Source organism: Talpa occidentalis, unplaced genomic scaffold (assembly GCF_014898055.3).
Source record: "Talpa occidentalis isolate TD23 unplaced genomic scaffold, MPIMG_talOcc4v2.1, whole genome shotgun sequence".
Classification (NCBI taxonomy): Eukaryota; Metazoa; Chordata; class Mammalia; order Eulipotyphla; family Talpidae; genus Talpa; species Talpa occidentalis.
The window spans coordinates 17,652,340-17,724,428 of NW_026555331.1; the positions used below are offsets into that span (position 1 = coordinate 17,652,340).

Sequence of the window (72,089 nt, forward strand, 5' to 3'; positions counted from 1 at the left end):
GGTGTGCAGTACCTTGAGTAAAGAGGAGATGGCATATTTAGTAAAAGAATCCGGCTTTCAGACAAACTGAATGTAACCATTCAAAGGTGACTGCAAAGAGGAATGTAGATCAGCATGAAGATCAGCATCCTTGGGAGAGGAGTGGAATTCGGGGTGAAAGAGAGAGAGAGGAGGCACATTGGAGGATAGGGATAACTACCCTCTCCTAGTGAAGTTTCAACATGTCTAGAATTGACCTAAGATTGAGATGTTTCTAATGACAGTGAAAGTAAGAAGTCTGCAGTGAGATAGAGTCCTAGCCAGGCTTACTTGTTGATGACTACAAAGTCAGACACCTGGAAATTTCAAAGAAAAAAGCATGAATCATAGAGAGGGGGCTTCTGGAGTCAATGACTTGAGTGGAACAAGTAGTCTTTGTGATCATTGATGAAATATTTTTGCTTCAGTAATTGTATCTATAAAATGAACATAATTATAGTACTGACCCATAAAATTATCGGGAAGATAAATAAATGTGATTTGTGTGAAAGGACATTGGACTATGCAAAGAGTAACAACACCTTCAGGTGATCTCCCAGGAATATAAGGGCTAAATCAAGTACTTAGTCATATCTGATTCAGAAGGAAAAAATAAGACACAGACATGTATCGAAGGCCCATTGTGCCCCCAGACACTAAAAATGCTTGACATAATGATTTCATTTAGTGTTTTGAACACAACCTACAAAATGTTAATGTTGCCAATGTACAGATAAGAAAACTGAGTTTTGGAGTGATCACACAATTAATCTACGTCACGCATCTTGTAGGCAGCAAGGTCAAGACCACACTGGAGCAATGTGACTCCCAAGCCAACATTCTGTTTTGTCCACATCATTAATCCTGCTTCAAGCTACACCAAGAATGTAGAGAAATTGCAGGTTTCATTTCAGTGTTCTCTTGGGGATGAAGGAGAAGCTGATCACCAGCTCTCTTAGAATCCTCCGCTTCTCTGTGAGATACCAAGAAGAAAACCTGAAAGACCTGGCACATTCAATTAAGCAGCAGTCCCAGCTGGGCTATCTCTGCCTAGCCCGGGATGCTGATGGCTGGATTCAATATCTAAAGGCATCCTGCCTTGGCTGTCAAAGCCCAGAGGCACTGAGCTCCTCATGTGAAAGCAGCTTCAACAGTGACGTGTTCTTCCCACTTCAGCAAAATAAGGTCTCACCCCTTAGCGCTCAGGCCCTCTGCCAGGAACCCAGCAAGAATCATCACCATGCTTCACCAGACTCCATTTGTTTCCAGACAGGGAGTGAGATAAATAGCCCTTTCATTTGTTGCTCTTCTTAGCAGGCGATTGGAAGGCTGTGGCTCAGGTCCGTCTATCTCATCCAGAATAGGAAAATGGCAGATTCAGATGGTGAATATGTAGTTTTATCTTACTCTAGTGGGATAGCAGTGACCAGGTAGAATGTGAGTTCATGTGGGTGAACTAGGTGTGAGTTCCAAAAAAAAGGGTATTTTCTTGAGTGTAGGAGGAACATATTGGGCCAATATGTTCTGGTTATAAATCAATAAAGACAGATTTATAGACAGGCAGGAATCATACCTTGTGGCATGCCCAGAGCAAACATTGACCAGGGGACATCCATTGTACCCATTAGATCTTCGGTGCTTGGCCAGGGATGGTTATTACTTGCCCTTTTGACCTGCATGAAGAGTTTTGGACACCCCAGGATCATAGCCCTTTCTGTCCTTCAGGGATGTGATGATCTTTTGGTTGCTTTCCCTTTGTTTTAGAGTGGTTGAGGGTCAGGACTCACTGTGAACGCTATGAAGTCAGTGATTCTATGTGCACCTGCACCAGTGACCAGTAAACTTCATTAAATGAGTAAATGAATCAGATCTGTGACCTCAACTCTCATTCAACGCAACAGGTTACTATGTGTTAAGTACTTTACCTGTCATTCCAGGCAGGCTAACTTATGATGTAGCTATTGGGTTGTCAAAACAGTCATGATGTATTTTTTTCTGTTTTTCAAGCCAAAATGAGTCATGACTTTTCTGGCAATCCAAAAGAATATGGAGCTTATAGCACCATATATAAACAGCCCCCAAATAGATCAGTGACTTAAAATGATAAAGACTTACTTGAGGTCTAGTGGGGGCTCAGCACCCTCACCTCTCTCTGGATGGAGAGATCAGATGGATGTTGCTGAATCAGATAAGACAGTAAAATGAACACTGGCCTTAACGACTTCCTCCCAGAAGCTAACACATGCCAATTCTGCTCCCACTCTTACTCCAAACAAAACAGGTAAGTTCAATTTTACTTAGAAGAAAAAGAAAACTGGAATATTTGTGAATATCTCTGTGACTATCATCCATGTTTTAGTTGATTTAAATCTTATAATTCAGCTGTAACATTGTCATATTATTGGTTCTGTTTTTTTTTTTTTAAAGATATGCATCTTAAGGTTTAGAGTGACTGAGTTAATCAAGAAAATCAAATAGTGGAGTTTGGATCTAAGTTCAATCACTTAACCAACCTGATGAGCCTTGGCATCATCTGATTGCAGTAAGTTCTATGAGGGGACACACAATGAAATCTTTTTTTTTTTAAGATTTATTTATGTTATAGAAGAATTGGTGTACAGGTCAGAGGTGCAGGAGGGTGAGAGAATTCACCAGAGACAGAGTGGGGAGCAGAACAGGCAGACAGATGGACCGAGGACACTGCTGAGTGGAGCAGTGGGCAAAACACGAGAGGTTTGCTGCGCCATGTGCGAATCTCCCTGGTCGGCCGGGAATCGAACCCACGCTGCAGGGGCTGAGGACAGCTTCACAGTGTGGTGCTCAACCTGCTGTGCCACCAGGGAGGCCCCACAATGAAATCTTAAAGGTGTGTAGGATAAAATTTGTCAGGGTCCATTCCTGAAATCATTAAGTCAAACCACCCAAACTTGTGCACACGCTGGTAATGTCTCTGCTTTCTGATTTACCCTTAGTCTTTATTGGAAGAACTTGCTCCCCTTGAGTAGAATGAGGGCTACTCATTTAAGGGCACTCTACAGCTGCCATCATCCATTTCATAGCTATTTTTTCAAAGTATCCAGCAAAGGCAATTTTCTTATTTGCTGGTGGTACATAATATTCATGGAAATTATTATGAAATTCATATTTATAACAAAACTATTCTTTCCACAACAAATTTTAGCAGTTCAGACATGAGAGCATTGCAAATTCAGACTGTGGCTCACATTTTTCTTTCCATGTAGACAGAAAAACATATTTACCAAATGCTGAGATTAGGAGGTGGACTTAGCTTATTGGGGATGAAACATCAGTTGGTTAAAGACCTGCAGACTATTTCTGTGAAATAAAATAGCATGTTAAAAATAAATTGTTGGTCTAACACATCATCACAAATTTTTGAAGTGATCGGAAGACGCTATCAACTATTTAGGTAATTTACTAGGGTGGGGATGATAGCCACAAAAACACACTTTAGCCAACTCGCATTTGTGAAGGAATTTATCACAAGACCCTGGAGAGCTCAAAAAAAAATAAAAAAAAAAGCAAATTATCAAGCCTCAGAAAGGAACAAAAACAGCAAAATTCACTGCATCTGGGGAAGGGAAGTCTCTCTAGATTCTAATTTCTGGGATCCTGGGAAAAAACTTCAATAAGGTGTAGTATGGGTCACATGTGTGCTACTGTCTGACAGATATTATAAAGCTCAATAAATTGTTAAATGAGTGAACAAATGAATGGCTGGCTGTCTCAATCTTATATCACTCTATCAAAGATAAGATTGAATTTGATGACAAATGAGGTCTGTATTCATTGCCCATTGTTGCTGAAAAATATTATCACAAATTAGTGGCTTACAGAAAACACATTTTCAACAAAAGAGTAAGAATTTGAAAAAATTATATGCAGCAAAGCAAGTCAGAATATAAGAAAACAAATATTGGACATTTGTATAAAAGAGAATTCAACAACATAAAACACCTTCAGAAACTACTGGACATTGACAAGCATCCTGAGGCCTCTAAGGTTAACAGAGAAGGGGAGGTAGAGGGACAAGAGGGAACAAAGGATGGTCATGGGGTAAAAATAAAAATAATTAATCCATTTAAGAAGCCCACATACTTATTATTATTATCTAGCTCTAGAGGTGAGAAGCTTTAAATGTTTCTAATGGGACTAAAGTTAAATAAGCTCATGAGAGCTGGTTCATTTTGGGAATTCCAGGGGAGACTACTTGGTTTAATTAATGATCTGGATGGAGGAATCCTGGATTATCTGGTAGAGTCAATCAGTACTTGCTTCTACAAGCTTCTAGAAGCTGCTGGCATCCCTGGTTTCCTGGTCCCGTCACTTCAAACTCTGTTTAGATGGGCAAAATTCCTTCTATTGATTTTTGTCCTCTTGCCTCTCTTTTACAAAGATTCTTATAATTAGATTGAGTCTACCAGATAATCCAGGACACCTCCATCCAGATCATTAATTTAACCAAGCGTTTGAAATCCCTTTTACCATGTAAGGTTAACATATTCACGGATCTGGATGTTAGGGTGTGGACATCTTTGAGGGAGCATTATCCAAGCTAAAATTCTGGGATGCTCTCTCTGCTGATGCTTATATTAGGTACCGTGTAGAGCTTTGGTCCTGTTGTCCGTGGAACTTGCCATCTATTACAAACTAAGTTGTTCTATGATAAATCAGAATTACTGAACAAGGATTTTGTCTCAAGTAACCCCTGACTATTGGATGAACAAGATGTCTATAAATACCTATGCTATACATCATGGGACAAGAACAAAGATTTTTGTTACAGTATTTCTAAAATCTCTATTCCCAAAATGGTATCACGGCAATAGGACACTATTTAACAGTCGTTCACATGGAATTCACACATGCCCAGAAGCAAGTCTGACTAAGGACAAGCTTAGAACAATAGGAGACTCCGGGACACTAAAAAGAGCATTGTGCCCTACTCCCATATGTGATTAAACACATACACACACACACACACACACACACTCTAATGCACAAATATAAATAGCTATAATAAATGCCTGATTTTATGTTTGATGATTATTTGAATGTTTTGAAATACTGAAGTAGGATAATTTCATTTTCAGAATTGGAATTTTCTTTTCATGCCTTCTAGTTAGTGCTCTAAATGCATTGTTAATCCTTTTATTGGATAATGTAGCCCCAAATATTCCAGGCTTGCAGGAAATAACACCATCTTTAATTATCCAAGCGAGCAATTTCTAGATGTTTTCGTATGATACCTTAGGGTTTTACTAATGCCAGTAAAAAGGACTTTGGCATTCTCAATGCTAATATAATTTATTGAATTAAAATACACACCCTACATTTATAATACCAAGGTTCTAAAACAAAAAATCTCCTATAGAACCCAAGTTTCAAATGTTCTGTGTAATAAATAAACGCTAAATTATTCATAATCATTCGTATTTTCTTTATATCAAACACATTATTTACTTTCCATTCTGAGCCTCTGAGCAGCCTGATAATAGCAGTTAACATTGTTCAAGCAATTACTTTAAACCAGTCTATCAGCAAATACTTTATAGGTTTTTAATCTTATATGTAATACATAATATAATCACAATAATGAGTGTGGGCATTGTCATTTCAGTCATTATGCAGTTGAGTAAACCGAGGCATAGAGCAGCTACTTAATTCAGTGCAAGTTGCACAGCAGAGCATACATTACAATCCAGGAGATGTTCCCATAACCATTATACTATGACAGTTCCCAGTATTACCACATTGATTAGGTAGCAGAGCAGACATAAGCAAAAACTGCAGCTTTTGTTTCTCTTTCCATATTTTTCCTTCCTTTCCTTTCTTTCTGTTTCTTTTCTTTTTTGAGGACAAATTTATGATTTCAATAGACAACTGGTTTGCATATAAGGCCTGTGCATTAGAATAACTCAGCATGTTTCCACAATAGGTTTGCCATACCCCGCCTAGAGATTTGCATTTAGTGCGCCCAGGCAGGCAAGCAGATACCCACGGAGGCAAAAGTTCCTTATGTAACTCTCCCAGGGACTCATGAAGAACCACTGCACCAGATATACAAATTCTGAAGAACTGCAGAAATACCATCATTACCTTAATTAACTTGACAGAATTCGGATCTCAAAGTGGTGTCAGAATGCTGATCAACAAAAGCATTAAACAGCTCCCAAGAGATTGTGAATCTAGTCCAGACAGAAAGAAAATTTACAACAAAAATGTGGTGCCTGGCTTGACACAGCATACCAAGGCCTATGAAATTGGAAACACTTAAAGCTAAATCAACCCCCTAAGGTCCCACTGGCCCTGTTCGTGTGTTATGGCATGCCTTTGCATTCCTGAGAAGAAAGGTAGGGCATAATGGAGTGAAAAATAAAACTCCAGATAAAAAAGAAAACACCAAAAATACATTGTGGTTGGAGTTAAATAGTCCCAATGATTTAAAAAGGGGGCAACGTCATCCAAGAATGAGCATTGGGAAATAAAACCGTACCTTTCATTTGTCTCTAATGCTCTCCGTTCTCCAGGCAAGCTCTCACGGTTCCGCCAAAGGATTTCACAGGCTTAAAAAGGCATGGGGAGAAGTCATTTCAAAGGATCAGTGCACAGCGACATGCTCATACTGATTTTGAAGTCTCTGCATTACTTCGTATGAATTATTTAAAATAATCCACACTCCTCAGACTCCATGACTCATGTCTTCTTGCAGTTTCTATATAATTTTTTTGTTGTTGTTCTTGTTGTTAAAGTCAGAAGACAACTTTTTGGCTTTCTGTTTTGTTTGCACTTGAGAGAAAGGCAAAGGATGTTTTGTAAAAATATTGATGTCTGCCTGTATGTCTAGTTGATTTTTAAAATAAATTAATCTGGGGCCCTGTTCTGATTTCTTGCTGTGAGTTTCCATGTGTAATCAAGGGCACATAAGTGTAGTAAGGGACACAGAGTTCTTTACTAAAGAATACAAAGTCCTTTACGAGCACATAGTGAGTTTTGTACCTTCGACATTTTTTCCGTCACCCTGGGTGCATCTTACACCCGTTGTTTTCATTGGAACCCACACACGATGTTTTCAGTAAATTTTCATTTCTTAGGATCTGGTCTTTTTCCATTTAACTCAGATTTTTCCCTGATTTGATTTTAGATTATGCAACTGTTGCCAAATTAGACATGGTTTTAAAAAAAAAATACCACCACTAACATCTCCTGATGTTGAATTAGTATTTTAGTTTAACCACCTAGTAGAAATATCAACAGTCACCCATCCAAGTGACAAAATTAAAATTTTTGTCATCCAGCTATTCCTGAGAAAAATAACTGATTTTACTAATCACTTGACTCACCTGACATTGATTTTCCATCTCCATGGCGATGATTCAACAATAAACAAATATCACTTAAACACCTACAATTCAGGAAGCAAGAACTGTGCTGGGTCCTGATCATGAAACCTATTATGAAGGATAAAGACAATTACCGGATGATTTCACTCCTATGTGGAATATAGAGAAACAAAATGAAAGGTCAGATAAAACCAACAAACCCTAGAAATCTGACTGTAAAACTGAGACTACTTGGGGGGAGGTGTGGAAAACAGAGTGGGGTGGGAGCTGAATAGACTGTGGTGAAGGACTATGGGTGCTTGGTGGTGGATGTGGTGTGGTAATAGACACCTGAAGGGTGTGATAAAAAAAAATTCAAATGAGTCATCAATGTCCTGTAAAACTTCTCTCATTAGTGTCTTTCATCCATCCCACAGCATCCCAACTACCATCTCCACCCCAAATGTAAAAAGCAACCCTTATCTCAATTCCTGTGTTACCCTGGCATATAAATGCTTACTTTTGTAGAAATTATTTAGGTTCTCAAAGCTTCCTCTCATGCATTAGCTCTCGAATCCAATGCAGCTGTTTAGCAGACATGACCACTGGCCCCATCTGTTGGTGGCAGACTGGGGTAAATGCCTTCACTAAGTGCCTTCACTTCAGGGAAACTGCTGCTATCTGGAAAAGACAATGATTAGTAGTTAAAATTTCAGAAACAGAAAATTCTGTGCTGTATTCAATTGACTTCATCACTGCATCAGTCTTCTTCTAAAGATCAAAGCACCTTACATTAATGAATTGCATTTTTTCTTTTCTTTCATTTTAACTCTTCCAGTGCCGGACAGAAAACTTCAGCTCCTCAATCATTTTATGTTAAAGTGGGTTGATAATTATAGAATATAAATGTTTAAGCTCAATGACACCTTAGAGATTCACTAATATAACTGCCTAATTTAACTGGTAAAGGTATTGAGGACTGGAGAATTAACACAGCTTCCCTAAATTGTAAAATAGGGACAAGGCCAGAATTACCACCCAGGCATACAGTCTCCAAACCCAATACTCTACTTACTCTCTCACAAAGATGGAAAGATGAATTGATATTGATAATCTAAGTGGAAGAAAAAGGCTATATGTAAAAAAATACAACTAAAAATGCATGCAGATACAGGAAGTGTCATACACTATTGCAAAAAAGGGATAAAATGTTTGGATGGTCAAGATTAACCATCACAAGTGCTCGGCAGTTCTATAGCCTGGATTCTTGAATTTATTGCCTTCACCCAGTGGACCTAGTATTGGCTTTCCGTGGTCCTCCCTGACTTTCCAATATAAATTTGAAACTTATATTCTGAGAGGGGAATATAAAACAAGCAATATAATATACACATGATACTGCTTACTGAAAGAATTGCAGGTGCCATTGATTTGAAGATGCAATGTTACGTTTATGTATAGACAAAGAAAAGGGGATAACAAGCTTTGCCTTGTCATTGATTTTTTTCAATGAAAGATATAAAAATATGAATAAGGGGGCATCTCAGAAATGATAAAATATAGTACTTTGTTTATTACATGTTGACTAATGTTACAAGGAAAACTAGAAATGTGCAGGACATGTCAAGTGAGAGTTCCTTGAGTTGATGAATGGATTTGTTGGGCTTAAGTATGGTGGTATAGAGAAATATCACAGAAGTGGGTAGTTGTAAAGAATGGATGCATTAATCAGTAATCAACTTTGTATTGACACGGTAGGCATTAATTTTAGTGGCAGGTATATCCTACCCAGAGGTCTGACTATTATTTGTCATGTGGGTTCAAGCAAGTTTGTGAGTCTCAGTTTCCTCATTTGGAAAATGGTTACTACCAAATGTCATATTTGGGCTAATAGGTAAAAGACCCTAATTATAATGGCTATTGAGCAAATGGTAGTTCTAATTACCATTATCATTTTGTTCAATAGCTTGCAATAGAATAATTGAATTCTAGTTGATGTCCTGTTCATTTCCCGTTGGCCCCTGTCCTTGATTTGCCAATGCTGGGCCTTCCTCCCCTTCTATAAAAACCCCTAATAATCTGTGATCCTGTTTAGCACCTTCTGTTTCAACTTGTCATTGATTTTTTTCCCATACTAGATTATAACTTCCTTGGACATGTGCGGTCTGACTTATTCATATTCATCATAGGCATAGTACAATGCTTGGCATCTAGAAGTTTCTTATTTTCTGACTGACTGTAAGAATGAGTGTGTTAGTAAAGGCCCTTCCAGGTAAAGGGAAAATTTTCATTAACACCCTGGTAATGAAAGCACTGGGCATCCATCCATTCATTCAACAAAACTTCTTTTGAGTGTTAGCTGGCAAGAGTTTCCTATGAGAAGATTACTGCTCCTTGCAAGACACAGGAATATCCCCTGAAATGCATAGTCAGTATTCATCGTAGACTTTCCCCATCTGAAGGGCAGACCTTCTGCTGTGCTGCTCCTTTAGCCTCTCTCCATGGCAAGTGGCTAACGTGAAGGTTCTAAAGAAACTGCAAATATTTCTCAACATGTTTGTACGGGAATCAGAGAGTTTACAATTACTACTGACCTGTGGAAGCATTATTTTTTAGATAGAGGAAAACATCAGGGGGTTGATTGGTTTCCCTGCTTAATTTAGACAAGTATGCTGTGGAGAGGGTAAGCTCAGCTTTTGGTCCCATGAGGTGACATGCCAACCTGCAAAGTCACTTCTTTGAAAATGACTTAGCTCTTTTCATTCCTTATGAACTCACATTAAAACCTTTCCAAAACCAAGCTTCCCAATGAAATCTTGAGGTCTCGCTAAGCAAAAACAAACTTCTTCTGGCTGCCCAGGTCAAGAAACCATTAGAAAGAAATCATCTCAGCTGCCCAAAGAGGGTCTTGAGTCCAGCCATTGGGGCACCAATGCCACCACCACTTTGAGGCAGATGGGGAACCAGCCAGAAAAGGTAGAGCTCTAGTGTCAGACTTTCTCTGCAATCTGGCCTGGGAGTGAAGAGAGTAGAAGATGGGATGAGACAAGGTAGGTCAAAAATCAACAAAGTGCAATATGAATCACAGCCAAGTCAGCCATAATGTGAAGTCCCTGAATCCTGTTGATGCGTTTCTGCTCGGTGCAGAGGGCCCACCTCTGTGTCAGCTGAACCTCTTGTGATCTTCCATCCTGACACTCAGTTATGGGCCTCAAATAATTAGCCAAGGACAAATTCTAATGACAGTTGAAAATTCCCTTAAGCTTATAGGAGCTTACTGTCCAATGATTGATAATGGCTTGAATTAAACAGAAGCAGCTGGCAAACTATGATGGGAGATGGATGTTTTGAAAAAAATCTAGACGTCAAGCTCTTGCTTTAATTTTGAGTCCATCTCTTGCTAACTGTGCCACAAAGCACCAGTCAGTGGTCCTCTCTGAGTGCTAATTTCCTCCTGATAGAAACGCCAACTGAACTTTCATTTGTCTACATGTCTGTTTTCAGGAAGGTCAAGTGATTACATGATCAGAAGATGATTTGTTGATTTAAAGGTGATGCAGAAATGTTGAATTTTGTCTTTTGTCTTAAATGAAAAAATAACAAGGTATATTTAAAAATAGGGTAGCAATAGAGCTGTCCTTTACGAATAAGGACCATCATTCTTCTTTAAACTTTTGCAACAGTTTGGAACAAAAGCAGATTCTTCTTCCAAGCAAGTAAATTGGTAGAGTGACCCCAAGTTGTGATATTGTCCCACACCATCCCCCTTCCTCCTAATCCTTCTCTAGATGTGAACAGAATAATGTCTTAATCTTTTTGCTTTACCTCCAATGTGGATGGCATGAGTAGGATAGTAGGGGGCAAATATGCAGTAAATAATGGCTTCTTTTAGATACTGCACTGTCTTTCCTTAAGGAAAAAATGAAACAAAGCATGAGAAAGTCCCTTAAACAGAACAAGGAGATTTACCAGTGGGGCCTCAAGCCCAGGTTGACTCATGCTCACAACCCTCTGCAAGCCCACTGCCCTTCAAACAGAAGCTCACAGCATTCAAAGCCATCCACACTCTGCCCTCATCCCTTCGCTGGACCACAGGTTACTCACCCTCCCTCTGCTGTGGTCACATACCCAGCATCTGTCCTTCTAACACCACTACCAACATCACCACCAACACAATCTACCTCCACCCACCTCTGTCACCTTGCGTTTCCTGCCTGAAATCCATTCCTTCTCATGTCTGTCTCTCAAAGGCCTGTGAATTTGTCCAGCTTCCTTTCTTTCAGAAAGCATTTCCAGATACTCTTCCCAATCCCATTTCAAATGAATCCAAAACTCCCGAACACTTCATATCATTATTGTATTGTATGGCTTCTGATCTCCTGCACCACTTCCTTTCTGTAACTTTTTTAAAAGCACGTGAAACAGTATAGGCCAAGCTCTGATTAAGAGATTAGATGAAAAAAAAAAAAACCCTCAGAAGACAAGGAAGATGCTTGGATATCCGCCTTGGTAGATTTCCACAGTCTTGGCACAACGCTGGACACACTGCACCCACATCTCAGCTGATTCGACTACCATGGTTGCTGGAGATTTTCTGCTTTGAATATCGAATTTATACTTCTAAAAAGGTAGTAACTGTAGCATGAACATTCTGTGAAACTATAAAATCTGTCCATTCACTGGTCTAGACAGCCATGTCCACACAGCAGAAGGGCAATCCTTCTGCATGAAACAGCTTCAGTGAATCGGATTACAGATAGGTGCGTGGAGAGCTTATTGTTTGCCAGGCATTGTTCTAAGTACTTTGCATGAATTTTCCCATTTACTACTCAGAACAACCCTATGAAAGGTCTGCTGTTATTAGCAACTCCATTGCACAGATGAAGAAACTAAGCAGAGAGAAACGAAATGCAAGAAGACAGCTTCAAAGCCAAAGTCACATCTGCTCTCTTGTTTTTACTCTAAAAGAGGACTTGACCACAGTGGCTACTCATTTGCTAGATCTTTATCTTATGCTATTTCAGCCTTATCTTACATGGGTTCAAAAAAAAGCCTACAAAAACCCCCTCTTCCACCCTTCCCATGGTGCTGCCTGCTGGTACTTCTGCTTTTGTATTCCTTTCATCTCCCTTTCATCTAACAGCCACTAAAGAAGCAGGAGAGCTTCCTTCAAATGTAAACTATGGTAAGTACCAGGCTGTTTGGAACCCAAGGAGCCACTGAATCAGTCACTGTTTGCGGCTCCCTTTAACAAATATCTCTTTGAGATTCCAGAATGACTCAATCACACATCCCACACCTGCCAAGGAGAATCAGCTGCCTGAGATCTGAGCTGTCCCCAGAGTACACAATTGCAAAGGGTGAGCCCATTTATAGGCTGGCGAGTGCATGGATGCCCTACTGAGAAGAAAACAACCCTCATTTTTATAACATTGAAAATTCTGGAATGATACCCTGGATAAGAATCAGGACATATAAATATTGAAACATGGTAAATGATGATATGACATTATTTATCAAGGTACCAACATTTGTTTAAAACTGAGTAACAACAAAGACTCCTGATGGGAGTCATCGGCATGGACTCCTAAACTGAATGCAAAATTGATGTGAACCTACTTCCATGTTGGGGGCAGAAGACTTGCAGCTTTTTATGGATTCGCAACTCCCAGTCACGAGGCTCTCTCTTGCCAACAGGGCATTCCTGAGCTCACTGGCCGGAGCTGCAACCACAAAGTCATCATTTCTAGGCCCAGCCTTTGGTCCCAGCCTTTGCTGCAACCCCCTCCCCCAGGGGTCTGGTTTAGAAGTGTTCCATTCCCTCTCCTGGAGTTCCTTCAGCAACCTGTCTTTTGGGAGGAGTAATCAAATCACAGTTCTTCCCACCGGGACCCAAAACATGACCGTGACTGTTGTCGGGATCCACTATTCTCACCTGCTTACTCCCACTGACTGCCATGGGGTGCTCACAGGGACACTGACCTTCCTCGGCCATTCACCTACCCAAGGAGGAACGTCTTGGTGGAAGTTAGTACCTTGATAAATAATAATGTTGTATCCTCATATACCATGTTTCAATATTTATATGTCCTGGGTTCTTGTCCAGGGTACAAGTCCGGAATTTTCAGTGTTATATAAACGAGGGGTGTTTTCTAACTAAAGCATTCATGCACCAACAAGGCCAACTGATTGTTTACATGTTATTTGTATTCCTTGACAGCCAAATCTCTACAAGAAGTCTGAATTATTCCCTGCACATAACTCTTTTCTCTGTCTACTCTCTTGCTCTGGGTTCCTGTTATTATGTCTCTAATTTATTTTAAAATATTTCAGCCACTGGGTGATCTTATAGACACTCCTGTGAATCAGCTTAATTGACCCTCTGTAGGCAGAGAGTTCCCTTAACCAGAAGGCCCACTTCCCAGGAAGTGAAATAAGATTCCAATCAGAAGGTCCACATTCTAGGGAGTCATTCCTGTCTGTCTCCCATCAACACCAGAGACTTCTTACTTAGCATAATAGTGGTGTAATGGGTTCTTGTTGGTGGGATTAGAGGTATTTTGGGCAGAGGATTGGATAAAGCATTCCCCCTCAATGGGAGTGAGGTATTTTGCAGCAGGGAAAATCTTATTTGGGTGGGGGTAAGATGGGATGAAAAAAGTGGAATTTTTTTTTTAACTTTTTTTTTTAAAGATTTATTTTTATTTATTTATTTATTTATTATTTATTTATTTATTTATACAAGCACTGGGTACAGTCAGAAGTGTGGGAGGGTGAGAGAATTCACCAGAGCCAGAGCAGGGAGCAGAGCAGGCAGAAGGACCGAAGTACACTGCTGAGGGGAGCAGCGGGCGGCAGGAGAGGTCTGCGCGCCATGTGGGACCCTCCTCCAGTGGCCGGGGAGCAGCCGGGGATGGAACCGGCGCTGCAGAGGCTGCGGGCAGCTTCGCAACCCAGCGCTCAACTGCTGCGCCACCGGGGAGGCCCTTTTTTTTAACTTTTTCCTACCTTCATTTTATTTCATTTATTTTTTATTTTATATATATTTTACAACATTTTTCATTTTTGCACAACATATGCAGTTTAATCTTGGTTATATGCCAGATACCATCCCCACCCCCCCTTGTTCTGATCCTACTCCCTCATCCCCACCCCCCTGTAGTGTGTCTCTGGTTTATAGTTGCTTGTTGATTTTGATTTTTACTTTATCATAATTAGTCTTTTTTCTGGTCCCTTCTTTAGGTTTTCTAAATTCCTGCTATGAGTGAGGCAATCTGGTATTTTTCTTTTTCTTTCTGGCTTATTTTGCTGAGCATGAGCCCTTCCAGCTCCATCCATGTTGCTGCAAATTGCATGAGTTTATCTTTTTTGATTACTGAGTAATATTCCATTGTGTATAACTACCACATCTTCTTGATCCAGTCATCTATTTTGGGGCATTTGGGCTGTTTCCATAGCTTAGCTACTGTAAATAGTGCTGCTATAAACATAGGGGTGCAGGTACCCTTAGGGATGCAGGAACCCTTTTGAATTAATGTTTCTGTGTCTTCTGGGTAAACACCTAGGAGTGGAATTGCTGGATCATATGGAAGCTCCATCTTTATCAGGTTGAGGAATCTCCACACAGCTTTCCATAGTGGTTGGACCAGTTGCACTCCCACCAGCAGTGCAGGAGAGTTCCTTTTTCTCCACATCCTCGCCAACATTTGTTGTTGCTACTTTTTTTAATATGTGCCATTCTCACTGGTGTAAGATGGTATCTCATGGTAGTTTTGATTTGCATTTCCCTGATTACAGGTGATGTTGAACATTTTTTAATATGCCTGTTGGCCATTTGCATTTCCTCTTTGGAGAAGTTTCTTTTTAGCTCTTCTGCCCATTTTTTGACTGGATTATTTACTTTGTTTTTGTTGAGTCTCTTCAGCTCTTTGAAGATTTTTCTTTCCTTCTATATATTTTATGGTCTCCGGTCTTATGTCTAGTTCTTTAATCCATTTGAGTTGTTTTTTGTGCATGATGTGAGGTAGTAGTCAAGCTTCATTCTTTTGCATGTAGCGACCCAGTTTTTCCAGCACCATTTATTGAACAAACTTTCTTTGCTTCATTGCATATTCTTTGCTCCTTTGTCAAAGATTAGTTGACTGTAAATCTGTGGGTTTATTTCTGGATTTTCTATTTGGTTCTGTTGGTCCATGAGTCTGTTTTTGTACCAATACCATGCAGTTTTGATTATTATGGCTTTATAGTATAGTTTGAAGTCTGGGAGTGTGATACCTCCATTCCCTTTTTTTTTTCAGGAGCACTTTGGCTATTCAAGGTTTTTGGTGGCTCCACATGAATTTCATCAATATTTGTTCTATTTCTTTGAAGAATGTCATTGAAATTTTTATTGGAATAGCATTGAATCTGTAAATTGCTTTTGGTAGGATGGCCATTTTAATAATGCTAATTCTTCCAATCCATGAGCAGGGGATGTCTTTCCATTTCTTTGTGTCTTCTTCTATTTCTTTTAACAGTGTTTTATAGTTTTCTTTGTAAAGGTCCTTTACCTTATTTGTTAGATTTGTTTGCAAGTATTTGATTTTTTTTTTGCTTCAGGAATAAAAGGGATGGTTTTCTTGATTTCTTCTTCTTCAGATTTATTGTTTGTGTATAGGAAGGCTACTGATATTTGCATGTTGATTTTGTATCTTACTACTTTACTAAACTGATTGATTAGTTTGATTAGTTTTTCTGTGGGGTTTTTGGGGTTCTCTATGTATATTATCATATCATCTATGAATAGTGATAGTTTAACTTCTTCCTTCCCTATTTGGATTCCTTGTATGTCTTTCTCTTGTCTTATTGCTCTGGCTAGGACTTTCAGTATTATATTAGTTCTTTGAGATGTGTGATTAGGTTGTTTCTTTGGGTTCTTTCTTGTTTCTTGATGTGAGCCTGTATTGCTATATATTTTCCTCTTATTACTGCTTTTGCTGCATCCCATATATTTAGGAAATTGGTGTCCTCTTTGTCATTAACTCAAAGTATTTTTTAATTTCTTCTTTGATCTCCTCATTAGTCCAGTGGTCTTCCAGTAGTGTGGGTTTCAATCTCCATGAGGTAGGAGGGTTCCTTGCCTCCTTTTTATGGTTTATTTCTAGTTGAAACCTTCATGGTCAGAGAAGATGGTTGGTATGATTTCAATCTTGGTGTAGCTGTTGATGTTTGTCTTGTGTCCCAGTATGTGATCGATTCTGGAGAATGATCCATGTGAGCTTGAGAAAAATATGTACTCAGATTTTTTTGGGTTTAGTGTTCTATAGATGTCTGTTAAGCCCATGAGGTCTAGATCCTTATTTAGAGCTTTAGTGTCCTTACTTATTTTTTGTCTTGTTGATCTATCCTTTGTTGATAGTGGTGTGTTGAAGTCTCCTACTACATATGTATTTTCTCTGATGTCTGTTTTCAGAGATGATAATAGTTGTCTGTTATATTTTGGTGCTCCTTCATTTGAGGCACATTCCTTCGATACCTATTTTGTTGAGAGTTTTTATCATGAAAGAATGTTGAATTTTGCCAAATGTCTTCCGCATTTGTGGAAAAGATCATATGATGTTTAGCCTTCATTCTGTTTGCAGTACATCACTTCTCTGGACCTGTATACACTGAACCATCCAGGATTCCACTTGATCATGACATATGATGCTTTCAATGTGCTGTTGAATGTGGTTTGCTAGTAATTTGTTGAGGATGTGTGCATACATGTTTATCAGGATGCTGGCCTGTGATTTTCCTTATTGTAGTGTCCTTGTCTGGCTTTAGTATCAGAGTAATGTTCACTTTATAGAATGAGTTTGGAAGTCTTCCCCTTAAATTTTTGGAAGAGTTGGAGAAGGATTGTATTAACTCCTTGCTAAATGTTTGGCACAAGTCATCAGTGAAACCATCTGGTCCTGGACTTTTATTTGTTGACAGATTTTTGATTACTGATTCACTCTCCTTCCTAGCAATTGACCTGTTCAGCTTTTTCCTATTTCTTCCTAGTCTTAGGAAGAAATAGAATTTTTACATTTCTTCCAAGAATTTGTGCATTTCTTCTAGGTTGTCTAGTCAGCGGGCATATAGTTGTTAGCAATAAGCTCTTATGGTCCTTTGTATTCAGGTTATTTGAATCTGAATTTAGTCTGTAGTGTGAGTTGTTATGCTTAACAGTGAAAAGTTTTAAAAGCTTTCCTCTACGCACAGGTATAAGACAAGGATGTTCATTCACACTACTCCTATTCAACATAGTACTAAAAGTCCTAGCCACAACTATTAGAGGGACAAAAAGTACAAAGCATCCAACCAAGAAAGAAAGAAGTGCAATTATCTCTTTTTGTAGATGGAAAATTCTAACATGTAGAAAAACCTGATACAAATTGTAAATGAATTTACTAAAAATACTGGATACAAAATCATCACAAAAATCAGCTGCATCTCTATACATTAGTAATGAACTGCCTAAAAAATAAATTCAGGAAGAAGTCCCCATTATAAAAGTATTGAAAAGAATAAAACCTTTAGGGATAAAATATTTTTAGGATTAGTGTTGTAGGTGCGATCTCAAAATATGCTGTCTTCTGCCTCTGGATTCTAGGAATACCTGTTTGCCTGACTGAGGAAAAGTTGCTGCATTTCACACCTAGACAGTCTCACTCACTACAGGTGAACCAGTCATGCAAATTGTGTCCAGAAAACCAAAAAGCAGACAAGATTAGGTTTCATTAAGATATCAGTTCATACGACATGACCCTTTGGGATCTGCTTACTGATAAACATCTGATCTTAGAAAAGAAGCGAATTGCTCATCTACTTTTAACTGTTAGTGGCAATCAAGATATGCTAAATACCTAATCATTTTGCATGACAAAGTTGACTTCTAGCTTTAAAAACCCTCAAATTTATTACAGGCAGCAGAACTAGTAGTTAAGATTGCAGACTCTGGAATTAGACTGTCTGGGCTCTAATCCACTAGATCTTGAAATTCAGGTTATTTAACCTCTCTGAGCCCCCGTCCTCATTCTAGTAAAACGGGAATAGCAATGTGTCTACAGAATGGAAGCCAATACTTAGCATATTTTCTTAGAAATTGTAGGCATTAAAAATATTATTGTTATACTTACTTTGGGAACAATTAAACCTCAAGTCTCCAGGAAATATGTAGAAACTTTTAACAATGCAAGAGGTCATATACACTTAGCATGAATGTTTCTTTTGGTATAACTATTTAATTTGATTTTCTTGCATCCTTCTGTGCACACTAGGATTAACTCAGAACATGGGGTCAAGAAAACATGGTTTATTAATAGTGAGGGAAATTTACACAGCATTTTGAGACTTATGAACTCCTCATATACATTGTCTGATTCTCTGAGTAACTATGAAATATCTCATATAATCATTTTACAGACTATGAAACTTAAAGACTTGAAGAAACTGACTGATTGGACCAAAGACAATTGATATTAATGAAGAAGTTAAGACTTGTTCTCTTTAAGGGTTTGATGATGATCATCCTGGTGATACTTAGGCAACCACCATCACCCTGACTTCCTTGGTACACTTCTGAAATTGCCCTATCACCATCTGAAGAGTTTATTTCCATGTTTACTTCATTAGTCTCTCTCCCCAATCTAACTGTAAGCTACAGAAGTGTGGGGACTAGTTGTCTCTACATCAGGAGTACATAAAACTATGCCCACTCCTAAAGGCACTAAATAAATATATGTTGGATGAAGGAATGATACTTTATTGATCCGAGACAGACTTTCATTCCTGATTTTGCTAATAGTGTTCCTTCAGCTGAACATTTAATAACTTTTTTTAAATTTAATTTAAATAGCACAAAATTAAAGATACTATTCCTCAATCTGAACATTTAATAACTTCATTCCCCTCTTTAATCTACACTTAAATGTACACCTAAGGCTAAGCCTTTTATAGGCAAATGATTGTTTCAGGAAGCAATTCTCTCTCTTACAGGCTAGTTTCTCTGAAAACCACCTCATCAAAACCTGTTTCTAAAAGTTTGTTTTAAAGGAGGGGACTTTCCCAGTTAGAAGCACCTAATTGGCTTTTAAGAAAACAGTTCTTAGCATCCTTATCAATCATATCTTCATTAGCCAGGTGCACAAGCATTGCATGGGGGTGTGGGGGAGGGGAGAATCTTTGAATTGATATTAGAGATGACTGACTATCTGCGAGGATTTTTGAAGAGGAACTCTAGCACTCTTAGTGAGAATGCAGAATGCTTTAACACTCTTCCTAAATAGACCTTTATTGGTCCAGAAGCTTCCAGGTGAGTTGTTTGGGGTATGCATTCCTGTTTAATTAACAAGCCAATTTCTTTGGATTAAGTAGGCACTGGATGGATATCTGAGTTTCTAGAAACCTCAGTGGAGTTGACTGGACTGATTGGCAGGGATTATGTCTTTCCTCCGGCTGCTGAGAATAACCAACACTGTTTTGGCCTGTTGATATTTTATTCCCTTTTCCCAACTTCTCCACCCACTGGTAAGATGAATTTGGCATACTCTTTGACCATAACTTCAACAAGAAAATTGTGAAGTGTGTTGCAAGGATAGAAAGGCTTGATAAATTTTCCTCTGCTCAAGAGCATGGTTGTATAGTATGATTTAATGTAACAGCAGTCTTCTAATAAAAGTCCTTATCAAAGAATGTACAAGATCTCCTTCTTACTAGTAGCTTTCCAGCCTCATATTGTCATAGAAGCCAAGCCTTTGAAGGGGTAGTGAGACAGGCTAGGGAAAACAAATAGTGAGTCAGGAAGGTGATGTAGGCACGAATGGGAACTGCCTGACCCATGGAGGCTACTTAATTATATTGAAGTGAGAGAACAAAAATGGAAAGATACAGAAAAGGAGGGAAAAATAAATTTAAGGGAGAGGGAAATTTGGCATTACAGTTATATATCCGTAATATTTATTGTACACTATATAACAAGTATTTCAAAAGCAGAAATTTCCTTGAAAGTTAAGCATGAGAATTGGAGCCCACAGTGAGGAGGGTAGAGCTATGCTGTTATGGCCTGGACTGTGTCCCCCCCATATTATCTGTTGAAGTCCCCACCCTCAAAGTGACTGTATTTGAAGACAGGGTTATTAGGAGGTAAGCAAGGTTAAATAGTGTCATATGGATAGAGCCTGATCCAATAGGATTGGTGGCTTGAAGACGATGAAGAGAGTCAGGGAGAGAAATTAGATTCATATGCTAGAATATTGTGCTATGATGAAAAAGAGTGAGACACCATGACATGCCTGTGACTGTTCTTGAGTGGTTTGCACATCTGTTCTCCGTACCACTGGAGAATCCACAGACACAGGTTGTTTTCATAGTTTGCATCTCTGTTGGCTCCTGTCTGTGTTTGGCTGATAGAAAGCTCTGGCAGGAAATTTGAAGGGTGGTGCTTCTGATAACTTCTCTGTCTCCTCAGAGCTTGAATACCACCAGACAGAACGACCTTGCTTGTGCGTCTAGCTTTCTGCAGGTGAGCCAAGTTCCTGACTCTTCACTTTAATCCTCTAGGATGGGGTAAAAGCATTATGCATTTCCTCATCTCTTTGCTGGTTCGCCATCTGTTTGACTTCTCAACTGTTCTCTAAGTCCATGAACTAAGTGCTGTCTTTTGCAGACCTCAGACACAATGCTGATCTAAAATAGGAAAAAAGTAAAATGACAACGCCCCCCCCAACCCCCCTTTGGGACACTAGAGTATGCTCTTTTCCATGATGCATGGATTATCTATCCATAAACATGTGCTTGCATATAACGAACTCTTCCTGAAAGATCAAACAAGATCTCCAGCAGTGGTAGTTTTTGCAAAGAGGAAGAAAAGGTAGAAGTGAAGTGGAGATGGTTGCTCCACCATCTCAGTGTTAACACTAAGAATTTTTACCTTACATATTTGAAAAAGTCTAAACCTAGTTAAGCTAATAAAAATATCTTTGCATTTCTGCTGTGCTTTTTAGTTTAAGAGGGCTTTCTCTAGCATGTCTATGCTTAGATAGACCTATGGCTCTGAGAATTTGGTAGAGTGAAGTTCAGTGAATTTCCACCTCACAGAGATGATAGCCATCATGTCACGCCCATTCAGCCCTCTGGGATATCCTAAGATCCTTTGGATAAAGACCAGAATCTATCATACTTTGCTGTTTGTCCACTGTCCACTCACATCTCTAGCCTCTTCTAGTCCATGGGATGCCTTGCTGTTCATGCACTGGCCCTGCGAGGCTTACTCCCTTCTACCTCAAGGCATATAGACACCATAGCTTCCCTGTTCAATGGCTCTTCCTCTTCTCCCATTTTCTCCCCACCAGTCAATTCACTCTTTTTACAGAAAGCTGTTAAATACCACACTGGACCAGGATGCCTACTGGGTCTCATTTTTTTCCCATGCAGCACAAGTCTTGCCTATATTTACATATTTGTGAGATTGTTAGATTCATATGGGTTTTCAATGAGCATATTATTTTAATAAATGAATGACAATGCTGGAATCACTGCCATTGAGAAAGAAACAGTAACTAGTGCCCACTGATACCTGACTTACATTATTAGCAGATCTTTCAACAATTGATGACTTAATCAGAAAGCACTTCAGCTATACAACTTTGCCATTTTGTACATTATTTTTAAAGCAAGTATACATCCATATTTGCACACCAGTCTACACCTTAAAAGTCAAGTAGCTTTGATTAGAATATTAATAGAGTTAAAACCATGTTTGTCAGAGAAGAAACTGACAAATGCTAATAAAATACAATAAACTTAGGAAACGAGCTACATGATGCTTCTCCTTTTTTCCTGAACCTAGTTAAATTTCATTTTAATAACAATGAAATAACAAGGAATATGTTCTTGTTCTTCAAGTTAATAACTTTACAGATAAAGAACTTCAGAGCTCATATTTGCAATTTTCAGGTGTGAGAGCTTAGGTGTAAGATAATCTAGACACTTGATCAGTCCCTGCAAAGCCCACTGCATGCCTTGTCTCCCAAATGACCTAAATCAATTCCTGTCCTGAGTTTCAGGCATTTTCATTATGATGATGATGATTATAAATGGCCTGCTGTAGCAGGTGCTTCGCTGCTGTGCTAAAAAGATGAAGTGTTTTTTTCCCTGGTTGCTCCCAAAGTGCAGGACCCATTTCTCTAAGCCATAGGAGTAGCTGAAATGGAGGCAGCGACAATCAGAAATATGGGCTGTGTTCAACACTGGGCATAATTCAGAGGAATTCAGGCAAGAGAGGTGGAGGGTTATCTGATGTGATGTCACCTAGAAAGTCAGCATCACACATATCTAGTGCTCAGAAACAGGAGGTTACATTTATGGGACACTGTTTAATGCCAGTGATGGCCTCTGCCAAAGAGGGAACTGTCACCAGAAGATGAATGTAGTTGGCCAAGTTCATGTTCAAATGCCCTCCCTCTTGGTTTCAGTCCTAAATCCCTAGGTCTATTCCAATCCAAGCTTAAGATGAACTCTAGCTTGGAGACTTCGAGATTCATTGCCCACAGTAACGGGTCACATGGGAAGACCCAGGAGATTGGCCAGACTGTGCCATGAATATAACAAATGAAATGACCAATAACTGCTAGTGTCTGTCTGTTTCTTGTCAGCGGATGATTAATCTATGGCCCACTGTTGGCCTCTGAAATACACAGTCAACACATAGTCTTCTCTGTGACTCTAGATAAATTTCTCAAGATTACAGCTAATTTAATTACCTACCCCCAACACACACACACACACACACACACACCCCACACCACCCCAATACCACTATTACTGTTATTTATTAAATAGTTACTCAGCAACAGACACTGAGCTAATAGCTTCAAGGAATACCTTGGGAAAATACATGATTCCTGTCCTTAGGAAATTATGTCTAGATTCACTTTAGGAAACTATGTCTAGATTCACTTGGGCTCATATAAATGTCCTTATGAAAACCTCAGATAAAAATAATAGCAATTAATGAGCTAGCAAATAATGAGTATTACTTGACACTGTTTGGAGTGTTTGATGTGCTTTAGCCAATGTCATCCTCATGGTAACTTCATAATTCTCTACGGTGGGTACAAATTTTATCTTCATTATGCAAACAAGGAAACCAAACCAGAACACAAATAGATTAGGCAACTTGCCTTATGTTAGAGTTAGTATCTAATATTTATTTAATGTTCACAATTAACGATTAACACCATCTATGTCACTGTTTTTAAAAATGCATTTTCTTGCTTCTTTCCACATTTCTGTAATATCACTGATTTTATCTTACTGATGAGTGAACTCAGCATAGAGAGGCATGAAATCTTCCCAGGGTTAACATGTAGGACTCAATCCTTGATCAGTTTGTCCAGTTTGACTCCAGTATATTGGCATTACATTATACTAAGAAAAAAATTCCTTTGAATAATACCCTAGACAAATATTACCCTAAAAAACAATAACACTGCCAGTTATAAAGTATTTTACTACTAATATTTGAATAGAGTCCCACAATAACTCTAAGTGTTAGTAGCTCAAGTTGTGGATGTCAGATGGAAATTCAGAAGTTCAGGGGTGAGTCTGGAGTCACACGGTTTTGTCCTTGCTCATGGACCTTCATTATTTATGAATTCACTTAAGAAACAACCATGCTGTTAAGTTCTTCCACTGGAGAAACAAGATGAATGCGATCCTCTGTCTTCTGTAATTCACAGTCAGAGCAAAAGAGCTGACTTTCTCTCTTAACTATTTTTTACCCCATCTCTGGATTCACTTTGAACTAGGGGTGGAAGAGGTCCAATGAAGGGGTAGATGCTTGAGGGAGCAATACTGGTGATCCATGGAGTATACACCTCCCCTCTTGGTAGATGGGGTGATGGGGGGAGCTTCCCAGTTCTTCCTCTTCTACTCCTTCAACTCTGGTGAAGGATAGAACATGGCTGTTCAAGAGACAGACCCTTAAATATGAGGCCCTGACGCAGAACCTGGTTTTCAGCGACTGTTTGACCATGCTGGCAGAGAGTAGGGTGCCAATCAGAGCTAATTGATGATCTGTACTCCTGGCAAGGGACTACATTCAGAAGTCATGGGGTTCAACTTTGAGACATGCAGCTCCCTGGAGTAGGTGAGGAATGCAAAAACCCTTTATTGCAAAGCACCAAACTGTCAACAGCTATAGGGCCGTGGAGAGATCTTGAAGAAGAAACTCTAAAAGTTCAATCTGTAGGACACTAAGTAGGGTACACAGAGCTCTCTGATGATGATGGGTTGGTGAAGAAAATAGTAGTCAAGCTACCCCACAATCTGTAAGGATTTTCCTGACAGAGGCAGGATTTTTCCGCTGCTGATTCTCTCTGCTGTCTCTCACCAGAGGGCAGATAACAAGAAGTGAAAGAGGAAAAGCTCGGGCTTAGAACCCGAGTAGGAGAAGTTCCTTCTTCTACAGGGTCCATGTAACGTTGGAAATGACTGATTGCGCCCACCCCAACAGCGCTCTGAGAAAATGCGGTGCAAAAACAAGAGACCTTGTTATTCCAGCTCTCAGAACCCACAGGGCAGGGGTCAGACAAGAGGGGGATAAAGTGTCTGGGACGCACTCCAGGCTGCACCCGGATCTTGGCTGAATCGGACGCCCAGGGTGGAGGAGACCGGCGCAGCGGCTGCCCAGCCATGCCCAGCCCTCCCACCGCTGGTGGCGGCTGCCAGGACGGCGGCTGCTAGCGGGAAGGGGCCGGTAAACCTCAAAGCAGTGCGGAGACAGCAGCCGCCTTGTTCCCTGGCCGGGTGACTTTTTTTTCCACCCTCCCAGAGACCAGACACCCCCGCCCCACCCCTGACCCCCCACCTCTCCGGGCTATTCCGTCCCCTCCCCGGGCTCTGAAAGTGTTAATAACCCTGGAGCTTTACGCATCCTTTCCTCTCCACCCCCAAGCCCCCGCCCTCTCACTCTCCCCTAACCCCCACTCAGGGTTCCTAAAAAAGAAAGGTGCAAAGTTTGGTCCAGATAGAGAGGGAGAAATCAAAGCCAAGCCGACACTTCCTGTCGCCCGGGCTCTATATAAAACGTGATGAGCGCACGGGCTGCGGAGTCGCCCCGCAGCGCTCGCCCAGCAGCCGCCGCCTCTTCCGAGCGCTTGAGGTTTCCCGGGGACCACAATGAACAAGCTGCTGTGCTGCGCGCTGGTGGTAAGTCCCAGGCCGCGGGGCCGCGAGCGCGGGCGCCCCGGGCGCATGGAGAGGCTGCCTGCCCCTGCGCCCCGGGCCTCCCCGCGGATTCAGGGGGACAGAGGTCATCTCGCTCCCATCTCCCAGGAGGGATTTGGGGTCAGGTTGGCACAGGATGCCTCTTTCAAGCTACTTCTCTGTCCCTTTCCACTGGAAGTTTCAACTAGGTCTATGGAGAGCAGAAATCAGCTCCAGCCAGGTCTCTTATGGGTGACTGGATTCTATCCATTTTTTCACTGTTGTTATTCTAAGGGTTTTAACCCTTCATTTAGTTCATACTTTTAGTTAACTTGTATGTTGCCGTTATTACTGGCTATTAAGTGCTCGCTTAGGATCAAAATAAATTGGCAGGAGATGTCAACCTTCTTGAAACTTATATTAGGGTAAAATTTGAATGCAGCAAGTATGATAGGATACATCATTAAGTTCATTCCTCACTTACGTGAATCTTTATGGAAGTTTTGAATAATTAGCACCAGAAAATGGATCTCACACACATACACTTGCTATCTGTGAAGTTTAACAGTTTAATAAATTATTATTATTAAAATGGGTTATTCTAGCCCACAACCTCAATATACCGTGGAAAATATTAGTGGGTTAATGTTGGTTATGTTCTAATATATATCCAACAACATAGGGTGAAAAGTTATTTTTAACATACCAATTGGAAAAGAAAGGAAACTTTTTGACTTAGCTTAGCTTCTTTTTTTTTTTTTAATTTGGATTTTGACCAATCAAGTTAATAAGATTCATGTGTGGATTATTCTATGACCAATGATTTATTTCAAATTTATTTATTTCCTCCAATGATTTATATCACTGGAGTGTGGATTACATTGGTATATGAATCAGACATTCATGGAAGGGTAGGAGAACCCACATTTAAGCCACGTGTATGTTTTGAGCGTGTTGGAATAAAGATTTGAATTTCTAATCAGCCCCATAAATAGTGAATGGAAGGCTAAGAAGCCTTCTAGTTAGTTCTCAGCATAAACAAACATGAATCAGTTTAGCGAATAGCAACATCACTGAAGTAAAACTAGGTTGGAAAGTTTCTCAAAGAGAATATCAGTGAGTTAGCACCCAGATCAAGAAATACTCCATTTCCAGCACCGGGGAAGTTCCCTATGCTCCCTCACTACTTGGCCAGAGTAATCAATATTCTGACATCTAACACCATAAATGAAGTTTGCACATATTTGAACTTTTTATAAGTAGACTTTATGTACTTTTTTTGCTTCTGGTTCCTTTCACTTAGGTTCTGTTGTGAGATCATCTTCACTGTTGAATGCATAATAGTTAATCAGTTTTCATTGTTGTATAGTATTTCACAGCATAACTATACCACACTTGATTTAGTCATTTTAGTTTTTGACTAGCATAATAATAATCTTGCCACCAATATGGAGGTATGCAGTCTTCCCAATCCTTTGTATTTAGTGAGAGATTTAATTATAATAAATACATTATTGGTGACTTGAATTTCTGAATTTCCATTAAATAACATGTGCACCCAATAATAAATTAATCAAATGTTTTGAAATGTGTTCTGTATAAAGCACTAGGTATGTGTATAAATACTACTAATTATAGATGATGGCACATTATCAAAGAGAAGATGTTATACATGTCGTGAACATGAGGAAACACTTTAAATAGGAAAGATTTCCCCTTTTCAGTGGTTTCTGAGATTGACTTCATTTTATAAATAATTGGAAATGGACACTTTGTACTTCTACACAAAGAACCCAACATTGTCCTTTTGTAAATGCAGAGGCACAGTTCTAGAAGGTGGAAGCACTGCAGTTTCTTTGTACTTGGCATCCCACTAGACAGTAGGGACAGAGTGGAAAACAAGATGGACACTATCCCTGTCCCCACAGACCTTACAGCCTACTGGGAAAGGCATATATTGAACAAATAACCGTATGTATGAGAGTCACAAAAGATCAAGTATTGAATGACTTGGTTATATGAAAGATGCTGCCCTCCAGGACCATTCAAGGCAAGCAGCAGTGAAGTGGTTAACAGTTTGGTTGCTTTGAACCAAAATTCAAATACTACTACTTCAATTTCCTAAATGACTAAAGGAAACTTAGATCTCTCTTAGGTTTTAGTTTTCTCTTCTATAAAATACGCATACATGCCAGATGCTCCATGTTAACTCCAGCTGCTCACATCCTGTCATGAATAATATGCCAGTAATCTAGAAGAAGTGCATTGTAGGAAGGACAGGCTGACAGTACTCCGAGGAGAGATGGCTATTAACTAGTACCTTGAAGGAGAAAGAAAAATGTTTCATTGTTGGAAATAAAATCAAGGTGTCTGAAACCTAAAAGGTGGGGAAAGTAAAATTGTGTGGCAATGGAAAAGTCTAGCTGCTTCTCTCGAGAGCAGAGAATGTGCTGGTAGGCAAGCAGAGAAGGGGAGAGGTCATTAAGACCAAACTTTCCTGGAGAGTTCATGCATGTACTGCAGTGGAGGCCTGCTTTATGAAGAGAGGTGGTTCGTTAGCAAGTCGTGTCCTTCACGGCTGTGGAGGAGCTACCTGAGCTGAAACATCCTGACCAAGACCTCCATTTTAACTGGTGACTGAAACTTTCCATCATATAGTGCTGCAACCATCCATTGTACTTCTCAAAGCTAAACTCAGAATGAATGTTCTGGTGCTAGGACTTGGAGTCAGGATTAGAGGAAAGAGAGCTAGAGGAAGTAGATACATTTTCTCCCGACAACTGCCTGATCTGTCTGTCCTCCCTTACAATAATGTTATTTCGGATAGTTTTTGTTATTGTTGTTGTTTATTTTGGTTTCCTTCTTCTCTCCCAGTGGTTGAATGTGTATTTGTCTGGCTTGTTTTGTTGTTTATTTTAAGAGAATGATCGCTGGAAAGTTTCTAGGAGAATCTGGCATTTACTCAGTTCAAAACAGTCCTGATCTCTTTCCCTAGCAACCTTCTGGCCTCTGTCACCTAGCAACCTTCAGCACAGTTCCTAGTTTCAATGGACTCTTTAATTTTACTTCTTAGGCTAAAACCATGGTTGTGAAATTCCTTTGGTTGGGGAAGAAAGCATTTGCACCAGATGTTTTATCCATTTACTTATAGAAGAAGACCTGTGGCTCTGTCATCACAGGATTACAAAATACACACAGATAAGCTCACTTTCTTGACCACAGACATGTCCCCTGGACTGTGTTCTAAGCAACCCTCATCCCTCTGCCTGCACCTTCTCTTTCCTAAAAGCTTTCTGAGTATTATTTTCTTTAGTAGCTCATTAACGAAAAGCATTCCCTTTAGTCTGAATTTCTCCATTGCAGCCCTCCCCCAAATGACAGTTTATGGAAGAGAAAGAGTGATCATTGGGTTATTATGATAATTATCATATAATTATTATATTATATTTATATATGATATATAACATTATAATTATATATTATAAAAATTATTAGTATTATTATTGAAGTGACAGTGGTTAACAGCACTGTGGCTTAGAGGTATAGGATCCCACCTCTTTAGATGTATGTTACTATACCCCACCCACCACCAAGGTACCCATAGTCCATTGTGCCCCCTCCACAACCTGTGAGCTTATAAAAATTTATACTTGTATTATTCAAGGCCTTAACTAAGAATGCCTGGCCAGCCATGATGTTGCTACTACAGAGCAGAGATGCTGAAATTATCAACCTATTTATATGCTGTATTCCATAAGACTATAGTCTTCATTCATTGCAGACTTCTCCCAGGCACAATTCTTTGTAAACACCCCATACTCTCCTGCAATGACTATTAGAGTACATGTATTTTACCTACACACATTAGTTTTAGAAATCAATATACTGGCATAAGTATACTATAAAGAAGAAATAAAAGGAAAGTATTTTATAAGAAGATAAGCTTCATGAGAGACATAATGCAGTATTGATATGTAACATCTTTCTGCAGAATGGCCATGAACTGGCCATGAAGAACAGGGACTGGGCCATGTGTGTTACTCAGAGGCATAAAACAGTACGATCATGTATCAACTTTTCTGTCATTAAATTTCTGGAAAATTCAGTATGTATACAAGTCTTTCCACAGAAACTTTGTGTATATATAACATGGAGTTAGGAGCTAGGCACAGTTAATGATAAGTTTTTTTTTTTTTTTTACTAGATCAATTTTATTTAGTAGATCATTTTGTAAATAGGACATTTGAAATGTGTGTGGGGGGGACATGAGATTATTCTTAATTGTTCAGGATATCTAACAGCACACAGTCACTGTGACAACAGAAACCCCCCCATAAATTTCCAGAACTTCTAGGAGATTGTACCATCCAAGTGGTAAACAAAGTATGAGCTCTTTGCAAGCATAGATTTTCATTTTATTCATTTTTTCAACCCCCAGGTACTCCCAGTGCTTGAAACTCAGTGTGTGTTTGCCAGGTCAAAGGAACTATAAAGAGATTTGCTAGGATGTGGACTCATTTACCAGGAGTTTCTGTGGCTAGTTGGACAGAATGTAGCTTACCCTTAAAGATACAACATTGCAATGTGGACTTCCCTTTCTTTTAGAATATAAATACAGCATCCTTCCCACCTGACCGATGCTTTCAATATTATTTTGTACATTTCCACCATGAACGCTCATGACCACCTACATAAACACCCATTCTTACGCATGCAATGAAAGTAAACCAGATTCATATCTTGACCCTCAGCAGCGCTACCTCTGCTCAACTGATCCACTTCCTAACTGCCATTGGATTAGTTTGGGCATTAAGTTTTCATTTTGTCTGACAAATTTTTTTGTAAAATAGCCCAAAAAGGTTGCCGAGTGTATGTTTGAAGTCAGGAAAGTCCAGGACATAGGATAAGCCTGCATTGGAGATAAAAATTCTGGGTCATCATCCTGGGACAGGGTTTTGAAATCATAGGGAAGGATGATTTCATGTGGCAGGAGTTGAAAGAGAGAAGCAGCCTTAGAACTTATTTCTGATACTGATAATATGGTAAACAAAATGCAAATATAAACAGTAATAGCAGCCATGTTTAGAAAAGAAAACAAAAATCAAAATAAAATTTAGCAACCCACAATAGCAGGAACTAGTGAATTGGAAATCCTAGCAACATCTGTAAACTATCTATGCAAGAAGAAAAGAGTGAGGTATGGCCAACTTGAAATAGATACAAGGACAGTATTTTTATGTGACATGTAATTAGTTTTTGGAACTTACTGCCACAGAATATTTTGGGGTAACTAGCTTAGAATGTCTAAAAAAAGAATTCTTTGAGACAGTTGTATGGGATAAGAATAGTGTTACAGAACATTAGGTAAGGAGCTATGTGTACCCCTCCGTCTCTCATTTACCTGGACTCTTAAAATTAATGTGTCGAAGGGCAGAACCATCTTCAGACACACTAATGTGGTTTCTCCCAGCTACAGGGTGATATAATTTCCCAGGTGCTTGAGTAAATTTTTTCACCCCAATTTTTCAGAAGCAACTGAAACAGCCAGACCAGAAATGGATAGAGGATGCTTTCGGAAATAAAATGTCATTCCTGCTGGCCTTCTGAAAAAAATAATATATTCTTAATGGCCTTGATTTATTACTTTCTTACTGTGATTTAAAAAAATTCATCTCTCAAAAATTATGGTTCTAATACTGTGAAAACATTGTTTCATTTCCTCAAAAAATCTTCCATAAAAATCAAAAAGAATAGTCTTAGGATTTGCATTTCCATTTAGTCTGGCCCTTGAAAGCAGTTTCTATAACAGCCTCTTAAAAAATCAAGCACAAAGTTGGGAAATAGGTGTCAAGATGAATTTAGACTTAGAACAAGATAATAATTCATGTACAGCTTGTGACTGCTTTTGGTAAATGCAATTTTCCTCTCTGATCTTTGATCCACAAACCTCAATTCTTTGCCATGTTATATCTCTTCTGCAAGAAAGCTGTTTCTTCTATTCTTAGAAAACATGGATATTAGGATCCTATTCTATAAAATGTTCCCACACCACCATCCATTTGCACCAACATCATCAAGAGAAAAATATAACTTGGGCATTCAAATGTGGAGCAGAGTAACTAACAATCAGACCCCCACAAAAATGGAGAGAAAACAGCTCTAAGTCTTTAGATCTTCCCTAGACTCTAAGATCCAGTTAGTGACTCCATTTCTCTCAGTGTTACTTTATCCAGTCTAAAATAAGGCTGTTAAACCGGGTGATACATAGAAGGTCTGTTTTAACCTTCTGTCATTAAAAAGTGAATTAAAATTATTTATTGCATGCTACTTGTTATTCTAAACATGAAAGTCAGACTTAATTGTTTCTCTTTCTCTTTTTTTGCATGAAAAAACTATCTTAAGAGAATTTAAAATTGCAATTGTCCACATTTTCTCTGCCCATTTGATTTCCTATGTGCAAAATTGAAGATGGAGGTTTTAAAAAATGTTCCTACTTTTCAGTAGTAAGACTTATTAGTTTTAGTCTCACAGATTGTTCTTTCAAACCAAAAAATATTTTCTCCTTAAACAAGTCTTCCTTGTCTTTAGCTAGCATGCATGTCGTTAATGTACATATTTTTCATACTCCATTTAGCTAGAAACCCTAAAACACTCCCTCAGGACTTACTAAAGAGGTATAATTATGATCCCTAGCAATTTCCTTAGACTCATTGAGCAGAATTTTCTTTGAATTTGTATTCAAGAGGAAGTACTTGACAACTGCATGCCTCTCTTTGGCATAAATGTCAGAGCTTCAGGTGGGATAAGCGCGATAATGGGTAGGTTGGCATAACCATTAAATACTGCACTTGATACACAGAGCTGATAGACAGAAACCTCTGCTCCTAGACACTCTGTTTCCTGTCTCTTTTTTTAATACCCAGCAAGATGGAAAAAAGCTTCAACTGGATGATGCTAAAATAAAGGTCGGCTAGAAAGGATGAATGCTGTTTATTGAGCTATGATGTATTAATAGTTGTTAATGCTGTCTGTAAACTGTTCTGAGTTCTCCTTCCTTCCTGAAGCATTAAGATTGTGCCTCTAGCCTCTTTGGGGTGAGGAAGGGAGGTGGGGAAACCATATGAATAGATCTAGCCAAGGACTTGTGAGTTAAAATGATAGGAGTTTCTTCCAAATTAAGGCAATTAATTGCCAATATATGACCTTCAACATTTTTTTCCCCTGTTCTCCTCTATGGCAAACCAGCCATGGTTCAGATATTAGTTACTATATCATGCTAGGTCCTGGACAGAGGATAATGGTAACGACTTTCAGTGGACCTACTCGGAATGTAGCATGAGTGAGAAATAAACCTTTGTTATTGTTAAGCTCCTGGGAATTTGAAGTTGTCTTTTAGGGCAGCATAAAACCCAGCCAGTTCTTACTGATACAGTAGCCAAACACCAGTGATCAAATCTGTGATCTTTGAGGGGCAATCGCTACAAAGAACATTAAGAAAATCACAAACATCTTAAATTTATGACATTGGATTATCAATTTAGACTTCTTCCTCAAAGCATTGTTGAAGAATTCCCGAGGGAGGAATTCTTCTTTCTCCTGCGACTGAAAATTCAACATTTAGGGAAATGAAATTGCATAAAAGTTTATTTGGGCTGCAAAATGGGAAAATCAACAGATTTAACAATAGTTGAGAAATCAGATACCTTATTATGGGAGAGTAAGCAATCAGGTACCATATCTTTTCTCTTCATTGCTTCCCACTTGCTCTTCCTTTGCAGAAGTTCTTGCATCTTTGTCTCTCATTAGGATAGCTTCTGTCCATGTAAGCTAAGCCAAAAGGAGAAAAATCATAAAACAGCCATCATTTTTTGCATACTTGTCATATATGAAAGCCATACAGAATAGTTCATTTAATTTTCTCAAAAATTCTATGATGCAGAGGTTAGTATCTATTTTACAAATGAAGAACCTGACGTTCGGAGAAATTAAGTCATTTTTCCTAAGGTTACGTGGCTGAGAAGTCTTTTCTGTGCTATTGGCGCTTACACTGAGTAAATGAGCTGAGTGAAAAACATCCATAAGTCAGAGTAAAGCCTTTGCGGTTTCTCTTCTCTTCTGGGGTTAAGAGGCCCAGGATGGGGCTGAGGAGGCTCAAATCCTTGGGTGAAGTGAGCACAATGTTGTTATTATTACTTTTTCAGCTCCTTCTTCAGCTGGGGGTGGAGGGGTTACCATGTTATTTTTTTCTTTTGAAATGAAATGTTCAAGCCTTCTTATCAGACATGAAGTCTAAGTCCAGATTCCTTAGGAAACAGAGCATGAGGCAGACACATGTATTTTCATACCTTATTTAAAAATGCAATGCTAGGGAAGCAGGAATGAATGAAAAAGAAGAAAGGCAGGAAAAGGAGAGCCAATCCAAGAGCATGCTTAAGGGAGAAGTTACTGGTTACTATAAAGTGAACCGAGTCTTACAGGAACACTTTCCAGAGAGACTTGGAAACCACTGTATTTCAGGACAGGAAAGGAAGAAGAAATTATTTATCAGGATGGTTGGATGGATAGACAGACAGATAGATGGGTGTATGGACAAAAGACTGATCTCACGGAATTTATATTGTGCTCTAGTTGATTGTTTATATGCCTGTCTCCTCTTATAAAACTGCTAGTCTCCAGACAGAAGAGTTTGTTATTGAAGGTTTGTATTTAGGCAGAACTAGCTTTGAATACCAGCTGGAATGTGTAGTCATCCTGTGACCACTGACAAGTCACTCACCTTCTGTCTCAGTTTCTTCATCTATAAAATGGAGATAATCCTGTCTCATCAGAGGTGGTTGGATGGGATGAATGATAAGACCATGTGAAAGAAGGGCTTAGTAACGCACCTACTATATAACAACATTATAAAAGATCAAGTATTCAGCATGCCACCGAGGCTTCCGGTGTGATAGCCACATGCTGTAGGCACCCAGTAAATGCCTACAAGTTTAACTAGGATAATGTTTTACTTGATTTCTATTTCTAGTTTCTGTTCCATTTTATAACCACTGTGGCTTTTCAGACTTTCTCTCACCAATTGCCCAGACCCATATATTGGTTGGACTTCAGTCTAGGTCATTAACAACCAGAAGAGATTCCATAAGATGATGTGAGTTATGTTATAATCCTCAAAGCACTGTAGACGTGAAAGGGAATTTAAAAATTGACCTTCAGAACTATCAGCACACTAAAATGTATTGCCATTTCTGAGCCCAAACTTCCAAGTATCATAGCTGGAAAACTTCAAACTAGTCACCCTTCCTTCCTGCTTGTCCAATGGGCCAGACTGATTGTAAGGGAAGTTGCAACCAGCACTGCTGTTGAGTTGAAGTTTTCAGAACTGACATTATATATCAAATCTGATGATTAACAAAAGCCTAAGGGAAGAAATAATAAGGTCTGAGAGACCAAATATTTGAAATACTACATTATCTTCCTTAGAAAAGATTTTATTTTAAAAGATTTATTTATTTATGCATACAAGAGCTGAGGTACAGGCCAGAGGTGTGGGGGGGGGGGTGAGAGGATTCACCAGAGACAAAGTGGGGAACAAAACAGGCAGCTCTGCTGAAATAGACAGCTGAGGGGAGCAGCAGGCAAGTCAGGAGAGGTCTGTTGCGCCATGTGGGTCAGCTCCCTGGCTGGGGATCGAACTCGTGCTGCAGAGGCTGCGGACAGCTTCATCGGTTGGCTTAACCCCTTGCGCCACCAGAGAGGTGCTTCCTCAGAAAAGTTTTAAGTGTTTACCTACATTGCAAATTCTTCTTTCTCAGAGATTTTTTTTTTCCTTTTATTTGTCAATCTACCCAATGCTAATTGTCTATAAAACTCCTCTGAAGCCCTGATAGTATCATAAACAAATCTGTCTTGATAATTCTGGTTGATTGCAAACATAAGCAAGGTACAGCTAATTAATTTTAAGGCTTTCAACCAAGTAAAGGAAGCTTCTGGAGGGAACCCAAAAAATCACATTTAAGTTAAATTTATCTGGAGAGAGTTCTTTCACCCCATGGGAAGTAAAATAGTGTCAAGTTTGGCCCAGTGATTCACTTAATAAATCATAATTGCTTGTGTTTCCTTTTCCCTATTGGCCTAGCAAAAGCTGTTGGCAGCTTATCAGTTCTATATAGATGAACAGATTTAATTCATTTGCTCTTACTTCCTTACCTAGAGACATATTCCTCAGCCAAACAACTGGCTTTTATGAAAATTATTAAGCAGTGGTAGATCCTGGGGTGGGGAACTGGCAGCAAGTGATAAACCTCTCAACTGAACAACTGGATTTTTTCTTATATTCACCTTTAAAATGGAAACTAACTGCAAATGGAACTGTACATGCAAAATGCCATGCGAGATGAAAGATGCTTTAAAAAGTCTCCCTTTAGGCAAATTCTGTCATCACTATCATTTTGTAGATTTTGAGTTTGTCCTTGCAAATTTATCCTTTACATGGTGGATATTTGTAAACATCAGTAAACCTAATTATGCTTAGTAGGTCTTCATGATATCTCTTGAATTGAATAAAATTAAATTAGATCAACTGACTACTTGCTATGTAAAACATCTTTGTAAGACACTTCTTAAGCATTTATGGAATGTGGCAACAAGTATTTTTCTCTCTGGGTCCTTTAAGCAAACCCATGGAACTATTTTGAAACATTTGACCAAGACCAAGAAAATGATACTAGATTGCAAAATAGCAAAACTGATTTTAAAAACAAGTCAGAGACAGTATTTTCTGGAGACAATTAAAAAGAGGGTAGGTAATTAACTTATGGCACATCTTAGGTGTCTTACTTCCCATGGAAAAGGAAACTTCAAATTGTCTCCAGAAAAGAATCTGATTCAAAATGTCTCTTATTTCCCTCTGTGTAATGAACATATAAAATAATGCCTCTTACTTGTCTGGACTTATTCTTTACCAAGTTTACTTATGTCCCTATGTTCATTTGAAATGTAACAATTTAAGGGGGATTCAAATTCAGAGATAGCTAAAATGATGTTTATTCTTCATTTTCAAGGTAAAATGGTAGTCCAGAGTTACTAAGCTGGTGGTCAACCTGCATTTGAACCCCTGTATGCACATTATAAAGTAGATTTCCAGCTGAAAATGCTCTTGTTAATTCACATTGATCTAATTGCCAAGCTATACACTTTTAAAACGTATTATTCATTTAGCAATCTTTTTGAAACTGCGCTATCTCTACTTTTTTTCAACCTTCTCTTTTTTCATCCTACATGCAAATGATTATAAGTCTGAAAGGTTAGCATTTTAATTTACATTTTTTGCTTGTACATAATATCTTTGGGTAATCGCATCCAAACTCTCAGCTTCTAGAGTCATTTATATGCTCATAACCCTGAATGCCATGAATTCCCAATACATTCTCCAGTTGTCTACTACACATCATCACTTGAGTCTCATAGATGGAAGATGTTCCAAACTAACCCATAGTTTTTCTCCATGACTGTCTCTTCCTCTTGCTATCAGTAATTAGTGGCTACACCACATAGCTAAGGGTTAGAATTCATGGGCATGTTCTCTAACTGCTCTTTCTTTTCCCCCCTGCAGTACCCCATATTCGTCCCTGTCTCTGCTCCATAACCAGTGCCAAACTTCAGCCTCCCATCACTTATGACTTCTCTTGTTTCTCTTGTTCCCCTTTCTTCTCTGCTCCGATTTTTTTGTGGTGTTTTAAGACTATTTTACATCAGACTGGGCTTTCAGATGAATATTCCTATGAAGTGGTAACATTAACTCACTCAACTCCATCACTTAGCAGCATTTCCAAAGCATGGTAATTGTTTCAATACATGATTGCTAACTAAATGAATAAATATTATTTACGGACTGGAAGAAAAAAGGGAATGAGCTACATTTCTAAGATTACAGAAAATCAATAAACTAATCTTCATAGGAAAATAGGTTATTTTTAATAAGCTTTCTAGTTTACACTCTAAGAGATCTTTAGGAAATTCACTATGATATATATCCTGAATGTTTCCTTTCTTGGCTAAGATGAACTGTAAAATGGCATGGTTTCCAAACTGACCAGAAGTTTAGCTAACTCTGGATAGTCCTCAAATAGTTCTCTGCGGCAAAGATCATGACACGAGGGATCACAAAAGGAACTCCCAAACCAAGTAGTTATTTCAAGCTGTGCGTGGGCTCTTTTTAATGAATTTTCCATAAACGGAAACCCACTGGGTCACTCATGGTCCTACATACCAGAGAGCAAGCCCAGTAGAAGGGGATTGGCTGCATTGCATAATGCAAAAATAAACTTGCTGGAGGAAATATATTCTTTTGTCCTTTAGGAAGAAGCATAAACCAGTAAATGCTCTGGTCAAACCACTTATCTGAGTAATTTCTATCTCAGTAGTGTCGGACAAGAACTAGTCTTAGCACAGAAATACGAAAGTCAACATCATCTGGACTTGGGGAGGTTTTGGTTGCTCTGACTGCTCTGATCTCCTAACTTAAGTTCCTGAGCCTCAGTGAAAAACCAGCACTTTGAGGCTGGTATTTGGACTATGCATGAAGGCTATCCCATAAGTGAGAACATCTGGTAAGTGTTAAAGGACTTAAAGGAAAATAGTTTTCTGTGGTACATGCTCTGAGTTTGAATTCTACCTACACTAATTACTGTGGCCCGGGATGGTTAATAACTCATTCTGTGACTAATTTTTACAGTTTATGGATATTAATAATGAAGATAAAATATCCTAGTGTTGGTTCAAACAAACATAAAGGTTATTTTCTTGTCCATTGCTTGGCACAGATTAGAGGTTTAATGCATGAATGTTAGAGTGAAATACACAACACAATTCTGTCTTTGTTTTGCCATATTTTGCTGCCTACAAAAAAAATTTACTTTACAGTCCCCAAATTTGTGGAATTCTCATTAGAAAGTGTGTGTGTGTATATATATATATATATATATATTTTTGGAACCAAGAATTGGATGATTCATGAAAAAACAAGGTAGAGCATTTAATGATAAAATGCTTACACAGATATCTTAAGTATTTTATTTTGGCTTTAGACATTTAAATAAATGTTCATTCACCTGTATTTTGAGATCTGACTAAGGCTATTCTTGGAATTAGTGTTTACCAACTGGAGTCCCATGCTGTTTTGCTTACAAAACTCTTATCCATAATACATTGCCCATCCATTTCAGTTTGCAATTTAAAGACATCATTCAGACAAATGGATTATGTAACTTTTCTAGATATTTCCTCAATTATCTTAGCTACTCCAAAATCTATAATGGGTCTTTTGTTTTGATTTTTTGGCTCATCTTTATCAGCTTCATCCCAAACTATTTGCTTTACTTTTCATAGCAATATTTCTGTTTTTCACACCCAGGTTTATTGGTTACATTATATGTAATTGAATTACCTAATTATGGTTACAATTATAGCATATACATACGTCTATACATATATATAAATATATAAACATGGTGTACACCATAAGCATAAACAGATTCAGCAGCAAACATACAGCTGACTTTTTTGTTAAGCACACGGCTCCACTGAAAACAGCATATGGGAAGAAACGTGCTAGAGGAAAAGGCATAGCTGAGAACTCAGGTTGTTGAGGTATCAGTGGATTTTACAGAGGGAATGGAAGCATGGGTGGATCTGAAAAGTGGAGATTGCTGGGGAGAGTCCTGCTGTTGAAAAGGCTTTCACAAATAAAATAATAAAACGAAGTAAAAATGGATTAGAGCCAGACATTTGTTTCCAAGTTCACTGGCTAATTAAACTCTTCAAACCACAGTGTATTACAATGGTAGATCCAGAAAAGTCTTTGAAGAAAAATGAATTCAGTACACCCACTATCTTCACCTCTTACCATCATCTGCTAACTTTTATTAGGTGAGGAAAGAAGGTTGGGTCTGAAATAGAAAATTCTTTAACACTGTCAAACAAAATGGAAGGTAAGGAGAGGGACAGAGCTATTAGAGGTATAACCTCAACCCTTTCAAGAAAAAAGGCCTAGGAGCTTGAAGAAGAAGGAAGCTGGACTGGTGGGAGACCCTAGATCTGAGGACTTCAAATTCCCCCTTCAAGCTCAAGTAGTCTGCACCAGAGAGAATGGGAGGAGGAAGAAAGAAAGTAAATGGAGAGAATACTCCAGTTTCTTTAAAGGTCAAGCATAAAACACACACACACAAACCCAAAGTTGTCACTGCTCTACAGCACTTTATGCTCCTACAGACACACCTATGTCCGCATCCTAGCTTTTGCAGATATGTGAAACAGTTGTATGGCAACTGAAATTTACACAGCAATTTATCTTTAAACCTTTATTAGATTTAAATACTATCAGCTGGCAAAGGAGATAGCGCTAGCATGAAGATGATCTGTCCTGTGGCATCTTTTCCATGCTTTTCCAGGAAATGCAAAAGAAAGTAAAAGAGGACCGAGAAGAAAGGCTGTATTGATAGGTCCTATCCTCTGTCCAGTAACTGGTTCCAGAATTTCTGTGTGGGAACTGGGGCTAACCAGAAAATGAGACCTAAACATCCAGTTTTGGCCACACAGAGTTCTGTCCTTTTACCAAAGTGGAAAATTTTCAAGGGAAACACAGAGGCTCAATGGAACTTGCTGAAAACAACCCTCAATTTCTCAAGGCTTTCTGATTTTTTAAAAATATATACACTACTTCCCTGCAGTGCCCTTGGAGACATTACCATCACTAGTATAATTGCTCTCTAATTCTTAAGGTGGCCTGGTTTAGTTTTTTTCTCTGCAGACTCTTTTCACTTCAATGTCCCTGTAGTTTGAAGAAATGCAACCAATTTTCAAAGCATAGTTTCAGGAAACCAGTAATGTCATGTCCAGTTGCCTAGAAAAATAGAAATCGCATCAGCATTCTTAGTCAGATCTTGTGTTTGTTTAACTCCTTCTAGTGAGGAACACAAGCACCAGCTGTGGGGTTTTCCCATCCCTTCCCCCACCATGTGGTCAGGAAGAGAAAAGTCAGCACTGGTGAATACATGGGCATCACCAAACTCTGTTGAAGTTGAAGGGGGACTGGTGGATGTGAGTTTGGGGAAGTCTCCAGACTCCTAACTTTCTCGGCACTATCTTGCAAGATAAAGGCATCCCTGGGGACCTCTGATCCAGGCCTCTTGAAAGCCAAAGAACCCTCAAAAGTGACTTTTCAGGAAACTGAAAGTGAACAGTAAGGGAAAAAAGCATTTCTCACTGCTTTCATGTCTCTTTGCAAGTTGCATCAGGAAAACATCTAGCCTTAGTCTTGAAGATTTTAGAAACACTTAAGCCAAGTTTGGCTGAGGGGTGCTGAAGGACATAGCCTAATATATTTAAATTACCCACTGGCAGCAAAATCAATTGTTTCTTCTTGTTTTGCCTCCTTTGTAACATTGATCACATTTGTGAGTATTTATTTATTCCCTTCACTTGCTGTCAGCCTCTAGGCTAGGCTGAGAGCTCCTGAAGATCAGGACTACCTTTGTTTTGTGCACCATATATTAAATTCTTCCACATGGGTGGTTCACAGTGGGTGCTTGGTCAATGTGTTGAATGAATAAGGAGGTTCCATCTATCTCTGAAAGACCCAGAGCACACCAGAGCCTTTACCCATCTCTGGTTTCATCAAGAAGTTGTCCTGAAAGACCATAGAAGGAGCCCCGATTTTGCACTGTATTCTCTTTTTGCTCGTTGGAAGTGCTTTACATCCCAGAACTTTAGAAATTGTTCTCAGTTGAAAAGTCCATGACCCTGACTGAGATGGTTTGTCCTTTGCTTCTGGTTTATCAGCTCATATTGGGTCTCTCAGTCCTGAAGCTTAACATATGCCATTAAGAGGTAAGAAGTTGCTTAGATTAAAATGTCCAAATGCCTATGAAAAAAGCCAAAATTCAAAAGGGGGTGTGACTTCCCAAGCTTGGCATGATATTCCCAGGCCAAAGATTTTCTGTGAGATTTCTTGGATCTGCAAGGAAGAGAGTTTGGAAAAATTATTGTTTGGCCTGGTGCCTACCCAAAGCCTGAAAATAGTCAGTGTTGATCCCTGTACCAAAGACAAACAGTGAAAACCAAACAAACTATTCCCTACATACAAAAACCACTCTCTTCTGAGCGTGTTTCCCACCATCAGTACTTCGATGACTCCTTCCAGTCCTTCTGAGATCTGCAACACAAGACAGGACAGCCAGGGAGTCACCGTCCTGAGCAGCACCTTTGCCCATGAGAGCCTCTTCCTCCAGCTGCATAGACTTCTTCTTGCCTTTGTGTATGGAAACATCTGAAATCCTGCCTGCTCCCTGAAGTTCTGCCCAATTAACATGAAGAGTATATTTAATTTCCTAGACAGCATTTACCCATCAATGGAGTCAAAATCCAGGCATATAATGTTCGGAGGAAATAGCAGTCTTAAAGTTCTAGGGATCCTTCAATGAATTACGTTCCATGGGGACAGGGATCTTGTCTTACTCCTTCAGAATATCCCTGGTGGGAATTCAATGTCTAGCTGTTGCACACGAGTGACTGATTGGAGTGACTGTTGAGGTCATCATACAACCTTCACACATCGCCCATTCTTCACTCTGGAATCGTGACATCTTAGAATGGAAAAACTAAGACCGAGATCATCTGGCATTAAAGACTGTTATCCCTCTATCTTCCTTCCATGTTTGAAATCTCTCATTGGCTTTTTGGTGTTTTTTTTTAATATTTACCATCTAATATATAATTTATTTGTAATTTGTTATTTTTTACCTCTCCCCTCAATTGGATTATAAACTCCACAAGAGCAGGGTTTCTTGCCTATTATTTATTCACTGTTGAATTTCAGGGGCCTAGAAAACAGTTTGCCATATATTAAGGGCTCAGTAACCATATTGCCCTGTGAGTAAATGAAAGAATAATTGTCGAGTAGGGACATCACACATCAGAAACACTGCAAACTTTTTCTTCTTTTTTTAATCCTTTACCCCAACTCCACACCTGAAGAATCAGAAGGCCTGGGAGAATGAATCCAGGAATATATATTTGTTTTGAGGAGTATATATGTGATTCTGGTCTAGATGTTCAGAGACTTAGTCACTGAGAGAAAACTACCAGTGGCAAAACTTGGCTTCTGGACTTCCTTGGTGGTGAAGGTCAATAGGTAGGAAGGTCATGAGATTTAAAGAACAATTTCTTGAATCTAACACAGTCTTTGTACAGAAGCTGCTCTCTGTGTCCATGCTAAGATGACACTATTTTCATTTCTCCTGCTAGCTCCTGGACGTCTCCATTAAATGGACCACCCAGGAAACCTTTCCTCCCAAGTACCTGCGTTATGACCCAGAAACCTCTCGTCAGCTGATGTGCGACCAATGTCCTCCTGGCACCTACCTGAAACAGCACTGCACCTACAGGCAGAAGACGGTGTGTGCGCCCTGCCCTGACCACTACTACACAGACAGCTGGCACACCAGCGACGAGTGTCTGTACTGCAGCCCGGTGTGCAAGGAGCTGCAGCATGTCAAGCAGGAGTGCAATGGCACCCACAACCGCGTGTGCGAGTGTGAGGAAGGCCGCTACCTGGAGTTGGAGTTCTGCCTGAAGCACAGGAGCTGCCCACCAGGGTTTGGAGTGCTGCACACAGGTACTCATCCACCTCCCCCAGGTGGCAAAGTCGGGGAGGAGGGCAAGTTTAACTTGTGTCCTGATGACATTTTAGGAGAGCAAACTGCAATGGTAATGAAAGCTGCTAGGTATGCACTATGTGGATTGCTGGCAGAGGACCATTTCTTAGAGGAATACTTTGCCACTACAGGGCAATTTAGTGACAAATTTCAAATGCAGCAAATAGCTCTCTAATGAGATGCATGATGAATTGCTCTTTTTTCGAGGCACACATTCCGAATTGCACTGTTTATAGTTGATCTATACCTCTGTGCTTCACTTCAGCATGGACAGCTTCAAACTGCAGTGCTTTTTGACAAACATCAGAAATGTTAATTGATACCAAGAGAGTAATTATACTGATATTAATGAGGCTCTAGAGTGCTAACAATGAGCAGTTATAATTAATTTTGTAAAAAATGAGAATGGTTAGGGGAAATGCATTGCACTATTAAAAATGAAGCTAGTTCTTCCTTAAGCATGGGAATTGAGTGTCTGGGAGGATAAAGACTGTAGCAGTATCTCTTCAATAAGCTTATTCTTTATCTTAGACAAAACAGATTGTCAAGCCAAGCGTAAGTACCTGTCTGCAAACAAAGTACTTTCTCTTTTTGCTTTTTGAGCAGACAGGTTAAGGCCAGAGGGCACTGAATCTACAGCTACAACTCACATTTTTTCCTTATTTACCAAGTTTCAGTGTAGTCTGTGTCCTTCCATGGCTTGGGAAAATGAAGAGTATTCATTTACTTTTCTGGAGGAAGTAGTAATCAGTATAGATCCTGATTTCTCAATATGAAGCAGAGTTTCTCAACCTCGGCACCACTGATATTTTGAGCTGGATAATTCTTTTTGTGGGCAGCTGTCCTGTGCATTGTGGAATCTAGCCACCAGATGCAATAACATTTCTTTCCTAGATGTGACAACTAAAAATAACTCCAGACATTGTCTCTTGTCTCCTGGTTGACAAAATCACCCTTATCGACAAGGGTGGTTGACACCCACTGGTTGAGAGGATGCTAATTATTTATAACTATTCTAATTTTCAGAAATTGTAGTATACATCTGAATTATTAGAAGATCTATAGCATCTAAACTATAAGATGACACATACTTTTAGTTTAAGAGCAAACTTATTCAAAAATTGAAACTAGTAACTTTCCTAAAGCTGTGAATCTTATAAAATTAATCACAGAAGGTGCAAAATGCCTCTCACATGACTATTTGAGAAATTGGTGACACTTCCTAGTTTTTATTGGATGATACTTTGGGACTCAAAAGCTAAGCCAAGTTGCAGAGGGAAAAAAGCTCATCCAACAAAAACAAATCCATTTAATTCAATTCGGTAGGTTGCATATGTAGAAGAATTAAGTAAGCAGGGACTCCACAGCTGGGAAACTAGAATATTTTGAAAATAATAAAAATAGCAAGGATTTTTCTCACATGTGCATGAAAATCTGTTTGTAGAATGAAGTAAGCAGGCAGTCAGAAGACAGGACAAAGACACACATTTTATTTTGTGCCATCACTGTGGACTTATTTACCATTCCCTCCCTAAAAACCCACAAGGTAGTTCCTCATGGAAAATAAGAGGTTTCCAGGCCAAAGAGATGGCAGGACTATGGACTGTTATTCTAAAAAATAGCTAACAACCATTCCTTCTTGTTTTGAAGTCAGATCATCTCTTCTTCATACTTTGCTTTTCTTTCTGCTAGTCCTGTAATTTCTATGTAATTATCTATGGCGAACCTGGCAATATTCTCAGATGTAAAGAATTCCTCTCATTATTAGAGTTCCTATTTTGCCTGCAGGCTTACACTTTTTATGTTCCCATGGATATTAATAAGGTAAAATCATTTACTGAGATGGATAATTTTCCTTTTATAAAATGTTCTATCCGTTATAAAAGAGGGAAGCTCTATTCAAAAAGGTCATTATAGAAAGCCATCCAAAGATGAAGAAACTTACTTCTACCATTCTTGGATTCCTTTTGTTAAAGAATCTTAAAGTCTAAATTACCTGAAAGAATGTCTTCTCATACTTGTGACTTTCTCATTCGAATGCCTGAGTAGAACCAAGTCATCAATTTCATCTGAACAATGACAAGATTCTTCTTTATGTGGTTGGCTTTTCAGAACTTGTGACAGCTGGCAAAGAGAGACTTGGATGCAGCTGTCCAAGTCTACTTATTCCTAAAATACTAGCAGTGAAAGAATATCACGGAACACCTGTCCAAATGCTTTTTTATGATACTGTAGTATTTGCTATGGAGTCCAATCCTGCTTAAGGGGCGGGGATAGTGTAAGAAAGTGCTTAGAAAAATAGGCTTCTTTGTAAGGTAATTCCTAAGCTGATGTCAGGCCCTGGCAGAAAGGGCACTAAATATGTGAAGGTTCATGTCTGTGGTGTCCTCTCTCTCTCTCTCTCTCTCTCTCTCTCTCTCTGGCCAATCTTTTGTCATTTTTACTGGTCAATGCATGATCAAGCCCTTTAGACATGAAAGATGCAGGGAACTATGAAATTAGAGCCAACTCATAAGGCTATTTTTTTTTTCTGGTTTTAGTAAAATATACAATGAAGTGGGAGGTTGATATTTTTAATAAATGCAGCTTATTAACTTATATAGCTTTCAATATCCCTTTTTAGATCTGTTAGCTTGCATAAGGCAGAATTGGCCTGTAAAAGCTATATTTGAATATTGAAGACTAAGTCTGTTCAACTAGCTTACACTAGATGGAGGTATTTTCATATGCAAATACACAGCAAGATACCTTCACTCCATGCAGAACAGAGTCAAGGATTTGAAGGTATTTGTGGAGTGGTTCAAGTTTTCCTACCATTGATTTTTCCAAATACATCAATTATCGTTTCCACCATGAAATAAAATGCCCTTGTAGTTACCCTTCCCTGAAATTTTAACAACTGTGCTCTTTTAAAGCTCAACAATTTAAGCAAACGGTATATAATCTTCCATTTACTCTATAGCTTAACTGCAGGCTTACGCTTTTAAGTCAGCAACCGACTTTATTGCCACTTTCAAAAGTTTTATTATAATGTTGTAAATTTTTACTTCTCAAGGTTAGCATACTTATGAGTTGCTTTACAATTAGGATTCCGGAAAGAAAGAACTTTAGTAGGAACTGATTGGAAGTTAACAAGGCAGCAATGGGTACTGATTTCAAAGAATGATCTTCCAGCAGTTACAAAGCATCTCTCTTCATAATTTCCAGGAATAATTGTGTGAAGACTATGGTTGGGAAGAAACCCTCACAGACATGACCACACAGGCTGATAAATGAATACCCTGGCTTTTCTTTCATTTCATCTCCCATTTCCTGGGTGTTGTGTGGGTAAAGCAAAAAACTAACTTGTGTTCCTTTTACAAGGAGGAGAGACAGCCTAAGGCGATAACAGTAGAAGTTTTGTTCTCTCTGTCTAATGAAGTGAAAAATGAAAATGTTTGAGTTTTATGCAACATATTAGTAGCAGTAAAAACAAAGTGAAAAGTCTTTCGAAATATGTGTTAAGAGGGTATCTGTTGTGAAAGTATTTGAGAAGGTGCTAAATGGCTTGGTGTTTTCTATAGGAACCCCGGAGCGAAATACAGTTTGCAAAAGATGTCCAGATGGGTTCTTCTCGAATGAAACATCGTCTAAGGCACCCTGCAGAAAACACACAAATTGCAGTGCATTTGGTCTCCTTTTAACCCAGAAAGGAAATACTACGCATGACAATCGATGTTCTGGAAATAGTGAAATGACTCAAAAATGTGGAATAGGTAATTATATTTTAAAATATCAGCCTTTGTACAACCTCTGAGTTGGACATATGGCACCCTGGCCATCTTAGTGAAACACACATTTTTCTCTTTCTCAAATTTTAACCAGCTTAAGGCCATTATCTGTGAATCATTGCTAGCACAGTTACCCCAAATCTTCCCCAAAGTTCCCATCTTCTCACACAACAAGCTCTAAACCTTAACATTCTCCTACTCACACTTATCCATGGGAAAAGGGATGGTGGAGAGATTATATCTGAGGTCAAATTAACAGAGTTCAAATCACAGAATTTTTTGTTATGCATTTGTGTCACTTTTAAATATATCTGTGTTATTATCCAAAGTATAAGTTGTCATCTAAGAAGCTAAGTGATATATATCGCTGCCAAATTAGAAATATAAAATTGGCTTTTGTTACCTATAATATTACTGTCTCAACTGCATGAAAATTCCATTTTTCTCCCATTGACTTAAACTCTTTATTTGAAAGGGTTACTAGTTCCAAACTCACGTCTGAATAGATCCCATGTTGTTTATGACATGAATCAGGTTGGTGTCTTCACCCTTTCCATACTATCTCTAGAATAATCTCAGCCCTTCCACCAAGGGCTCATCACACCAAGGAAGATTTACTTCTTAGCAAATACGATGAACCAACTTGACTCTTCCTAAGCATCATTTTTAGACATGGAAGCATAGATATGTGGGTAGAGAGATTAAGATTCCAACACAGTTCCATCATTTTTTACACTGTGTAATTAGAATCTTAGACAAGTTAAGGTGATTTCTTATCTAAATAATGGACTGAGGAGTCCTAAGAGGAATCACTTCTAACTTTAATATTCTCTTATTTTAGTTCATTTTTTATTTTATTTTTATCATCCAAGCAACTCTTCATAGGTATAAGGTATGTTGTTATAACAGGCTTAACAGGTTGCTCACGTTCAATGTCACTGGTGAATGGCAGAGCCAGGATTCAAATCCAGTTCTGATAAACCCAAAGTCAACTCTTAATCTCTGATAAGCTGACCCTCCCTAGACATTCACACCTTAGTACTCTTATCTATAAAATGCCGTTTGTGTTTGAGTGTTTTTCTACTTATACATCTATATCCAAGTTTTCTCCCAAAGGGAAACTATGTTTGTATATATGCAGAAAGTAATATATTATTCCACTTACTTTTCAAGCTCCTTTAAAGACAGTGATTATGTTTGTTTTGACACCGATGGCCACTAAATGACTGTGTAGACACTATGTAACTTTTAATAGAATGTTAATATTTATATCAAATTATAGAATTGTTTTAGTAATTTATTTCTAACAATATTATATTCTTATCTTTATTAAACTCTCTCCCCTTCCCAAAATGCCCTTAAAGATGTAAGCTCAGTTGGGTTGGCAATTTGCCACTAAGACCAGCTAATAAAAAGGTGATTGTTATTTCATTTTGCATTTTATCATAGTCTGTCTTGGAAAATTCAAGATTGATTGGTATGTTGGTTTTTTAATTCTGTCTTTTGTTCAATAGACTTCCAAACATCCAATTGTTAAATACCTCTTCTTGGTTTTTCATCTCTCTCTAGATGTCACCTTATGTGAAGAGGCATTCTTTAGGTTTGCAGTTCCTACCAAGTTTACCCCTAACTGGCTCAGCATCCTGGTAGACAATCTGCCTGGCACCAAAGTAAATGCAGAGAGTGTCGAGAGAATAAAACGGCAACACAGCTCACAAGAACAAACTTTCCAGCTGCTGAAGTTATGGAAACATCAAAACAAAGACCAAGATATGGTCAAGAAGATCATCCAAGGTATGGCAACTGAAATAAAGAAGTTAATCAGAAATCAAAGATCTCCATTTCTAGTAAAACAGGAATCAGATTATGTACCCGTGTGACTGTGTGGCTGATGTTTCCCTTTAAGGAATTATTGTTAGACTGAAAAAGTTTTCACCAAGAAGTAGTGTAGATGCTGTTCCATTGGCCACCATGTAAGGCTTTAATTCTCATCTCCCAGTTCCCTTCACCCAATTCCTTTCTAAGGCTTGTTGAACACTCTAAAATATGAATGCATTTAAATATAGGACTAGACATTGGGAAAACTGCCTTTAGATCCCTCAGGAGTATTATTAGCACAATGTGGAAGTGCACTAGCTACCTACACATTTTTGAACCACTTTGGATCTGACCTTGCATTTCCACTCAGAAGCTATGTTGTGTTTATTTGATGCTTCTCTCCAGAGAGACTCAAAGTGCCTTACAGATACCCTCTTAATAATCCTTACAGCATGGCCTATTTTAAAATTACCATTTTAATAGCATATGTTGTGAGGATTAATGAGATATGGTCTGTAAAGTGTTTGAGTCTCTCGGAAGGAAGGGCTGGTTAAAATAAAGTACTCTTGTATTTTAGAGTTTTATAAAGAATCTCCTTTAAGAAACTTGTGTGTGTGCGTGTGTGTTTTGGAGAATCAAAAAACTGAAAGCAAGTTTTTTTCAGTGTAAACCAAAACTGTAATCTTAAAAATGTAGGCTTTAAGATATCAACTGGAAAGAATTCTGACTTCAATTAGCAAGGAGAGGACATGTCAGGAGAGGAGGGACGCTGGTCTAATGCGTACATTGTCAATGCACATTCTTTCTGCTCTTCACTTGTAGTTAAATGACTGGGGAGTCCTGCCTTACCCTAAAAGCCCCAAACATCTAAAACCAAGGCAAGAGATTTTAAGAGAATAACATATTTGGCAGTTGAATGCTTCCTTGTGAAAAGAGTAAAATTTTCTTCTGCTTTTGGCCAACAAAATGTATTCTTTGAAAGCATAATTAGCCCTGAAGCAAAAAAGAAAGAAGTAAAGAATCAGAAGGGAACAACTCCCTATTTTATAAATGAGCACATTTCAACCTAGAAAGATGAACTGACTTGCCTTCAGGCTTGCAGATACTAAATGACTGATGTCATTAACAGAAATGCTGGCTACTCCCTCTTATGTTTGTGTCCTATTTCATTACTGCAATAGTCTTTAGGCCATGGATATCCTCTTGCTCCTGTGCTTTAGGTTACTGAGTTTCCAGATCTTTTCTCTCATGATGTTCATCCTTTGGTGCTATTTATTAAAGACCAGGGGGAAACAACTAACTCTTTTCAAATAGTGTATATGTTGGATATCAACTAGAAAAAGCCAAAATTACAAAATTCAATTATAAATTGAATCCTTTTTAAAAAATGTTATGGTGATAATTTTCCCAAATTTTCTTAGATAGCTGGGAGTGATGTGCCTTTAGGTTTTTATTTAATTTTCAAAATTAGAGTTTTTCAACAATACTTAGAGGCTTAGAATTTAAAGCATGTCATCCTATTGTAATACAAAACTTTATCAATAGCAGTTCTCAGAAATAAGTAGCATCACTCATGTCTCTCAAAAAAAAAAAAGAGAGGTTATCTTTAAAATAAAATTACAAAACTCTGGGAGATCTGTCTGCTTCAGGGTAGACCAAGAATTATATACATCACTTGACCATCTGGGGTTTGGCTTTATGCAGATATCGACCTCTGTGAAAACAGCGTGCAGCGGCACATCGGACACATGAACCTCACCTTTGAGCAGCTTCACAGCTTGATGGGAAATTTGCCTGGGAAGAGAGTCCCAGCAGAAGACATTGAGAAAACCACGAAGACATGCAAACCAAATGAGCAGATTCTGAAGCTGCTTAGCCTGTGGAGAATAAAAAATGGCGATCAAGACACTCTGAAGGGCTTAATGCACGCGCTCAAGCACTTGAAAACATATCATTTCCCCAAAACTGTCACTCAGGGTCTAAAGAAGACCATCAGGTTCCTTCATAGTTTCACTATGTACAGACTGTACCAGAAGCTATTTTTAGAAATGATAGGAAACCAGGTTCAATCAGTCAAAATAAGCTGCTTATAACTGGAAGTGGTCGTTAGGCTGTTTCCACACAATGGGTCAGAGCCGATGGATGAGTAAACCATTTCTCAGGCACTTGAGGGGGTACAATGATTTCTTTCTCATCACCAAGGTCTAGATTTGGCCACAGGGCATGAAACAAAAAGTTACGGTGTGGAGAAAGAACTAATATTTCCCCCAAAGTTCAATAAATCCCAAACAGTTTATCCAACTGACAGATCTGGTCCAGTATCTACTGACTACATTTTCCTTTATTACTGCTTGCAGTAATTCAACTGGAAATAAGAAACTAGACTTCATTGTACCTTACTAAATATGGGAATGTCTAACTTAAATAGCTTTGAGATTTCAGCTGTGCTAGAGGCTTTTATTAGAAAGCCATATTTTTTTCTGTAAAAGTTACTAATATATCTGTAACACTATTACAGTATTTGCTATTTATATTCATTCAAATATAAGGTTTGTACATATTATCATCCTAAATGGAAATTTTAGAAAGGAGGAAAATATATTCTGTTTATTATTATGACAAGTGAAAGAGATAAAATATATATTTTTAATGGAAAGTTTGTAGCATTCCCTAATAAGTACTTGCCATTCCTCCCATGTGGAATGTTTTTGTAATATAATTTCACCTGTATAAGTTGTAATATCATTTTATAGAAAATGCGTTCTTTAGTCAATTGTTTAATGTTGGAAGGTGTATGAAATATAAATTATCTGATTATTAGATGCTCTGAGAAATTGAATGTACCTTATTTAAAAGATTTTATGTTTTTACTATATAAACAACATCATTAAAGTTTTCAAATTATTTTTCATTGCTTTTCCTCTTGTTTTTATTTGTATGAGTTCGTTTCCCATCAGAACTATCTAGAATTTATTTAAAATGTAGATTCCTGGACCAGATTGTTGAGAAACTCTGGGGAAGAAAGTTTAAAACTGTATTTTTAATAAGTTCCAAAGTAATGCTTATTACATTAAAGCTAGAGAGGAACTGAAATCAAGCTTAGTGTACAGATGGTGCAAACCATTTATAACTACTCTTTCTAGCAGGGAGAGACCTAATTCCCAAGTACTTTGGATTGTAAGTAACAGAAACTAGCAATCTTTAGTTGAGAAAAAATTAGTTGGAAGGCTGTTGTATTGGTTTGAATGGTGGTATTCCTGAAATAGATTTATATCCTACTCCCCAGAACCTATGAATGTTTCTACCACAGGTAATGGGTATTTGGAGATGTCATAAAGTTAAGGATCTTGAGATGAAGAAATAACTCTGGATTTTCTAGCTTGGTCCTATATCTAAGGACAGTATCAGACAGAAGAGAAGGCAGTGATGTGAAGACATAGGCAGAGATGGGAGTGATGCAGGCATTGGCAAGGGGCCTGCGGAGAAAAGGAAAAGATTCTCCTTTAGAGGAAGGACAGCCTTGAAGAAGTTTTAGTTTTAGATTTTTGACCTCTTCCCTCCAACCTATGAGAGAATTAATTTCTGTTTTTGTTTTTTTTTTTTTAAAACATCCAGTGTGTAGTGTGTGGTAATTTGCTACAATAGCTCCTGTAAACTAATACAGGTTGCATCCCAATCTCAGAAATGTCAGAATTAAGACATTTCTATGGGCCCTTGGAGGCAGAAATTCCTATATATTCTACTCATCCTATATCTCAGTATCTTTCAGTTCAAATTTCCAATTCCCTGGAGTCCCTATTTGTCCTAGATTGGCACTAGTATAAAGACATGGCCAATGAGGGCCTTTGGTTATCAGTTCTAATGGCAAAGAAGGAAATGCCATTGTGAACAGGGTCCACTATTCCCATCCCCTCCAACTCTGTTCCTTTTTTCTCTTTGCTCTGACTTAGAATATAAAGCTGACAGATCAATAGATCAACACAACCTTTGTGAATTTGATCAGTTATGGCCACTTTGATAGGACAGATTCATGTAAATAGCGCATAAACTCATAAATCTGAAGAAAATGAAAAACAGAGGTAAGGCCAAGAGGCTTAAAACTGGGAATAAGAATTCCAACAGTACAGTATTTGAAGTTAAAAAAAATGTGGAAATAAAGTCCACAAGGTATAAACAGGAGGACAGGAGTTAATGAATGGCCTTCACTTTCCCTTCAGAAGCTCCAGTTTTCCCACCCAAGTTCTTATTTGCAAGAATGAAATGGCCTATCCACAGCTACTAAGTTCAAGAAGAGCTCATAAGATAATGGCATCGAATGTAAATCATTCAAACACCAATTTCATTGGCTTCGCAGGCTGGTCCTTTGGGACCACCTTAAGCTTCTCCTCTAGGGAACAGAAATATATAAATTATAACAGTTTCTTTTTTAACTTTTAATTTGGAAATTATTTTAGATTTACAGAATCATTGAAAAAGCAATATAACATATCCCTGGATACTCTCTACCTAGCAGGCTATTTTGAAAATTTATCTCAATTTCAGTCTGATGCTTTCTCATAAATAGATTGAGGTTTTGGACATGGGGAAAGACTCTTACATAGGTGATGATCCTTCTCATCACATCATATCAGAGGCAAAAGATATTAACTTGACTAATTACTATTAATATGAATCTTGACAACTAAGTTCATTTTATTTAATTTTATTTTATATATTTTTTACATCATTTTTCATTTTTGCACAATGTATGCATTTTCATGTTAGTTATATTCCCCATACAATTCACACCCCCCTTGTTTTGACTCTAATCCTTCCTCCCCTCGACCGCCATAGTGTGTCGCTGGTTTATAGTTGCTCGTTGATCATTGACTTTTTATGTAAGTTATAGTTACGTGTCAAAGTCATTTGTGTGTATGTGTGAAAATGTAGTCATTCAGTTGTCCCAGGAGGACTTGTTGAATTCTCCATTTACTCTTTTCATCTTTGTCAAAAATCAATTGGTAATATTTGCGTGTGACCAACAAAGTGACTCCATCTTATATGGACGCCATCTTATGCCCACGACCAGCAGTTGCCTATGCTGGGAAAATACCCAGTTTTTCCATTGTTTCTTAAATGTGTAATAACCTGTCGTCACAATCCACACACGACTCCATTGAACTTAGTAGAACAAAATTAACAGAGTGCCATGTCCTCTTGGAGTCATAAGTCTTACAAAAGAATGACTGAATAGGCTAAGCAGAGTTAAAAAGACCCTTGTCAGCGTTTGCTGTGTGGATCCTGCCTTGACCTGAAATCCTATCCACTGCTTCCAGCACTAAAGATCCATATATATTTGCCCTTAATAAACTTGAAGTGTGATTAATCAACTTGCCTGCTTCATTCTTTCCACTCAAATTACCTTCTAACTTTGCAGGAACTTATTCATTTCCAAAACTCCAAAGTGGAAATATTTCTGGCCCCTCTATTATGATCCACAAGTCTGTAACTCTATCCTATATTCACCAATACCACACTGCCTTACTGTCAATTTATAGTTAGTCTTAAAATTATTTCTGATAATCACACTGTCACTTAGGTGTGTGCTGTTTTTCCTTGTCTTTTGGTGTGCCTCATTTTTTATTTGACAGCCAAATATATTATGTAGGTCAACAGAAAATGAAGTAAATAGTTTTTATCTAGATAGGGCCATGCTTTCCTTCTGCAAGGGTTTTAATGGAAGCTTTTGCATTAATCCAGTAAATAATTGGTCTGGTTTTGAGATTTTTTATTTTTTTGCTATGGTTATATTCAGTGTTTCACAGTTTTCAAATACCCATAGATAGCTTGTTTCTAGGGTGGTGGATGTGTGACTTTGAGTATTAGGTTTTCTCTTTGAGCTGTGCTTCAAAGAGATTCTCTTTGCTCATCTTTGCTTCTCCCCCATGTCTTACTTGTCCTTTGAAGCTTCTTAGCTTCACAATGGAGGGTTGGAGACACATTTCTTGCCATTTAATGAAGGCTCTGTCTTAGGCATGCCTGATTCCTAGGATGTGTAGCTGTCTCTGTTCTCCTGCCCCTCCCCTAACTCAGTTGCGGGCTTAGCATTTAACCCTGTCCATAGAGCCAAGAGTAAACATTCCCCCCTCCTATTCCTTTTCCTTAGCTGCAATAAATGCTCACCAATATGTTTAAGTCAGCAGTTTTGCCTTTTCCCCGCTGTTAATACTTTAATTCCTTTGGGTGAAGTCTCTTGTCCTCCCTTCAAGATCTTGTGGTTTTCTTACTTATCTGGTGATTGTTCAATTGGGGTCAAAGAGAAAGAGCTTGAAAAGGGTGTAGACCCCTCAAATCTCTGCAGCACCCAGAAGTTTCACAGTGTCCCACCAGCCACACACACAGCATTAAGAAAATTTTCAGATACTCTTGCTAACTCTTGTTACTATTGCCCCACTGAATGTAGCCCAGCAAACTTCTTTGTAGGTGTCTCCTCTCCCTAGAATAACTGTCTCTTCTTGGATCTTGGGTAGGTTGTTTGTGCTAAGAACTCAGGTCTCCAATGGGGATTTGCTTGATTGTTTTACATTAAGATTATGATTATTTTTTAATTTTATTTTATATAATTCTTACATCATTTTTCATTTTTGCACAATGTATGCATTTTCATTTTGGTTATATTCCCCATATAATTCCCACCCCCCTTATTCTGATCCTAATCCCACTTCTCCTCCCCCTAACCCCCACCATAGTGTGTCTCTGGTCTATAGATGTTTGTTGATTTTTTTACTTTATTGCAATTAGTCTTTTTCCTAATCCCTTATTGAGGTTTTCTAAGTTCCTGCTATGAATGAGACCATCCAGTCTCATTAATGTTTACAGAAACATCAATTCCAAAGGGCACCTGCACCCCTATGTTTATAGCAGCACTATTTACAATAGCTAAGCTTTGGAAACAGCCCAAATGCCCAAAAACAGATGACTGGATCAAGAAGATGCAGTATATATACACCATGGAATATTACTCAGCAATCAAAAAAGATAAACTCATGCAATTTGCAGCAACATGGATGGAACTGGAAGGGATCATGCTCAGGGAAATAAGCCAGAAAGAAAAAGATTATTTTTAAAGAGCAGTTTGAAATTTTTCTATTTACAACAAAGTTGAGAGGAAGGTAGAAAGATTGCTAATGTATTCCCTAACTCTGCACACCCCTAACCTCCTTCTATCACCCAACCTCACCAGAATAATACACTTGCTGCGATTGATGAATCTACATTGACATGTCATAATCACTCAAAGTCACTAGTTTACATTATGGTTCACTCTTGTTGTTGTCCATCTGGTGGACATTTTTCTTGAGTCATGAATTTGAACTTAGTTTGATTCTTTGTGTGTGTGTGAAAAATATAATTTTTTTTGCACTGGTAGCTTTTATTTTTTAATGTCTCTGATTTTTTTATTTTATTATTTTTCATTGTAGTGACATTGGTTTTTAACACTGTATATGATTTACAGGTATAGTTTGCTTCTTTTTGTCATAATTTTGGGAGCATCACTAATCCAGCTCTCCACATGTACCAGCTATATACATTCCTTGAGGCAAAAGCCAGAATCTGTCAATTCTCTTGATTAAAGACTTGATGTAAAAGATGGGATGTGAATTAAAACTATCCCCACGAGTCTGGATTCACTGTTTTTCTTCGTCCCTACAGAATACATGAGGATGAAGTATTTTTGGTGGGTTAGTATTATGTACTAAAAGGATTTAGCCCAAGAAACAATTTTGATCCAGATTCTAGACATGCCATGGAAAGTATTCTAAGCAGTTTGTTTATATAACCATGATTTGTATTTTACCTATTTTATTAAGCATCTTTTTCTCTTTTTTGATTTTGGTGATTTGCCACTATTTTACATAAATGCATCAATTTGCGAGTGTACTGTCACCTGTCCTCCATTAACCCCTCTTGCTTCCCTCCATTCCCTCTGGTAACCAGTAAATTATTTATAGAGTCTAAGAATTCTTCTTTGTTTTGCCAGTTTGTTCTTTTTGGATATTGAGGTGATTATGCTAAGCAAAGTAAATCAGAAGGTGAAAGGCAGTTTGGCCTCACTCATTTGCAGAATATAAATAGGCATCCATTTCAATAGACTGTCTTTGATATTTTGTTCATATGTTGAAAATCTGTTAATTCCTTGAAAAATGTTCTGATGTGCCAAACATACCAGGTTTTTAAATAACTCTGTTTCATTTATTTTGTTTTGTTAGAATATTGATGACAAAAAAAAAAAATTCCAGTCGGTGCCACTGTCTTTGTGGGCTATGCATGTTTTTCCCATACCTGAGTGGGTTTTCTCTGGGGATTCTGGTTTCCCTCCTACATCCTAAACATATGGATATGAGGTTCATTGACCAATGGCATGTCTCAATCGTGAACAATTAAGGTTGTGGATATTCAATATGACTATAATCTAATTTTTGGTATTTCCTGCTGTTGTTTTCCAAATTTCACTTTTCCCAAATCTAGAAAACCATAAAATAGATATTTAACTAAAATAATAGTCAGCAGCTGTAGCTGAGTTTAAATAATCTGCTCTGAAGGTGGTTGGGGAGACAGGAAATAAACAGGGAAGAGTAATCACTAATATCATACAGTCTGGACTTTGTGCCAATTGACTTTGTATACCCTTGGGACAGTCATTAAATGTCTAACATCTCTGAAGTTCAGGGCAGGCCAAGAAGCAGTATATTCAGCCAGGTCTTACAGATACATGTAGGTAGCGATGGATAGGTGGGATACTTTAGACAGAAGGATTTGCCCTGGAAAGCCATGTAAATTAAGCATATGTAATGTATTGAGGCTACATTCATGTATTAATTCAAGGAATTATATAAAATAAGCTTATATCAGTTTATTATATTATGGCTTGTAATCGATTAGTCTATCCAGAACTTTTCAATTTTGTTTTTTGGAAGCTCTATTTACTCACAAGGAACTGCTGTCTCCCATCCTACCTCCAACTCAACATTGTATTGATAGTTCCCATGACGGCTAATAACAAGGCCTTACTTTCTGCCCTCCCACCACTGCCCCATCCGTAACTCAAGGCATTCTACTAGAGATCTTTCTGGATATTGGAATCATTTGGAATTACCTAAAGAGGATTTTTTTCTGTCTAGTGAAAAGCTGGAAAACTGTGACCCGAAAGTTGCCAGAGGCCACAGAGAAAGGGAGCTAGCAGTGGGAACTAGGAAGAAGAGAAATGGAAAGAATTCTGCTGATGTTCAATACCTGGTTTTAGTCACCTCTTTTCTTCCTGTTATTTAGTTTGTGAGCTGCTGACTTTCCCTTCTGACATAAGCCAATTTCTGTCATTCATAAACAACAGTTCTGACTAATATGTAGAGTAAACAAGAGGTTCTTGAACCATGCAAAGATATTTGGATTTGAAAAACTAACTGAAGATTGTAAGAGCCTATCTATCTGAGAATCTTCAATTGTATAACATTTACCTGTAAACACAATGGCCACTGAGGTTTTAAGAAAGCTATTGATGTTTGCAAAGCAGAACTTCAAGAAGATTATTCTAATGGGAATATAAAGAGTAGGCTGGAGCAGAAGTAGAAAAGAGATAATTAGCCCCGACTTGTTGACTATTAGAACAGCTCAGCCAAGGAGTAAATAGACAACTCACACTGAAGGCAGGAATCCAGAGTGGAAAAGAGAGGTCACATTAAAGACCCATTCATCTTTCCAGAAGAGTCATCAGAGGAGCCCCATCACTGGGCATTTGGTTATGACTAATGGATGAAGATTTCGGTCTTCACCCAAGTATTTAATACAAAATAAATCTCACATTTCCTTGACTTTTTTCCCAGGGAAATCCACTTCATCTTTTGAGACACAAAGTTAGGTCATATTTCCACAAAACTCCTTCTAACTAAAACAAAGTCATCTTCCAAATGGACATTTCTACAGCAATTTTGGTTTTTCATGACTCACTGACTTCAGACAAGTAGAGGTAAACAGAGCAGATCATGCATAAAACCTGTGTCATTCTCGTAGAATCATAGGTCTCTGGACACAACATGAGGTCATCTGTTCATCTCCTGTGCCTTGGCCCAACCATTCTTAACCATCCTGGAGGGTGATGATTTCAGGTTTAACCGTTTAAAAATATTTTTTTGCTCCAGTGAGCCTCCCCTCCCCATCCGGCACACACACACACACACACACACACACACACACACGCACGCACAGAGCTGATAGAACCCAATGCAAAAACTTACTATCTCTCACGCTGAAATTGAGATGAGCAAAAGCAGCTTCTTAACTAATAGAAACCCCAACTTTCTTGAAATTTTAGAGTTGGTGGGTCTTTAGATTATTCGCTTGATTTATCAAACTTGTCCTGTAGTAAGCATCTGTGGAGATGTTTGTTCAAAACGAGCATCCCTAGTACCTTTCCAAGATGATTTTGATGCCGTGGATCAGGAGGTGATGCTAGAATTCCTTATTAGACAATCTGGGGAAATATTATTTTATTTATTCCCCAAGGGTCCAAATGAAGTGGTGGGAAATTAAATCACAGTGCTGGTGGCAGGACTCAGGAGTACTCCTTCTTATTAGTACTCTGGATGCTTAACGTGTGCTTCGTTTCATGAAGATGGGAAGCAACTAGATTTTCCTCTTTGGGTAAATTTAGTCACATGATGTATGCATTATCCTTGGGTTTATCATCTGACAGATGCCTTTTTTGATGTAGATATTAATAATAAGTACAACAATGAAAACAACACTACAAATCAAGCACTAATCATTACCATCCTGACTCAGACTAGCCCCAGACTCTTGGTCCATTTGGGATCTTAGAAAACAATGTCCCTTAAAGCCAAAAGCCAAGAAATCACTAATTCATCTTCTTATTTGCCGTTGCTTCTACCTTGCAGTAAATTACCAGATAGGAAATGCTCTTTATTGAGAACTTGCTAGGAACACAGTTCACATGTAAGACCATTACATACATCACCTTATTAAATATTAGCAATTCAATTAGTTGACTCTCCCTGACCCCTAATTAAGTCATCATCATTTTACTAGATCCTATTAACTAGGAGCAAACTTCTCCGAACATCTACTACCCACCCATTCTTTTGGGGACTTCTATTACTATCTGCTTGAACTGGCTGAAATATTTGCCTGATCTAGTCACAGCTCAGCCAAGTCTTATACGTCCTTCTACATCAATGATCTATGCTGATTATACCTTAAGATTTAAGCTCATCAAATATCTTTCCTGAGATCGGATGACAGCAGGAGGTAAGAGAAAGAAAGCTACAATTCTGAAAAACAGAAACCTACTAGCCAGGAATCCAAGAGTAATAGTTTTATATGGAAAACTCCATCTGTTCTTTGTGGGGTCTGGAGCAGATTTATTCCTGCCAGTCAGGAGAATATGACACTTAAAAGTGTCTGCCTTGGATGGTGACAAGATGTAGTCTGCCACTAAGCACTCGTGGCAAGGAAGGGATCCAGGATTTGCTTACTAAGAGGAGATGGCAAAAGAATCAAGATGTGCTGAAGCCACCAGAATAAATTTCTCGTTAAACTCAAACACTGAAGTGGAGACTGAGCATTTCAAAAAAATACTTAAAGAATGCAGAATGCAGACAAGCACTTGGGTATAACTGGAACTATCATCTTTACCTAATTATTTGAAAATACATTCATTGGCTAAGCTACATTTAAAGAATAGGAAATGCCATAATAAAATTTTTAGAGAAAAAAGTCTGATGGGGTTTGGGATTAAAAAGAAAATAGCGCAGATTCTACCTAGCTGACTTCCCCAGAAGCAGGTCCATGTGGGTTAATAAACCTGCAGGAAAGGAAAAGGGGCTTTGGAGGGAGACACACCTGATTGCAATTCCTGCCTCTTCTTCTAAATAGTGGGATGCTCTTGGCCTCAGCCTCCCTGTCTGCGGAAGAGATAGAATAATACCTCAGAAGCTAATTTTACATCTCATGGAAGATTCCATCTTAGCACTTGGCAGAGTACAATGTGATTTTTAAAACTTATTCTTTCACAAGAGACAAATTCACACAAGACATGATGCCCAGCCATCTCATGTGATCATTTTCAGGGAAATTACAAAGGGCCATATTTCCAGAAAACTATGCCAGTTAGCGGGTTTAGAGCTGTAACCACTTTACCACAAAATGGAAGAGAAGCAAAAAATCAGCAGCAGGTAGTTGAGGGAACAAGGAGGTGTCCACAGGCCTGGCTTCCCTCTGCCCCCCAGACTTGCTGGATCTCCCTGGGCAAGTTACTAATGCTTAAGTGTGTCCATGGCAATGGTGGACAGTCACCTGCAGCTCACTCAGATGGCTCTGACAGATGCAGCACCAAGCAGGTGCAGGCATTGTGGGGATGGAAGGGCTGGTACTGTAGAAATGTTCTCCCTTCATATGCACAGCAGAGATCATGAATTTTTCAATTACGGTAAGATCCTCTTAAGACAAAACTCTAACAGCCGCTGACATTGAGAGGTTGCATCAGCATATCCCCCCAAAGTCAAACAGCTCGTTGAGTGTTCAGTGAAGCCACATCAATCACTTTGACTTCCTCTTGATGAGTCTGGGTAAAAGAAAATCTCTCCAAAAGAACCATTCCAGAAGAAAATAATCTTAAAAGACAGCAGAAAATAAAATTCAGGGAGCATCTATCTTGTATCAAGATCGGACCTTTTTCAACTTCATTCTTTTAACAGTTTTACAAATTTGGCCTTCACATTCCCATTTTAAAAATAAAAGGCTATGTAGCTTAAAGAGAATAAGTTACATGCCCACCATTTCATAGCAAGTAAATGACAGAGTCAGGACTTGAACTCAATTTTGTCTCTCAATTCTATCACACAGGCCCCACCACAATGGGGAAGTTTGAGAGAGGCAAACTCAGAATCAAGAAATGGATATCTAAAAGTTGTATTCAGTGCTCTGTAGATTTTCTTTTTACCCTAGTGTAGATGGGACTGGTCTCACACAATTCCATGTTTTACCCATTGGCTGATATTTATGTCATATTAATCATCGCCTAATTCATTTCCATCCTAAAGGGATGAACAGAAACTCATAACTCTAGCTAGAGTTAGAGCAGACTTTGTAGGTTAAGGGCAAAGTCCAGCTTCAGATCTTGAGGTCCCCAGACCACCCATGATTCTGAAGTGGCTACAAAAATGGGCTCCCACAACCACCTCGGTTTCAATCATTTGCTGGAATGACTCACGAAAGAAAACATTACACTTATGATTACAGTTTTATTATAGAAGATTCTGCCAGGGGCAACATCTGGGAGATCCCAGATCTAGAGCTTCTGTCCCCTTTCTCTGTGGAATCAATGTTATCACTCTCCCAGCACACCAACAATGTTTACCGAGCAGGAAGCTCCACTGTACAGTTTTTACCGAGATTTGATGACACCACCATGATTGATGGAACACAATTCCCAGTTCTCTTCCACATCCCAGAAGTCAAGCTAGCTCAAAGGACCAACACTACTCGGTCTGGTTGGTCTTTCTCATAGTCAGCACATATGCTAACATAATTTAGGTATCTACATGAGTCATATCCTTAGCACAAAAAAGACACTTTCATCCCTTGGGATAAATCAAGGATTCAGAATCTCCCTCCCAGAAACAAAGGCCAGTCATGTTCTTTACTATATGCAATCATCCAACACCACCCATTTGTGCTTTCTGGTATCCTCAATTCTGTCAAAGCTACCTTTCTAGCCTGCCAAACTGAAAACATGGGGTTATCTTAACTCAGCCTTTCCTTTGCCTTTCTCAAGTCGGATAGTTTCTCTTGAGTTAATTTCCTTCTCCACATTTCCTGGACTCATCCCCTCCTCTCCACATTTACTGCCACTACCAGTTAGAATCCAAACCCTCAGGAGCCCAAGTTATCCAGTTTCCCGACTGATCTACTGACACCCCAGCTTCATCTCCGCCAGTTCATCTTTCACACAACTATGAGACTGATCTTCTTCAAACATCCCAGTGAGTAACTCTAGTGTGTTTTTCTAAGCAGCTTGTATGAGAACCCTTTTCCCCAGGACCAAAAGGTTCCCTGTGTCATCATGTTGAAGAGAGGTCAGGAAAACTATCAGAGTTCCAAATTGGTCTTTGCAAAAAGTAAAAACACATAATATGGTAAGTGAAATAAGCACTGACTCTAAGTCATAAAGGCTTGGGTTTAAATCCTAGCTTAACTGCAAACTATAAATGTCTACTTTATTTTTTAAAAATATTTATTTATTTATCCATACAAGAGCTGACGTATAGGCCAGAGGTGTCGGGGGTGAGAGAATTCACCAGAGACAGAGTGGGGAAAAGAACAGGCAGACTGACTGAAATACACTGCTGAGGGGAGCAGCGGGAGAGTCAGGAGAGGTCTGCTGCACCATGTGGGTAGCTCCCTGGCTGGGGATCGAACTCGTGCTACAGTGGCTGTGGCTAGCTTCATAGGTTGCGTCTTAACCCCTTGCACCACCATGGAGGCCCTAAATGTCTACTTTGGAGAGGCACGGCCTGGGGAAGAGGTTGAAAGGCTCCATACCTATGTGATTTTACACAGATAATCTAACCTGTGATTAAACAGGTGTGTTTTTACTCTCAGCACATGTTTCTAAACCCTTCTTTTTTTTTTTAATGCTTCATAGTTTAACATATTTGCTCTAAGTATATGTTAAATTTTTTTCTTTCTCTCTCTCTCTCTCTCTCTCTCTTTTTTTTAAAGATTTATTTATTTATTTATACAAGCACTGGGTACAGTCAGAAGCGTGGGAGGGTGAGAGAATTCACCAGAGCCAGAGCGGGGAACAGAGCAGGCAGAGGACTGAAGTACACTGCTGAGGGGGGCAGCGGGCGGCAGGAGAGGTCTGTGCACCAGGCAGGACCCTCTCCTGGCAGCCGGGGATCGAACCGGCGCTGCAGAGGCTGTAGGCAGCTTCGCAACCCAGCGCTCAACTGCTGCACCACCGGGGAGGCCCTCTAAACCCTTCTTAAGATACTACGTTAACTTCCTTTGCTGCTGAAATACTACCACACATTTTCTTAAAGTTCTGGAATTTAGAAGTCCAATAGGATTCTCATTGAGCTAAATCCGAGGTGTTGACAAGGCTGTGTTCATTCTGGATATTCTGGGGTGGAATCCATGTCCTTGTACTTTTCAGCTTGGCCACCTGCATTGCTTGAGTCTATTCTTCATCTTCAAAGCCAGAAACATTTAGCAAGTCTTTCTTGCGTTGTTACCTCTCTGACTCTTCTTTTGCCTCTGACTTCCATTTTTAAGGATCTATATCAGATGGACCTGATTACATTAGGCCTATCTGGATGAGCCAAGCTAATGCTCTATCATAAGGTCAGCTAATTAGCAGCCTTAATTCTGTCTGTGATCTTATTTCTCTATTGTCATATATGATATATATGTCATATTCAGAGGCCCCAGGGATTAGGATATGGACATCTTTGCTGGGAACGGCACTTTATTGTCTCAGGCCAAGTGCAGGTAATGTCTTACCTATGGAGCTTCCCTTAATGATCTCAGCTACATTATTCTCTTTCCCATAAACCATGAATTTTCTATCTTGATAACACATTGGAGTCATTTGAGCCATTTTATAACATATTGAGGCTTAGGGGCCTCCCTAGTGGCGTAAGGGGTTAAGATGCAGCACTATGGAGCTATCCGCAGCCACTGCAGCACAAGTTTGATCCCAGGTCAGGGACCTGACCCACATGGCACAGCAGACCTCTCCTGACCCGCCCACCGCTCCCCTCAGCAGTGCATTTCAGTCAATCTGCCTGTTCTGTTCCCTGTTCTGTCTCTGGTAAATCCTCTCACCCTCCATACCTCTGGCCTGTACCCCACTTCTTGTATGCATAAATAAATAAATCTTTAAAAAAATCACAATGATGCTTAGATCCTATTCTTGAGAGAGGTGGATTCAGTTGGTCCAGGGTATGACATGAGAAATGATTTATTACCAAGATTCTCTAGTAATTCTAATGCACAGCCAAAATTGAGAATCATACCCTAGTAAACTTTTGTATTTTTATCTTATCTGTCAATGTAGAGAGAAGATTCCTCTGATGATAAAAAGGGAGATTGCAGTCAAGCTGCTCATATTCAAATTTCCAGGCTCCTCTTCTAGCTAGTGATCAGATCTGAAATATCAAGCCATCACTTGGTGTTTCTGTTTCTTCATCTGTAAATTGAGAAGAAGAATGCCTCACAGAGTTGTGGAGAACATTAAATGTTATGTAGATAAAAGTGTTTAGCATAGCACATGCTTCAAAGGATGCTCTCAAGCAATATTAGTGCTAAGAGTGTTCTGTGATCATTTACCTTATCTCTGAAACTCACCTAGAAGCTTTGCCTGGAAATAAGCAACCCCTCTTTCTGTGGTTCTCAAAAAATCACTTGTTATTTGATGGATAGGAAACAAGCAAGTGTGGTTAAACCACATGATTGCAGTTCTTTGGGCCATAAATCTTACTATATTTTGAGGATAGTTTTGTCATATCTTTGCTTTCCAAGTATATCCACCCAGAAGAACCTGTATGTACATTAGAATCATTTTGGAAGTTTTTAAAAAATGCCAGGTCAAGGAATTCCCCATTCCCAAGCCTAGCCCCAGAGATATTGACTCAGTTGGGACCAGGCATTAGTTTATACCTTTTCAGATGTATGTTACCACACCACACCTTCCACTAAAGCACCCATAGTCTTCCACCACCATCCACTGAACGTCTCCCTTTTGCTACCCACCCTCACTCTTTTCCCAAATATCTTTCAGGTGGGATGGGTATCCTTGACCCGAATCTCATAGTAGCTTAAAGATCCTGTGCCCTTCTCAGAGTGTGTACTCAGAATATACTTCAGCAAACTTGAAGCCAGCAGCAGGGCAGATAGACAGTATTAGAAGTGATTAAAAATTAAAAAGACTAAACTGAAAGTTTGGGGCTATCCCTTGGGCTATCCCAAGTCCAGAGATACCCTGTGCTCACAGATCGCAATGGGGAATACAAAGATGAGTTAGGGAGACAATTACTCAAGAAAGTGGCCAAATTTCCTAACATCCTGGGGCAGAATGAGGGTTCAAGTAACCTTAAAGTGACACCCCCCCCACCCCAGGCACCACGAGTCAGTCAGAGCATCTGGCAGGTGGCCACAATACAAAGAACTCTACTACTGCAAAAGGATCCATAGTGCAGTTCAGCTCACAATACGCATTTACATTTCTTTTCTAACTTATAGTATCCTTTCCCACATATGATCTTGCCTGTTTTGTTTGTTTCAGGAAAGAACAAACCTTTGGTCAGAGCCACAGGACAGACAGTATCTTCTTGCTGGAGATGAAGAGCCAAATCTCAAGCAAAGAGTGACCGAGGCAAAGAGATAAAGGCTTCTGATTTTATTTTCTTTCTGGACACACCCTTTTGATGAGAAAAGTACACTTACTTATGGCATAGATGACTATAAAATAACACCTCAAAGTTTAAAAGACACCAAATTATCAGGGGGCTGAAAATCCATATCAGTGCAGCTCTAGTTAACTCCACCTAAGAAAACTTCCTAGGAAATGTAAGCTTGGGAGGCGTTTTGATCTTGGATAGCAGGGAAAAGGGAATTTAATATAAAATTTTGCATGCAAAAGAAGTCCCATATATAAAACATGTGACTATATACATACTTTTGGAATGAAAATGAAATCACATTTGCCAGATATTATTGCATTAAAAGGCAGACATTTTATTAATACCAGTCAGTTAGTATGTGCAGAGTAGAACAACACAAGATTCTTGACTTGCATTAGCCACCTAATCCTATCAAGTGCTCTGCAGGCGTCCTCAGCAAGGATTCCAAGACTATTCTCAGTTCCTGAACAAGGAGGCTGAAGCCCCCCAGGCCAGTGCCTGCAGCGCTGGACAGTGGAGTCTTGACTCAGTCCCAAGCCTCTGACTCCAGGGCTCTCTCTTTTTCCACTGCTCTCTGCTCTCTCTTTAAAGCCCATAATTAAGCAAAATAATATGCTCTTCACAAATGAAAAGATCCCAAGAACAAAAGTGACGAGACAACATTTAGTTGATGGGCTTCCAAACGGGCGGTGGATCCTTTTTCTGGAAACCGCAGTTGGCATAAGGGGCTTAAAGTCCAGACAGTTTAGGTGACATAACTCAAGGTCTCTGTGGATATTGGCCCTGAGTCTGAAATAGCTCTGAGCCCTCCCATCCTGGCGTCTCCCCCACCGCCCCCCAGCCAGAGCTCAGACTGCCCAGAGGACTCGGACGTGGGTGAGGTGACACCACTCGTGGAGGCTGAAACAAGGTACACGATGATCTTCTTCTTCACCCCAGTAACTATTTCCACCACGCTCTCTTTGCAGCTTATTCTCAGCTCTGTAGGGCTTCTGTTTGTTTGTTTTGCCTTCAGCTTTAAAAAGGACTCTTAGCAGCAGTTCAAGACTTTTATGAAATTTTATCAAAATCTATTGGCTGCTGAAAAAGGATGCCCTGCACGGTGAGGGTTGAGACCAGATTCTAAGTGTAATCTGGCTTTGTTTCTCCCTGCCCAGTTCCTGTCTATTCACCTGGACAAGTCAAAGAGCATCTTCCCTGATGGATCACAGGTGCTAGGGTGGTGGGAAAATATCGGGGGTTACAGCTGGGGGGAGAAATCAAATACTGTCCAAAAGTCAAGAATGAGGTAAGAAAATACACATATTAAAAAACAAACAAACAAACAAAAAGCATCTTCCCTCCATGTCTCAGTCAGTCAACAGCATACCCCATGTCCTTATCTCACTCAGTTGCTTTACAAGTGAGTTCTAGTAATTCTGTGGCTGTGTTTTCTCAGGGTGCCTGTCTCCCTTCAGTCTTCTTTAATCCCTTCTGTCCTCCTTGAGATTTTACCTTTTTCTTACCAGGCTTCAGTTTTTAACAACAACAACAACAACAAAAAATGTCATAAAAAAGAAGAAAAAGAAGCACTGGAATGAAAACCCAAAGAACTCAGTTGGAGTTTGCTTCCCTGCTCCCTCACTCAATTGTTGGGGTGACTATGGAGTAGCAAACTAGTTCCTTGGTGTCAGAAGCTCCTTTTCTCCTATGTAAAGAAGAGATTTAGCAGCACTTCTCCTACTTAGCTCATAATAGTGAGGATCCAAATAGAGTGAAGATGCTTAGCTCAACAGAGTAAAGACTGCAGGAAGGAACATGTAAAGGAAGTCTATCTGGTGATAAAAGGGAGTCAGCATCTGGAAGCGAGTTGGTGTGATGGGCTTCAATGTGAACAGAGTAACATGCAGTCTGTCATGGGGGCCTGAATGACTGGCTGATCTGGATATAAGGGGGTCCAGCCAGGTTCCGGAAAGAATTCATAGATTCCAGAAAGAATCCATAGAAGATGACAGATTTGAATCATCCTGGAAGGCTGAGTGGACATTTTCTGAGGAAACAAAGGCAAAAAGGGCATCTCAGGAAGAAAGACAGCAGGTATAAAGAAGCTCTTACACTAGTACACATCTAATACGACTTTGGCCTTCTAACTACAAATGGCTTTAAGCAGGAAGCATAATAATATGAAGGAGGGGTTTGAAAACCCATTTCAGAAGCAGTGAGGCAAGGAACACAGGAGAAAAATCAGTCGTTGTTGGTAATAATAACAGTATTGATAGTAGCAACGGTAGTACTAGATGTTATGACTCCTGTGAGCCCGAATAGAGTGAGAATGAATTGAGCCAAGAGTCCAGTTGTCGTCTACGCAGAGGAAAGGGAGGAAATCGCAAACAAAAGTGGGAAGAGGAAAAAGACGTCAGCTTTGTTCCAAGATAAGGCAACAGCCCTGAGCAAGAAAAGGTTCTTGGCCTAAGAGGTAGCAATTCTTACTGTCAGTGACCCTCAGAAGGAGCAGAGGCTGCTGGAAATGGAAATAGACACCAGGATGACAAAACTTGTGTCTGACCCTGGACTCACAATGAGGTTTGATAAATTCAAGGACACTCTTTTAATAAGCGAGGGGGAACCCTGGAAAGGACTCCAGAAGAATAGATCTGAGTCAGTTATGTCTGAGAATCTCCATATTAAATTATAGTCCTATTTCCTCCTAGTTTAATCCCCTTCTCTGATAGCTGAACAATAAGCCATGCCGTGGAAACCTGGCTCACTAACGGTCTTGGCTGTGCTGTGGTGAAATATGAGTGCAGTGTCCTGGGTCTGAATTATAACACAAAAAAGAAAAGCAATAGAAATGATGGTTAACGTTTCTTAAGGAATTTTTGTGTGCTGGGAAAAAAGTGCTAGGAGCTTAATTGGATTACCTTATTTTTCCAACAATTTTGAGTTGATAGGACTCCAGTTTGCCCCATTTACAGTAAGGAATCTAAGGTTTAGAGTAGTTAAATATCAAAAGCTTACCCAGTTCCCACAGCTGAGAAGTGGCTTCTGCCTCCAGAGACAAATCTCTCAGCTGGTGCCTGGACCAGGGCCCAGCGTAGGTACACAAGAGGGTGGCAGCTTTGGTTGAAGGCTCCAAGGAAGCAATGGCTACACCCATTCATGGGGTGGAGGTGAAGGAGACAGTGTCGTGGGGAGCTAAGATGGAGCAGCTATTGTGGGCCTGGCTGAATGATGGAAGCTGTGCAGGCAACTACCTACATGAGCACTGAGGACACTGGGAGACATGGCCTTGGTCTTCCTTGGCCAACAAGAAGGGCGGGGGCGGGGGCCTCCCCAGTGATGCAGTGGGTTGAACGCAGTGCTGTGAAGTTGTCTGCAGCCTCTGAAGCTCAGGTTCGATTCCCAGCCGGCCAGGGAGATACCCACATGGTGTGGCAGACCTCTCCTGCCCGCCTGCTGCTCCCCTCAGCAGTGTCTTTGGTCCAACTGCCTGTTCTGCTCCCTGCTCTCTCTGGTGAATTCTCTCACCCTCCATACCTCTGGCCTGTACCCAGCTCTTGTATAAATAAAAATAAATCTTAAAAAAAAAAGGTTAGGGGACATTAAAATGCAGCTCCTGTCCATAGTACTGAGTGGTATCAAGCAGTCCATCTCAGCCCAACAAACCCATCTATGCCTACAAGCTGGTGAGGTCCAAGGGGCACCTCAGTTGTCATTAAATGATGATGAGTATGTGAAAGTGAACAGAAAAAAAAAAAAGAAGAAAATAGCATGAAACCACAAATGGGCCCATAATCAAATTTCAAACTTGAAAATTCCCTAGAAAAGACTGTATTCTACATAAGCCTAAACAAATTACACGCTGATAGCATGCTGTTTTTAGAGCCCTCTGACTTTATCTGCCATTCTATTACCAGCTCCACTGTTACTAATGGATTTTTGTGTGGAACTCAATACCCCACAGTGCAAGGAAGAAACTGGCCCACAGCATCAGAAATTCCCTTAAAGGCAAATAATGTCAATGTTTACCCTAGGGGCCCTGAAGACACACCATTGCCCCCAAACCAGCCCCAGAGGACCATGTGCATTGAGAGCCCAGTGGTCTTCTCTCTTATGGTGAAGCCTCTCCATTTCCATAGTCCTGCAGAAGGTTCCCCAGTTTGTAGATGATGGTACCCCCAGATCTTTTTCAGAAAGATGACCAAATCTGAAGCACCATGCCACTGAAAATGTGGAAATCTACATTGGGAATCTGGAAACCTGTTATAAGGAATGCAGACTCTCAGGTCCACCAAGACAGGAGTCAGAACCTCCATTTAAATTCCCAGGCGATCTGTGTACATGTTAAACTGAAGCAGCACGACGCAAGATTGCCTGAGAGTTTGAAGTATCAGGCATTACTCAGGGTGTGGTGTCCACACTCTACATCATTAACCTAAGGTGGGTTTGTGCATCTCAATTAATGCATGAATTCATGAACTACTGATCACACAACTTGTGTTCTTTTCTCCATTAAGCACTGTTGGGGGATACAAAAATTGGGGAGTGAAGGTTAAGGCTGGCCCTAGATTGTTTCTTAGCCCCATTTTGTTTTAAAATCAGAGGGTTTATCTTTGCAGTGGGGTGTCTTCAACTGCCTTGGAAGCCTGTCAATTACTTGGTACAGTACCACACACCATTCAAAAATTACTTCATGAATGAAAGAATTGAATTTAATCATCTGGGAGATAAACATTTTGCACTAGGTAAAAAGTTGGGTTTGTAGTCCCTGGACAAACCTTGAGTATTCCTGTTTCTTCACCTTGCCCCAGATCTGCTTTCTACTTATCAAAATTCAAGACTGTTTTCAAAGTTCAGGTCCATTAGACTCCTTTCTGCACCCTCTCTGGCTTACAATGGGCCAACCACCATGATAAAGAACATACATAGGATTATTCTAGTTGAATTAGAGATGGAATCAGTTTCAGCCAAACCTTAGGTTGACACATAATAAGGGGAGAATAGAATGATGATTTGAGGCATCTTTAGTGTCCAATTTATTTCCTCAAGAGGGATTTTTTAAAAGAACATCTCAAAATTGTTCTTAGAAACTCTGGAATTTAAAGGATCCCATTCTTGCCTTAGAAATAAAATGACTAGATCTAGTTTTAAATCTAGGTGAACTCAAGCTTTTACAATTCTTCATAGACCTTTAATAACCAATCTTGGTCCTGCTAGCAGGTGCCATTAAATTTACCTGAGCAGGCCAGGTCATTACCCATGCACTGTTTATGGAAACATTTCTTCTTTTTAATGCACTTTTGTTCACTCTTAGCAAAACAAGATAAAATGATCATTAAGTAGCTGCAACCAACAAATTAAAGTGTTTATTCCCATATATAAACACATATTATGCTCTCTGACATTCAACACAGATGACTAAGAAAGTGTCAAACCTTCTTGAACACTATGCTCTATGAGTCATGATGAACTACTCCTGGCAGTTTTAAAATCAGACAATAATTTTTCATCCTTTGAAGGTTATCATTTACTCATTTTAGTATCTCTGATACCTGACCCAGTGACAAAGTGAGTCATTCAGTAAATATTATTTAACTGACTCCTACAATCACTTTCTCTCTCTCCCTCCTTCACTCCCACATTTTCCTACTCTCCTATCATGACTCTAAAATGGTATCATTAATATAATATGTACATTAACACCAGAAAAATCTCAGCCATAAATTTCAAGAAAGCTTTGTCCTTTGTGTTTATTGATGTTTCTGTAATTCATTTGTT

At 39.1% G+C, this 72,089-nt stretch overlaps 1 protein-coding gene across 1 annotated transcript; it reads left to right on the forward strand.

Moving 5' to 3' along the window:
* Positions 1–25,350: 25,350 nt before the first annotated feature.
* On the forward strand, positions 25,351–51,245 carry TNFRSF11B (TNF receptor superfamily member 11b). The gene is made up of 5 exons (XM_037502384.1): positions 25,351–25,577; positions 42,876–43,245; positions 46,849–47,040; positions 48,625–48,849; positions 50,578–51,245. The coding sequence occupies exons 1-5, from the start codon at positions 25,548–25,550 to the stop codon at positions 50,964–50,966; spliced, it is 1,206 nt and encodes a 401-aa protein (XP_037358281.1). The 5' UTR covers positions 25,351–25,547; the 3' UTR covers positions 50,967–51,245.
* Positions 51,246–72,089: the final 20,844 nt, after the last annotated feature.

What these genes read in the sequence shown, in the direction of transcription:
- TNFRSF11B (XM_037502384.1), top strand. Translation starts at nt 25,548, where the DNA reads ATGAACAAGCTGCTGTGCTGCGCGCTGGTG. An exon ending in TGCTGTGCTGCGCGCTGGTG is followed by an intron (nt 25,578 to 42,875) that starts GTAAGTCCCAGG and finishes TTCTCCTGCTAG; the next exon opens with CTCCTGGACGTCTCCATTAA. An exon ending in GGTCAAGAAGATCATCCAAG is followed by an intron (nt 48,850 to 50,577) that starts GTATGGCAACTG and finishes GGCTTTATGCAG; the next exon opens with ATATCGACCTCTGTGAAAAC.